The following is a 72,089-nucleotide window of genomic DNA, read 5'->3' on the forward strand; positions in this document are numbered from 1 at the left end:
TAACCTCCGTAGAGGGCCAGATGCATATATAGGAGGCCATATTGCCTGTGCAACATACGGGGGCTGACCCAATCATCTGATCTGAGGACCGGTATCGACAGACTTATCGCCTGTATGGCTCTCAAGCAAGGATTGGGTATTCCTTGCTGATGTTTCTTTGAAGCTATATGGGAAGCTCGAGGTAGAGGCTGACTCAGACACATGCTGGTTTCTCTTGCGCTCGATTATTTCTCGAGCGTCAGAGATTGATTTCTTGCTGTCACCTGGCTAGTCTTGCCGGATGTACCTCTTCGGACCATTCTAAGGCAGAAGGATTTTGGACCAGTCAAGTGTTGCGACGGCCTTCTCCTTTGGATGTGGAGTGGGCTGCCTGTCCTTAACTGGCTTCCTCCTCTCAGCTTGAGGAGTCTTCTTTGCCAACTGACCCTTGCTAGAGCCAGCCTTGTTTTTGTTGATCAGATCCTTGATCTCACCCTTGAAGTTACTCATGAATTTCATGAGTTTGTCCCGGGTGACGGGAGCTGATCCTGTCGCTTGGGCATCCAGTTGAACTGGAGCATTAATAGTATTTGCTTCGCTGTCACCCCGTTCCAGGTTATCCTTGGGACGGATGTGTCTAGAAATGAATGACCTATCTTTGGCCACATATGTTTCGACCTGAAGGTCATTATCATCATCCTAGTCTGTATAGACCTCAGGGTGATGTTCCTTGGGATCAGGAGGTGGTACATACTCTTGAGCCATCTTTGAGGTACCAATATTAGAAAACAGCCCATTTCCGACGGAAAAATTACACCCTAAAATTCGTCGGAAAGGAGTTTTCGACGGAATTTCGTCGGAAGTGGTTGTCGGAAATGGCTTGGTAGGAAAAACCACCTTTTTCGATGGAAATTCCGTCATATGAGATTTTTAGGCATCGGAAAGGTCCGTCACGGAATTGTAAAATCCGTTAGAAATTTTCGACGGAATAGTAAAATCCGTCGGAAAGTTATTTTATGCAATTAAAAAAAAACATCGCACCACCACCAGCGCGGCGTATCACCACCTCCAACCACCCACCATAACCACCCACCATCTCCCACCACTTCACCTTAACCGAACACACAACTCCACTTCACCTTCACCGAACCCACCACCCCACTCCACCTAACCCACACCCAAAGTCCCAAACCCAGATCCACCTTAACCAACCCACCCATCTAAAACCACCTACCAACCTAATCGACCCCCTAACCAAACCCACCCAAACTCACACCCCCAAATTAACTCACCTAAAACCGACCCACTCTCCTAACCTTCTAACCGACCCACCCCTCCTAACATTCTAACACAAAGACTGACCCACACAAGCCACCACATCCGACCAAATCACCACAGCACCAAACCACCAAATCCGACCAAAAAACCAAACCACCACGGCACCAAGTCACCACAGAAGCCACCACATCCACACCAACCAACCAAAAACCGAAAAAATTTAAAAAAAACAAAAAAAATAAAATAAAAGACTCTAAAAACATACCTTATTAACTGAAATTGGCTTTGAATTCTTGAATTTGGTTCAAATAGGTCAAATTCGACCATGAAAAGTCTAGATCTACACTTTTCATGGTCAGAATTGAACAAAAAACCATTAATTTCGACCATGAAAAACACCAAGAAAGAGAAGAGAAATGAGGAAAGAGAAGAAAGAAGGAGAAGATGGAGCAGGAGAGAGGAAGAGAAGAGGCAAAGAGAACGAGAAGGGGTGGGGAGAGAGAAGCGGAATAGAGAGAAAGAGAAGGAAAGAAGGGCGGAAGAGAGAGAAAGAGAAGAGGGGTAGAAATGAAATTAAAGGGGAGGAGGGCACGTTTAGGGTTTTAACAAGGCTGCATTTTTTTAAATATATATATATATAATTATAATTATATTCCGACGGATTTATATGCCGTCGTAAATTTCCGAAGGATTGTTAAAATCCGTCGAAAATAACTGACAGAATAAAAATCCATCAAAATTTCCGATGTTTTCGACGGAATTTCGTGTCCATCGGAAAGCAGCCTATTTCTAGTAGTGTACTCTCCCCACAGACGGCGACAAATGTTTTGGGTGTTTTGGTCCCTTGGGAGAGTTACAGCTCGATGTGGTCCGGTGGCGCCTGTACCTGCAAAACAACGGAAACTCCGGGTGGTTGGAGCTCCGCCTCCGACGATCAAGTTAGAACGTGTTAGAGAATGTGAAAAGGTGCGGAAAGTAAAGTGAGATCTTCTCGGATTTCAAGATCAGGTGTTTTCTCTTATGAGAGAGAATGTAGGGTATTGTAATAAATGAACGTGCCCCCAAAATGGGGGATATTCCCTATTTAAAGGGTGTAATACCCCGTATTTTCATACGTATTTTCCTAATTATTAATTAGAAATTATTTTATAAAAAGGGTATTTTAGTAAATTTATTATTTGGAGCCAAAATAATATTTGAATTTTGGCGCCAAAAGTATTTTGAAAACTAATCATTATTTTGGATAAGATTTATTATCCATTTATCCTATTTTAAAAACCGGATTTATTTATAAATTTCGGATATTTTAATTAAGGCAAAAGCTATATTTTATTATTATTTTAATAAGTCCGAAAATATAATTTATTTAGCTAATAATTTCAGATTTTTCTTATGTATAAAATCTGATTTTATAAGTTAAATTATTTGGTGAATATTTGGTATTTTATTATTTAATTATTTATTACAATATATATTATTTACACAATTATTTTTAATTCCTTAAAACTAGCAAAATATATTCCTAAATACTAAATAGGAAGGCTGAAAATATGAGCTTAGGAAAGCTCAATAATTTCGGCCATCCCATAAAGATTTTGGGAAAATATTTTGGTAATTTGTATTTTTAATTATCTCCCTAAAATCTCCTATTTTCCATAATTTTAATTCTCCATCTTTTTGATATCCAATTATTATATTTTGTTGCCATTCATTCTTCTTAATTATTCCCCAAGCAATTCCAATTTCCTTAATATTTTTCATGACATACATACCTTCCATATTCAATTATACACAATCCCTTCAAATATCAAAACTTTCCTTAAATCTTTGCTTACTTCTCCAAGTAATCTCTTAAACCCTAATTACCATAATTCTTCCTTCATTTTCCTACCATAATTCATGCTCATACTAGCCTATAAATACCCCTTCATACCTCTCACATTCTTCACACAAATTCTCTTCTTTTCTTCTCCTCAATTTTACACAAATCATCCCGTCCATCTTTGAAGCCAATTTTCGGGCACTTCTGGTCAGTTTTTGGGGTAGTGACATTTCACAGAAAGTTGTTCCTCTCGAAAAATCCTTGAGGTTATACTCGGAGCTATATTGAAGGAGTTATAGCCTCTGAAAGTTCTGTCTATTATTTCCTGCGCAAATCCAATTCTTTTCTTCTCCTTTTCTTTTATCCAATTATTATTATTATTATTATGGGAGATTAATATGAAATTATTATGAGTAGTTTTAATTATATAAAATCATGTTTTAATAATATTCATGTTGAATTAATTTAAGAGGTTCATGTACATATAGTTGGGAGGGTTTAATTTAATTATTTGTGATTATTTGTTAACCTTATATTGATTAAGGTTATATTTATTTGTAGGGTGTTTTTGATCAAGCTACTTGAGAGTTCTTTTGAAGTGTTGTTGGCTAAGTGGAGATCAAGGTACGTTAGGTGGCTAGATACCTTGAAAGTGATCGATTTGAATAACATGTTTGAATGATGAATTGAATTAAATTGAATTGAATTATGGTTTATGAATTAAAAGTATGTTTAAAGGATTGGTTTTAATAACTAAATTGGATTATTGATTTTTATAACATGTTTTGATTAATTAATTTATTATTCATGTTTAAAAAGGATTGATTTTAAAAGCATGTTGAATTTATTAAAAAGAAGTTTGGATTATTATTAAAGGTTGAATTATTGGATTTAAAAGAGGATTTATAGAATCGTGGATTTATTATTATTTATGCTTTATAAGCATGTTAGTAATCCCACTATGCGGATTTGGTTTATTGATAAGACTATGGACTTTGTATGACCTAGTCTTTCCTCAAGAATAGCCTTGTAATATAAGGAGACTAGCTTGGGAGGTGTGCACACTTGGGAGAGAAATTGGTTTTAATATAAGGAATTGGTTTTAAATAATTGGAATTGGTTTTATTGATTATTGATATTGGAATTATTGAGAATTGGTTTTAAACCATGAGTTTGGAATTATTGGATTATTTATTGGAAATTGGTTTTTAAAGCATGTTTGCGAATAAATTGAGTTTAATTATCTTGCACTTATCGTACTTAGCATATTTTGCTAACCCGTACTTCTTATTTGTTTTGGTTTGCCCTGTTTACCGTAATGGTAAGCAGTGTTGCTTATTTTCAGGTTCGAGTCAATAAATGATGCATTGGAGTCCCGGGATTGGTTTTCACTAAATTAGGAATTTGGTCTTGTATCTATTTTAAGTACTCATAACTTTGGTTACTATTTATGGTTATTATTAATAAAGAAGAGTATTGAAGTTTCCGCTGCAAAGTATTGTTATTTTTTGTAAGTTGAGTAGCCTTGCGTAATCACGCGGCGGTAATACGCCTAAGTCTATCTCTACGGTATAATTATACGTATTATACTAGTATTTCCGTAGAGGGAGATTTGGGGGTGTTACAAAGGGTCATTGGGAAATGTGCCTTCTCTTATGTCACTCTGACCTAGCTAGATTTGGTGGGCTGCGCCATTTTGCAGCTTTCTCGGGAATTAGGCCTTGAAGGCCGCAATTCTAGCTGATATCTGAGGTTGACACGTGTCAACTGGAGAGTGGCTCATGTAGACCTGTTTAGGCTTGACACGTGTCTCTGACATGATTATCTTTTTCAAATAACTATATATAGGCGAATAACACCAATATATTGCTAATATATAGGATGACATTCTTGAAACTAAGTGAAAGTTGTCACATGAAAGTGGGCTAAGGTGGAAGGGACTTTGGTGGAAAATATGATAGCAAAAAGTAACACTATGTACGTAAAAGTACACAAAAAGTACTATTAAGACAACTTATACTCAATGGTAAATTAGACATGTATAATAGTACACATGAATGTACCACTGTAGCATATGTAATCCCCCATATTTATAAATATATTGTAAATGAATTTTTATTTTATTTATAATATTTATGTGTGTTTTTCCGGAATTTAAGTTTTAAAGTTCCAATTTATTTTTGGGTTGATGATTGATTTTGTTCCAAAAGGATTTTTTTTAATTGTCCATTCAACAATTTATGCCATACATATTAAACAAAGCTAGCCCATTTCATTTATCTAATTGGCCCATTAATTTTATGAGGCCCAATCTTAAAACTAACCCTACACCACTCTCTCTCCTATAAATACCCCATACATCCCCAAAATTTTTCCCACACAAAAGGTTAGTCTAATTTACTTTCTCCTTTATTTTATTTCTTTTATTTTTATTTTTTCTTTTCCTTTCCTTTTTCTTTTTTCTTTTTTTTTCTTTCTTTTCTTTCTTTCTTTTTCCTCCTCTCCTACGTGAGGAAACCCTCACTACTCACTGCTGCCCATTATTGTCGCCCAAACTGCCGCCTGCTGCCACCACCGCCGGCCACCTGACGCCGGTGACCACCAGCCGTGGCCCACCGTGGCTACCCCCTTTCCTCCTCCTTTGTTTTATTCTTATTTTTGCTTATAATTGATTTAATTGTTTTGGGTTTTGATTTTGGTAGTATAAAGATTATATTTTTAGTATCAAATTCATGTTTTTGATAGCTTAAACTTATAAATTTCAGATTTTAATTATGTTATAAATTTTCAGATTTTATAATTTTATAAACCTAGGGTTTAAATTTAATCAAATTGGGATTTTAGGGTTCTAATGAGTAATTAATTTGGGGCTTTTGTTCCTATTGGATTTCTAATGCATAATTAACCATATAAACATGTTTTTAATGAAGTTTTAAGGACTTTTAATCTAAATTATATTGCTGGAAATTTTGTTAAGTATTAATTTATTGTTGTTGGTTGTTTTCTAGGAATTGATTATTCCTTAGGAGACTTTTAAGTGATTAAAAGTGACGCAAATGATTGTTTATACGAGGTACGTACATGTCTACTTCGTTGTAAGTAGTATCATGTTTAGGTACCAAAAGAAAAGAACTTAGTTTCATGATTAGAGAACACTTGGATGGAAATTGTTTGGTTATATATTTAATTAATTCATGTATTTATGTTTATGAGGTGTTATGGGCAAAATTCTCACGACACAAAATAAAGGCCTAAGTGTTGTCCTATGACCAAGACGGCCGTATGTTAGACGAGTCTTGGTGTTCAAGGTTGAATAAGATGGGGAATGCCAAGGAAACCAATGTCCATTTCCAAGCAATAGCTAATGTCAATGACGCACCTTAGTGACGACGAACCTTAGTGACGGACGTCAATACTTGACGCCCGACAACTACAGCGAAGTCTAATGACCTCCAGTGGCCTCCGACGTCCTTTAGTCATACGACGTCAAAAGATGACACTGACACTGACGCCCGACGTCCAACCATGACGCGTCTCGCAGTGCGACGCCAGAAAGCTGCGGAACAAGTCAATGTTGTTACTAGTGGATCCTATAATCAAGGAGAGAATTTCTGGCAGCCTTTAACCACTCAATGAAGTTGTTACAATGGATATGGAGCCTAACCAAGTCCACATTCATCAAGGGACCAAGTCTTGAAGTCAACAAACAACCTCCTAAACTCAAGGAAGTCATCCTTATCTTCCTCAACCGATTTTCTACCACTTAAAGGCCTATAAAAGGGGAGCAACGACCAGCCATTAAAGCATATCATACACACCATATTCTAAGCATAACACATCACATAATAATACACTACAAGATACATCATCAAAAGCTACATCACGAGGCTCCGTTCGACGGTCTGCATGACGACATGTCTATTCCGATTGTTCTACAAGTTGCAATGATCAACTAAACGTTCATGAATCTTCTCAATAGTTTTAATGTATACTTTATCTCCTGTTCTTATGTTTTCCTTCATATCCATGGCCTTAGACGCCCGAATTATTTGTATCAATAATGGCTATAACGCCCGTATCATAGTAAATTGGTGGACAAGTAGCCACCCGCAGTTTTTACCCACCTGCATTGGGGTTTTCCGTGTCACCATATTGTGTCTTTATTCTTTCTATTTCTATTGTTTACATTTCATAACCCCCCTTTTTATCTAGTTATTGGTATCCCAACCAAAGGTCGTTCCTTGACGATTTTTGGCATTAACAATTTGGCGCCGTCTGTGGGGACGATAACTAGATTCTATTTCTATAGCCAAACACATATCTACAAAATATTCTCTAAACACAAAATCTTATAGTCGTGGTGCTACACCACACTACCATTATTCCAATGTTAGCCATTTTCGGTCTGTTTCTGTCTAATTACGTTTTCATGACCCTGCATTCGTTTTTAGCCCCTGTAGCAACTGAAAAGTTGTAGATCTTGAAAAATTAATGAATTTAGGCTCAAGAATTACTCAATTTGGAGTTCGGAGCTAAAAGTTACGCCTCTAGAAAGTTTCACGAAGATGCTGTCTTCTTTCTGTCGCTGCAACGACTTCGACTATGACGTCAGACATCAACGACATTATTGCCCCCTTGAAAGTGATCAATAAGTCATCTTTTACTTATTTTGACATCCATGAATTCAACATTATTATATTTTATGTTAATCTTGGTTCATGATGCTAGTTTAGTATCATATTGCTATCCTACGAATTTCTCAATGTTTGTAATGACTAACCTCTATGTCTAGTGTTTTTGAGATAAAATAAAGTGACAGGATCAAAGATCATAAGGACCAAAATTCTGACGACCTTAAGTTAATCATCACCGAGATTAGTGATACTAAATACACTCAATGATCATGCCAAAAACGATAAGTTACACAACATCATGCATAGTGCATGAGAGGTAAACTCCTAAGTCTCAAAGTAAATTTTTCCTAATATTGTTATGTTTTTACAATGTGTGTAGGACCACACGTGCGACACATGTCATAGGGTTGGTGGTAACAAAAGTATATAATAGCAACATGGTGATTTGACATCAAAGTCAAGAGACGGAAACTTCGACTATGACTAAGTTGTCTGCATACGCTATGTCCATTATATATTAACGTTTGCATTATTGTGAGTTTGACACAGGATTGTCCTAAAGACATCCAGAACAAACCTAATGGAGACAATTACAAGAAACTTAAGCCACATGTTGCAACAGCAGTAGTTGGGGGCTAGTACCCTTACAATTGAACATGATACCATGATTGTAAGTAAATCTGAATATAGTCATGTAAGCTATAAATTAAAATTTAACATTGGTGAGTGTTATTAAGGCATGTCATACAACTCTTTGTGATTTGATACTCCTTATCATTTTCATATATCCACCGATTGAGAAAAAGCATGTCTTACACTCGGACATGACCAAAGATGCATGCGTTCATTACCATTAATTTATCTATTGGTTGAAACAAGCTTTCCCATGCCTATGACGAAGTGATTATTACTTTAATATGGACTAATGTTAACATATTTAAGCTTAATCATACTAACGGTTGTGGTAGTGTTTATAGATCATTAGAAACAAGTCGTGTTTTCCAATGGTGAACTGACTATCAACCTTCGAACGATGTATAAGCAGGCAACAAATCTTACTAATTGATGTTGGCAGATTTTAACGCACGACAGTAAGTCGAGACAAGTCATCAAATCCGACGCGCGACAGCGAGGTGAGACGCGTCATCAGATCCGACTCAAGTCGAGACGCGTCATCAGATCCCGACGTGCGTCAGTAAGTTGAGACGCGTCATCAGATCCCGACGCGCGTTAGTAAGTTGAGACGCGTCATCAAGCTAAGACACGTCAGTAAGTCAAGTAACGTCATCAGATTCCGACGATGATGAACAGTCGAGTGACGAAAGTAACACGAGTGCAAGTTACCTCTTCAATTGAAAATCTAATGCCACATAAATATCATTCGTGGCTTGCATGTTCAATACAACCCACAGGCAATATCTATCTAGTGACTTTGCTTTATTTTCATATGATTTATCTTGCACGTAACCCATGTCACTTGTGATCTAATGAATTCATATGTTTCTTTGTCATTACATGTGTTGTCGCATATGCTTTCCAAAGCATTACTATTGACATTACGAGGATGATCACCGTCTTGACACCATGATACACAAATCTAACATCAAGTTCTAGTGACAATTGCTCGATGACACCCGATTGGCAACGAAGGTAATTGACTCTAAACGTTAGATACAAGATGACAATATTCAATGGTATGATTTTCATAACGATGCATTTCGTGTACTATTGGTATCATGATAACAACCTAAGTATATAGCATGTGATTCATGTCGATTAGTTATGCATATGACTCATGTCTTAGATGGCTAAAGCAGAAGTTTAATTCGAAAGTCATGATGTTATCTCTTAAGTTACAATTTATTGCTCATCATTGTTATATTTTCTAAAATTCATGACGCATGTATAGTTGTATACACATACAAATTACTTACGCATGACGACGATCGATACGATTTGAATAGTGCATACATTTAGACATTCGCATACATAAGAACATACGTAAGAAATCATGAAGCATACGACACTTGTATCACGTCTTAATAAGTAATTACACTAATATGTGAGATTTACTTAATTAATATCCTTCTTTAATGATCTTAGCATTGAAACACTATGCTTTGACATCTTATTAGCCTTGTTGCCAAATGTTTTCTCTTTGCTATTCAAGTGGCCCTAGACACCAGTGGCCTTGACGCCAGATTCATAAATGGCCCTAGACGCCAGTGGCCTTGACGCCAGATTCATAAATGGCTATAACGACAGTGGCCTTGACGCCAGATTCACAAATGGCCTCAGACGCCAGTGGCCTTGACGCCAGTTTATCATTAAGAGGCCTAGTCGCCCGACATCTTTCGATGACACTCGATATGGCCTAGTCGCCAGTATGGCTTTATCGCCAGATATCATTTCTTATATGGCCATGTCGCCCGATATCACTTTACAATGTCTTATGTGTATATGTTGTCTAACATTATTTGACAACATAAATGGTCTTGACACCTAACTATATCATATGTTTATCTTTTTACATGGCTATGTCGCTAGTAAAAATCAATGATTATTAAACTAATTTTTCTTCGAGTGGCTTTATCGCCAATAAGTGTTGCAAACAGGTTATTTTGACACCAAGTCATGTTGTCTCAAGAAAAGACAAGATCACAAGTCTCTCAATACCAACACACGTATGTAAAGACAAAAGTATGAGAACTTACAAACCAGTGTTGCCATTGAACAACGCTAGGACCAATATGAATGTAACATCAGGTGCAAAGTTTATTTTCTTAGTTTACGGCGTGCTTCAATTAAGAAAATGGGGGCTATTGTTATGGGCAAAATTCTCACGACACAAAGTAAAGGCCTAAGTGTTGTCCTATGACCAAGACGGCCGTATGTTAGACGAGTCTTGGTGTTCAAGGTTGAATAAGATGGGGAATGCCAAGGAAACCAATGTCCATTTCCAAGCAATAGCTAATGTCAATGACGCACCTTAGTGACGACGAACCTTAGTGACGGACGTCAATACTTGACGCCCGGCAACTACAGCGAAGTCTAATGACCTCCAGTGGCCTCCGACGTCCTTTAGTCATACGACGTCAGAAGATGACACTGACACTGACGCCCGACGTCCAACCATGACGCGTCTCGCAGTGCGACGCCAGAAAGCTGCGGAACAAGTCAATGTTGTTACTAGTGGATCCTATAATCAAGGAGAGAATTTCTGGCAGCCTTTAACCACTCAATGAAGTTGTTACAATGGATATGGAGCCTAACCAAGTCCACATTCATCAAGGGACCAAGTCTTGAAGTCAACAAACAACCTCCTAAACTCAAGGAAGTCATCCTTATCTTCCTCAACCGATTTTCTACCACTTAAAGGCCTATAAAAGGGGAGCAACGACCAGCCATTAAAGCAGATCATACACACCATATTCTAAGCATAACACATCACATAATAATACACTACAAGATACATCATCAAAAGCTACATCACGAGGCTCCGTTCGACGGTCTGCATGACGACATATCTATTCCGATTGTTCTACAAGTTGCAATGATCAACTAAACCTTCATGAATCTTCTCAATAGTTTTAATGTATACTTTATCTCCTGTTCTTATGTTTTCCTTCATATCCATGGCCTTAGACGCCCGAATTATTTGTATCAATAATGGCTATAACGCCCGTATCATAGTAAATTGGTGGACAAGTAGCCACCCGCAGTTTTTACCCACCTTCATTGGGGTTTTCCGCGTCACCATATTGTGTCTTTATTCTTTCTATTTCTATTGTTTACATTTCGTAACCCCCCTTTTTATCTAGTTATTGGTATCCCAACCAAAGGTCGTTCCTTGACGATTTTTGGCATTAACATGAGGCATGTTTTGGTGAATTGATTATGTTTGTATGGAATTATGGATGCAAACATGTTGAATTATATTGGATTAACTGTTTGTATTGGATTGGTTTGTTAACCACATTTGAATTATTAAAGGGTTGGAATTGAATGGTTTAAGTGGAATGAATTTATTAATTATTCCACAAGGTTATTATTTATTTATTTATTACTCAATCATGACTTGTTAGTATGTTGAGTAAAGGCGGATTAAGCCGAAATGGCTAGGTGGGTTGACTATGTTCAACAATTTTGAATAATTTGGAAGTTTAATGGAATTAAAGGTCAACTTGTGATGTGATCACTATTGTCCTAAATAAGATTAAAAGTGAATTGATGTATGATTGTTATGTATGGTCTTCTTGATTGAGTCGGCTATTAATTAAAATTGTAATCACGTAAAGTGAAACATGGATGAGCAATAAAACTCTGGAAAGCGTGCACTTCTAGAGTATTGACAATTATGGGTTGGGGTACACGGTGGTAGCCCGTGGCTTTTCGAGGCTTGTTTGATCAACATGTCATCTTCTCTTTTGGTATTTACATTTTATTTTATAATGAAAGTTAGATGGGATCCTACACTAACTTTGTGAGAATGGAGTCGCGCCCATTCTTGCATCGCGCTAAATTTTTATTTCAAATGGTTTAGTGCTTTTGTGAATTGGTGGATTGGACAACCTCGTCTATTGCTTACTCCAAACTAAATTAAATTAATTGGATTAAATATACAGAGTCAAGTGTTTGGATTTGTTTAGTGAGTATGTTGAGTCAATTGAATTGTCTAAGTGTGGAGTCTTGATTAATGAATTCGTATTGTATGTTTATTTACTTTAATTAGTTGAGCATGCTAGGTTTTGTGCGTTGAAGCTTGTATGTACTCAGCTTTGCTGATTGCGTGCTTTTGTGTATGTCTTTCTTTTGGTCATGGCCTTCGCCTTTCAATGACCCTGTGATGATCCAATTATTACACTTGTATTATTGGGGAGCAGTATTGCACAGGTTAGCTTGATGATGTGAAGTTCGGGGATTTGACATACGCATTGTCAAGGGATTGGTGTGACTGAGAGTATTCGTTCTTTGTGTCGAACTTATTTATGTTTTACTATTTTAATTATGTTTTGGGATTTTGAATATTGGTTTGGTTTTAAATAAGGGCCTTATATGGTTCCAATTTGTAAGCTTTGACTTATTGATTTTCTAAACTATGTCATTTTAAATACTTAAGTTTGTTTTTCCGCTGCGATACTTTGATAAAGCCTTAACGTTTTAACACGTGGCGGCAACATGTCAATGGTTCTCCACTATTTTATTTAAACTAGCCTTTTGGCCCGTTCGATGCACGGGTTCTTACCTAAGTTATTTCATATGTAGGTATGTTTTTCAATAGTTGAGACTTTTGATATGAAATACGAAGTAACTGTTTCATTGCTAAAACTTAAAGGGAAAAAAAGAATAAGGGTAGAACAATGGAAAAAGATAATGAGATTTAGTTACGTATGTATACATGAAGATTGTAGGATATGAAATGACATATTAGTTTAAGTTATGTTTTAAGTCTAGGAATTAAAAAGACAATTTTTATATAATTCAATTCATATGTTTATGTGAAGTATATTAATTGGTTCAACTTTATTTTATTATGATGGAAATGAAACACTTCATTTTCTTAATTGAATTTGCAATTTATGGAATACATTAAGACTTAAACAAAAAGATTAAAAGGGGTGACATGTGTCATTTGTGGTATTGAGTAACTTGTGATGACATGTGTCATATGAAAAATTATGGTTTGTGTTTTTAAATACTAAGTATAGAAGTATAGATTAAGTGGCTTGGAAAAGGGAGAATTATTGGGGTGTTACAGCATAATAGTACACATGAATGTACCATTGTGGTAGAAAAACATCAAATGAAAAAAAAAATGAAAACCCCAAAATGCTCTTCTATATACATTCTTAATAAATACATCCTCTGTTTCTTTTTAGTTGACACGTTTCTTTAATCACATTTGCCAATGCACAAATTCAACCATTAATATCTTTAATTATCTATTACCAAAAATAATAAAAAGTTGATATTTTGAAAAATATGTATCGTGACGAATCTAACATGACCCCACATGACTATATTTTTATTACTTATAAATCACAAAACAAGGTCAAAGTAAAGTGTGTGAATAATGCTAAAGTCAAAACATGCCAACTAAAAAAAATGGAGTTAGGGCCTGTTATGATTGACGTAACTGAGCTGAACTGAAATGAACTGAACTTATCAGAGCAGAACTGAATTGAACTGAAATTATTAGAGCTGAACTGAACTAAATTAAATTGAGCTTATTAGAAATGAACTGAATAGAACTGAAAATAAACTGGAATACTGAATACACAAACCCTTAATAGGTGATATGCGCCTATATGCAGTCATTTTCATTCATCTTTATACGGATTACAAAAATAAGTCAAGATTTATTCTACGTACTTCGTATATGTTACTCAAAGTGAATTAAAAGGATATTTAATAATAAAAAAAATAAATGAAAGAAAGAAGAAGTGTGAATTAGAGGATATTGGAGCTTTTCACGTGCACGCCTCCCCGTCTCTTTCCTCCATTGAAGCGGCTACTCTGAATTCTCCATTGAAAGCAGCTTTCTGACTTTTCTCTCTTCCATTGAAGCCTAGGGTAAGATGACTTTCTTAAACATCGAATATCAATTTCAAAATCTTAATATTAATCGTTGATTTGATTCAATTTAGGGTTCTTCTAAGGTGAATTGATTGTTGAACTATTGGTTTTAATCTATTCACTGAAATGCTTGAATTTTGGTAGTGATATTCTTAAGCGAGAAGAATTTAATTTGGTAATTGAGTCAAATTTGTTTGCTAATGTGCTGCAAAATCCTTGAATTATAGGAAGGAACTATGTAAATGCAATTTTTGTTCTCAAATTTACTAATTGTATTCCTTTGTCTGGATTAGCCATTCTTAAATTGAGAGATTTCAAAGGCGGTAATGTTATACGAAGTCGAGGTTAGGTTGAAGGTGAAAATTATAACGAGGATGAAAATGAGAGCTAATAATGCTGGATTTTGAGATCAATAGATTATTTGCAGCTGTGATTTTATCAAACAAAGTAGTTCAGAGATTATTGTTTACTCCATATTACTTATGGGCGGTCATAACTGATAAGAGATGCATTCTGATTAATATTCTAATGAGCGTTTGCGTATTGAGCAGCTTGATACCGTGAGTACTCGTAGCAGTAAATATGAATGTATTCTCTGAATCATATATTAGTATGAAAGTTATCTAATGCAAATGAATAATAAGGAAAAACATATATGTATGTACCCTTTTTTGAACTTAAATGTTAAATGTTTAATTATTGGTAATTTAAATAATTTACAATGAAGAAGCCTTGATTCTGGACTTGTCAGTTCTTGTCTGCATTCCAAATACTGTGTAGAAAACTGAGAAGGGTAGTAGACTTGTAGATCTTAAAACAGGTAAGAAGATCTTTTCTATGGCTAGGACCTTTTTCACCAAGAAAAATAATTTGACGATACTGAGATCATAATTACCTGTTCTTTTTATTCGCCAACAATGGTTTAGTTCCATTTAGTTTTTGTCTGTTGTAGCTTCATTTCTGCTTCACTTTTCCAATTTGCTGCTTCATCTGTTGATTGTAACTCAACACGTATCTTTGGTTATTAAATGAGAACAACTAGAACCATTGTTTTGAGCTTATGAGTAACTGAGAAATTTGGAATCATGAATTTTTATTTGTTTTTATAATTAAATCTGCTGCATGTTTCAGCAAAGAAATGTTGAATGTTGTTGATACATATTTTTTCCCCTGATGATATACTGTTTATATTAATGGTTATATATGTATGTATATATAGAAGACATGGATAAGCCTACGTATCTCAAGTTCCTTGTTTCAAATGCTGCCGCTGGCTCAGTTATTGGCAAAGGTGGGTCAATGATCACTGATTTTCAGAAAGACTCTGGGGCTCGAATTCAGTTGTCACGCAATCAGGAATACTATCCCGGGACAGCTGACAGAATAATTATGATATCTGGAAAGATAGATGATGTATTGAAGGCTATGGACCTTATTCTCAACAAATTGCTTAGTGAGGTAAAGTCGTGCTGGAAAATTAAGAAACTTGCAACATATTGAATGAATTCTTCTCAGAAATTTAATGTTGATCAGATTCAATCTGAAGATGGTGACGATGCTGACCAAAGATCTAAAGTTAGACTTGTAGTCCCAAATAACTGCTGTGGTGCCATTATTGGCAAGAGTGGAGCCACCATAAAGTAAGTCATATCAGATTTTCTTAATCTTGGAAGTTTTCCCGATTACATTTTTTTTATTTTTTTTTCTGATCATATGCATATACTGGAGATCTTTTAACTTCTGCACGAATGATTTAATATTACAAAGCTAGGTACAGTTTTGGTTGGTTAGTCAATTAGTTAATTTTATACATCAAATAATTCTCTCCATTGGCACATTAGAGTTCATGAAATTTAGAATGTAGTTTGTTTCCCCCACCCCCACCTATTTATTTCAATTTGGGGGAGGAATTAATGTGATACAAAGTGAAGGTGAAGAATAACATGTAACAAATGAAAATGATAAAATCAAATATATGAAAACTAAGGATGGTGATAATTATAAACCAAGTCATGATATCTAATATAGGTATGTATAAACAGAATCGTACAAAGAACCATGGAGGGATAAAAGTCTAAATGCTTGGTGTTGAGAACTATGACATATCTGTTACATAACCAATATACTTTATACATATTTGTCTTCGTTGTATTTCGACACTTTCTTAATTCTGTATGTGCTTATTAATCTTTGCTTTAATGTTTCTGATTCGGAAAGAGAAGCTATGATATTTGGACTCTTCATATAACTTAATTACACACGTTGGACAATTAATTTAACTCTTGTACATGGGTGTGAAATCATTACCCGACTCTTTGATTGTTACTAGGGGACCTTTATTTTGAATGATATTTACTACCCTTATTCCTTTCTGTTGGTTATGCTTCTTACTTTGTCCGTTCCTTTTTTGCTTTTTCCTGAATTATGAAGTTATTCTTATGCAAGCCCCATTTATAACATTTTTCCCTTACTTCAACCCATTTATTGGTGGTTGGGTTGGAGGTTCGGATGATGGATGACTGTAGTGGTTAAAACTTGCATTGTGTAGTGTTGTGTGGCGTTGGTGGTCAATGTTGGTCAAAGATGGGTTGATGTGACTATGGATTAGATGAGAAAAAAGTGAGTGAAACATCAGCGGGGTGGGGGGAAGGAATAGGTGTAGATGACCTTGGCTGTTAGGAGAGGGTAAGAGGACTGATAAAATTTATCTGATAATCCTCTTATCTTTTCTAACATACCCCAAACAATTGCTCCCTTAGTTTTCTTACACATACCCCACTTTTAACGCTCTGTTTTCTGTCCTCCTTGGTCTGTGTAGTTATTGTTTGAGTGTAATTATTATTTAGGAAGTTTGAAATCAGAGGGAAAGAGAAGAGGAGGTTACGAATTGCAAAACTGTTAACATGAACTGTATATAGTATCTAATTATCTATACTCTCTATAGTTTAAAAGCCACATGCAAAATTCTTTTCAGAATGTGTTGCGCACGCATTTATGTGTGCATGTGTTGACATCAGTTGTTTTTTGTAGTATCTCATTAACAATTATTTTTCTTATTACCAGGTTATATGTATTAGTTCACCTAATGGTTTATGGTAGGCATTGCCTTCCAAGGTTTGGTTTCTGAGCTAGAACTTTACTGTAAACAGGTCGTTTATTGAAGACTCTCAAGCTGGCATAAAGATTTCTCCCCAAGATAATAACTATATTGGGTTGACTGATCGAGTTGTCACACTGACAGGTTCTTTTGAGGAACAGATGCGAGCTATTGATCTGATTTTGTCCAAGTTAACAGAAGATTCCCTTTACATGCAGTCCATGAATGCCCCTCTTTCATACCCTGGTACGACTGTGCCACCTGATCGGTCACTCTAATTATGTAGTTAGAAGTGGTCTTCTTTTATAAACCTTCTTCTACACTGTTGTCTTTAATGTCTGGATGTTAACTGTTAAGCTTTGCAGATAACAAATTTAGTGAAGCTTTTCTATGTTGGTTATAGTCACCGTCCCTTCAAATCAGAATTAAACAGTGATAGATATGGAACATATTGATAATATAATGGTTTTTGTTATTTAAGTGCATGATAATGTAAATTATTATCTTGTCATAGGTTTATAAGTTTCCATTTTGAACTGGAACTTTAAAGCTGAATGAAGCCGAGTAATGATATTGCTTATCTTATGGTTTCTAGGTAACTGTGATCATATGATGTAACTATTAAACTAGAAAGTAGGTGAGAGGGTGGAAGTACAAAACAATAGGCACAGCTCCCCACGAAATGCTTTTGGAGGGTTCTGTTTTGGCATATTACTCTAATTTTGAGTATGAAACTATAAAGTTTGTCCAATGATCTAAGTCGAAGTACTCTACAGGAGTGCTCTTATTGGTAGCCAAAAGGCTTGTCCCCAAAATTATAGGCTTTCTTTTTCTTTTTTCCTCCTTGGGATTTTTGGTAGAGGAGAAACTGGAAGGTCAAATGAGACATGAGAGGAGCATATTTCAAGTAGACAAGTAGTGTTTTTGGTCATTATTAAAATCAACTCTTAGGCAGATCTTTTTTAAAGAAAAAAAAAATTAATTGACATTTTTGGCTGAGTACTATTGTATTCTCTCTCTTGCTCTCCCTCTTTTTTAGTTTTTTTTGTTTTTTAATAGATGTGTCAAGTCACTCAGGTGCACCAAGATCTGAGTTGCAAGATGAATCTGTTTGCCATTACCTCATCTGTGATAAAATTTACTAGACTTTTACCTAAAGCAAGGCAACTTGGTTTGTATCTGGAACTGAAATTGACAAGATCCAAATAGATTTGATCAGATTAAAACATTATATGACCTATAATCATTAAATTTTATAATAATAATAAACTAATTGAAAGCAGAGTTAAAGTATTATTGCAATCAAAACAACTTAGATTGAATTGATTATTCTGAATATGATTCTAAACTGCAGATTAGCTTAACCTGAAACTCGTCCAACCATTCTGTTTGTCAGGTGTAGATCAAGATACCAATTGAATGATAATGTCATAGCCTCCCTGTCTTTCTCAGTTAACCTTAAGGGGTTGTTTGGTTGGGGGTATCTAAGAAAGGGAAAGGTAAAATTTACCTTATATCCCTTTGATGATGTTTGTGACACATATTCAATCATTACCTTTACCCCTCCTATTACCCCATTTTCCTCTACTTTGATTCCCCCCCCCCCCCCCCCTAGGGAATCACTCTTTCCCCCAAAGTCCCATACTCCTCTTCACCCAACTACATTGACACCTTTGTAACTACCTTTGATCAACATTGAAAACACCATCCACCCTAAAAACTACCGCCTAGCGACCAAAACCACCACCAGAAACCATGGCCCCCGCCTATCCCCCGTCACCATTGTTTAACCACCGCCCAATTGTCGAAAACACCACCATCAACTGCCCAACTTCACCGCCCACCCAAATCATCCTCAACCCACCCGAAAAAACCTACCCTCCTTGAAAACCACCCCACCCAAATCACTTTAAACCCACCCGAACAACTCACCCTCCTCGAAAACCACCCCACCAATTCGAAATTAGCCCCACAATCACCACCCATCAATCTCCAAAATCTCTAGATTTCACCACAAAAACCACCCAAAAACCCTATCTCTCCATAAACACCCCTAATCCACCCCAAACATCTAAAACAAATCCGTAACACCTTATAAACAACCTAGCAACTAGATCTATAAATTTAAAAAAAATATTAACAACAGCGGCAAAGGGGGAGGGAATCAGCGGCGGCAGGGGCAGACAACAGGGGAGACAGTGGTAGGTCGTGTGGAGGGCGGTGGCTAAAGTGATGGTGGTGGTAGGTGAATGGTGAGATTGATAGGGTAGTGCTAGCTGTAGAAGGAGGAGGGTAGTGGTGGTTGCAAATGTGATTCTCTTTTTTAATGTAAAACAAACAACTAGACAAATATTATGGATTAGCTTTCCTTTCTCCTCCTTTTCCTTTGTTGATTCCATTCCGTTTACCTTGTGCAAACCAAACGACCCCTAAGATTGTTTTATTTAATCTCGTATGGACCTTCTCTCACCAAGGATCTAGAAAAGGGTGCTCTGCTTGACCCATATAATTTTTTTTAGTATTGAGCTATTCTTTTATGACTTCTTTGTCTTTTCTCTATCTGCTTGAATGCTTTTGGAATATGAAGTTGATTTCATTCCTCTCTGTTTCCTTTTGAAATTCTTCATTTTCAAAAGTAACGAGCTTTCTTTTCCTTTTTTTTTTTTTTTTTTTTGGACACAAAACGAGCTATTCTTTTATGACTGCTTTGCCTTATCTCTATCTGCCTGAATGCTTTTAGAATATGAAGTTGGTTTCTTACCCTCTCTGTTTGCCTTTTGAAATTCTTCTTTTTTTTTTGGTGCCCCCATCCCTCTTTGTGGAGCGTATGGAATTATGTAGCTCCTATCTTCCTCTTTAATGATTTGCTTTTATAATAGGGTACATTGAATCCTAGTGAATTATTCTAATTTGCATTGTTAGGTGTTTTGTTTGCTGGTATTCACCGTGTGCCATATGCATATGTGCATCCTCCAGTTGGAACAGCAGCATACAATGCAAATTATGGACCAAATGGTGTTGGGGCAAGATATCCGAGTAACAAGGTTCATTTTGTTCCCAACTTTTTCTTTGTGCTCGATGAATTTAGTATCTTTTGTGTACATATTGTTTGGAGGGACTATATTGAACTTTGCTTTTTAATTTTCTCTGGTTAACTTGACTTTTGGAATAACTAAGAATTAAGCTCATCTATTTGGATCTAGTTTTAATGGTTCTGTCAAGGCTGGAGTAGAAACCCGGCCAACTTGAAAATTTAGGATGACTTGCTTGGCAATATGAGGGCTCAAACTGCTCATAATTCCTTTTCCGTTTACTATAGTATTGTGTGATTTTTGAATGTTCTAAGCTAGTTTGTTTGCGCTATTCTTTTATTTAACCTTTTGAATATTGCTTTACCTGACAATCACTTATGTCAAGCTCATGGATAAAACAGTCAGATTGTATCTGATTGCATTTTGTATGACTGTAGAATTGAACCAGTGTGTTATGGAATATGGATTCACATAATCAGGCAATATATAAAGTGGGTAGATGAAAATTAATAGAAGAATCGAAGATGCGTAATTAATTTATGGAATAATAAGAACAATAAAAGATAAGCCTTGGTCTCTCAATCTATCCCAAAGTGTAAAAGAACATGAAGGGAAGCACTCATTAATATTCATCATGCTTTGTCTCACACTGCTCTTATTATTCCCTTTGCCCCTCTAAGATTTCCCCATATAATTTTTGGTTTGGTTTGGTTTGGTGGAGTTGACAGAAAATTGGTGGGACCAAAAGCAGTGTATGTCAGATTAGAATTGTGGCCCCTCGTGACTTTTTTATGATACGGGTAAACCTAATGGGATAAACTAGAAAGGAAACTGGACCCGTATTAGAGGGACAAAGGAGTAGCATTTTTCCTTTCACTAGCTCACTTATCTTCCTCATGATACTACTAACTGAATTATATTGTACACCTATAAAAACCTTCTCTTTCGCAAGTTCATTATACAGTGATACCAATTTTCTCCTCCCCCTTGGCGAGCTACATTTCACCGTCCGGGCTTTGGTTTTCTTGTGGTGCACAGTCTGGAATGAACTAGTAATGAATTACTTGATTATACTGTTTCAGGATTACACGGCATCTTAATAATAGTGTTCAACCATTATGTGGTCCAACAACTCAGAAGCAGTTGTTAAGGGCTTATGGAATTTGGCAAGTTGCTTGTGTGTTATCTACTGTTGCATTCTTTTGATAACCAAGATGCTTGCTCACATGCAGGAAGATCGAGGTAACTCCTTGACGATTGGTGTTGCTGATGAGCATATTGGTGTGGTTGTTGGACGCGGAGGAAGGAACATACTTGATATCAGTCAGGTTAGTTTGTTTGTTGCAAATTGAATGACAAATTGTTCTACTGTATTACCGCTAATTATTTTATACTTTAGGCTAGTGGAGCGAGAATTAAGATATCAGACAGAGGTGATTTCATGTCCGGTACATCTAACAGGTAATATACCTGCTGACGTCACAAATCCTGTTTTCTTTTGGGAAGCTATATTGAACCTGCGTTGTTTGTGCTCTACTAACTGTAGGAAAGTGACAATCACTGGTTCACTTAGAGCAATTCGTACAGCAGAAGCCATGATTAATCAGAAAGTGGCTTCTGTCTCTGAGAGGTGATTGGTTTGATTTTGTACACTCATGCCTTATTTGCCAATGCTGCGAAAGTCTATCTGATATACTTTTATGTAGTTGATGAGTAACTTGGCCACGCCAGAAGTTTCATATTCGTTGCTTGCATTTGAAACCCCAATGTTCGCTGAGGTCTAATGCGGAGCAGAAGCTGCAGTTATAGATGAGCTCATCGATACAAGTATACACGGAATTGTTGCTAGGAGGGTCGTTATTTGTCAGAGGAGACAACTTCATGCCCTTCCCGAGATACGTTTATTTTTAATATTTATTCCAGGCCAAATCGCTTTTTGTACTTTCTGAGTAGGAGCTAATTGACATATCTTGTCATTAATATGCAATTGACTAATACTTTAATTGTTGCAGAGGTTTTGTTTATTCATTTATCCAACAGTACAATACATTTCCTTTTTTTTTTTTTTTTTTTTTTTTGTTTTTAATTCTTATTCTATCCATTTTCCCATAAGAGATGTCAAGTTATCTAGAAAATCAATCACTTTTTTTTTTTTTTTTACTAATGTATTTTTAATTCTTTTTTTTAAAAAAAAAATTCTTTTTCTGTCCATATTCCCATAAGAGATGTCAAGTTATCTGAAAATTCAATTTTCTGTATCTTTTTGTTCTCTGCATGGAGATTTTTTCTTTAATGATTAGTCGGGTGAGGCTTCTGGGTTAGTTCAAGGACTTTAGATTTCCAGTAAGGCCCCGCCAATTTCCCATCTCTTCTTTGCTGATGATGCCTTGCTTTTCTTATGAGTTTCGCCTTCTGCATGCAACAACTTGATGGCTGTCAGGCCAAATGGTTAATCTCCAAAAATCGTTTGTGAAGTTCAGTTCTAATACTCTATCGGATTATAGGGATTATTTGGCTTTTGCATTGCGTATGGATTATCGGAGCTCATTAGGTTCTTATTTAGGTATGCCTGTTGATATGGGCAGGGGGTTGTTCAACGTCTTTCATCCTTTGCTTCTTTGTGTCTTTTAGCGGCTGCAAAGTTGGTTATTATCAATTCTATAGGTGTCGCTTCCTTCAACCATATCCTCTTGGTGTTTAAAGTGCTTGCTACGGTTTGTAATCAGCTTGATAATCTACTTGCTCGTTTTTTGTGGCGCTCTTCTCCTTCCTCTAAGGGAGTAGCATTATCTCCTTCATCTGCTCTTTATTTGCCTCGAGGGCTGGGAGGTTTGAGTATTCGGAAATTTAGTTGCTTTAACGATGCTCTCCTTGCTAAACAGTCTTGGCGGCTTATGCATCATTCTAAGCTTCTTGTTTCCAGGATGTACCGAGCAAAGTATCTGTCTTTGCTGGCTTCTCATGGTATTGCCAAGACGGTCAGGCCGTCTTGGGGTTGCTGTAGTGTGTTATAGGATTTTTCAGACCCTTCGTCATGGTTTGATGTGGAAGGTGGGGTCTGGTTCCAACATTCACATTCTTGATGATAGTTGGGTGCCTGGATTCAGGTTCAGTTTAAGCATTCTGTTAGCAGGATGGGACACCCATCCTTTGTTTTTGATCTAATTAATGTGCGTTTGAACGCATGGAATACATGTATGATTCATCGGTTATTTCCTCCTTGTACGGTTGGCCTTATTTTGGGCCTTGAACGACCCAAAGAAAGAACCAATGATTTTGTTTACTGAAATTTACCAAGGATGGGAGGTTCTCCACGAAGGCTGCGTATGTGTGCTCCTTGTGCTATGAGAATAGTGATCAATGGTCACCTTTGGTTCTTGACTCAAGTTGGTGGAGGCATTTCTGGGCTTCGCCTTTACTTCCGAAGTGGAAAATGTTTGCTTGGAAGATTATCCATAATGCGTTGCCTTCTGCTTCGTTGCTTGCTCGAAAGGGTTTGCCTGTGGATTCCAAATGTGGGTTCTGTCATCAGGATGTGGAGTCTTTTTCTCACCTTTTCCGAGATTGTCCATTTACTTGGAGTTTATGGGAGGACCAACCTTGTGGATCGGCCTTGAATATGTCCCAGGATTAGCCTTTTGAGGAATGGTTTCATGTGGTTCATTTTAAGTTTCTAAATGATAAGGACTGGTTGATGCTAGATCATTTTTTTAGTCTGTTATGAGCCCTTTGGCTTACTCGGAACTCTATGCGGTTTTGTTCTGCGGTTTATTCTCCTAATTCTATTATGGATCTATCTTCTAGTTGGGTGGACAGGTGTTCCGAGGCTAGGTCGTTCAGATATGATATTACGCCTGCGTTTCCTCTAGGGTTTTCTTGTACTATGTCTTCTGCAGTCCTTAGAGGGAATGCTTCGGATGTTTGTACTGTGAGTCTCACTTTTGATAATGCGGGTACTGGATGGGTATTCTTAGATGTGGCTTTTGATGTTCCACTCTAGGGTGGGGCTCAGGCTTGTAGCTCTAATTCTGCGTTCCAGTCTGAAATGAAAACTGTTTGTTTGCTTTACGCCATGCCAGGCAACGTGGGTATTCCTCTTTACAGATTCAAACTGATTGTTCTTTGGTGGTGGATTCGCTTCGGTCTTCGATTCCCAAGGATGATTGTTTCTGGTGGATTCAGCAGGAGCTTCTGGAAGTTATTAGGGCTTTGTTTGTGTGTCATATTCAAAAGGTTCCCTGATCTACGGTTGCTCAAGCTCAATGTTTGGCAGGGATGGCGCGTCGGCGTGATTTACTTTGTCTACGAGTTTAGTATGTTAATTGTTTGTTTTTTGTAGGTTCTTTTGTCAAAATAAAATAAATAAAATAAAAAAAATAACTGCAATTGGTATATAAGTCTTTTAGAACATATTTCACCCCCTTCACTTGCAGTCGTGCATTTAGTTACTAACTCAAAGAAAACACTTAACTGATATGAAAGTTATTTTATTAGTTTTATAAGGAAATTTTCTTTGGTAACATTTTATTTTTTTTAGTTCTTTCTTTGGTGAATTTTTTAATAAAAATTAAAAAAATAAAATAAAATTTTAAAAAAAATCTAGGAACTTATTTGTATGTACTCATGGTTTTGACTTTTATTTTATATACACTTCATTAAACTTTGATTATCAATAATCAATAATACATCCAAACTAATCTAACATAAACTGCTGTAAGTAAAACGTTAATCAAACATTAAGTAATTGAAATTTTGATTAATCTGACTAACTATGGTTGGACTAATTTTCACTCCCACTCATTAATCGCCTAAATTAAAGGCTTAAATAATTATTCACCTTCTTGGCTTCTTCCTCCCTTATTTCCATCTCCCCTGTTCTTCTCCTTCTCTAAGTGTCGAAGCATATTTCTCATGGTTTTCATCTTATGAAAGGACTATAATTTATCAGTTTAAACAGATAGATAAGGAGCTAGCCTGGGTTTGTTTGCCATATTTGATGGGGCAATAAAGAAAGATCGATACTCACCGTGACTAGTCAAGAGTGATTTTCATTAGGTATTATATTAAGTGGATGGAGTAATAAATAAAATCTTGATTTTGATTTGGAGAAAGGGGGGAAGTAGAGCACTTATTCATCCTCAAACTTATTTTAAAGAAATAGAAATTGAAATGAAAAGAATCGAATCAAAGAAATGCATTGGTACAATCAGGGGCGGCGGCTCGGCTCGGCTCGGCTCTGCTCTGCTCAAATCAAATCTGCTCTGCTCGGCTCTGCTCTATTTTCATATAATAATTAATTATAACAACAATAATTAATATTTAATAATAATAGTTAATATTGTATTGATGATAATAATTTATTATTTTGAATTATTATAATAATTATTAATATTAAAAATAATATTAATAATTATTAATGTTAATAATAATTAATATTTATTAATCACTAATAATAATTATTATCAATAAAAATATTTAATAATTCAAACTATTAATAGTTAATATTTAATAATATTATTAATTAATAATTTCTAATAATTATAACAATTCTATCAAAAAAATAAATAATAATAATAATAATAATAATAATAACAATTAATAACAATTTCTTTTATAAACATTAGATATTAGAATCATAATATGTAGAAACATTTTATGTGGGTATTGATTGTTAGTTCATAGAGTTGAATTAATTTTCAAATCTTTCCATACAATTTAAGAATTAAAAAAAGAGGTTGTTTTCAAGTAGTACTTTGTATATTATTGTTATTTTAGGGTTAAAAATATATGATTAAGACAAATTTATAAGTAAAATTATTATTACTCATTAAATCATTATATTTTAAAATTTTTGCGAAAAAAATATAAGTAAACCATTGTCTTTTATCTTTCTACTATTAACATATGTTAAATATGGTACACATATATTTATGTTTTCACTCACCTAAATCGTATATGCACTTAATAATAATAATAGCTAGAGGGGTGGGGCCCAGATTGTATCTCGGCTTCCCACTAATTTCTTGTAAATTGATTGACTTTGTAGGTTTTATTTTTTAATATTTTTATAATAATAATAATAATAATAATAATAATAATAATAATAAGGAAAATTTGATTCTAATAATCCAACCTTTGCGTGGTCTTATTTTATTAATCCGACCTTTCGATTATTCCTCAATAATCCAAGCTTTGGGGGGTGCCTTAGTCTATTAGGCCAAACCGGTTACTTCACCAAAAATTGTAGGTCACCTGCCACGTGTTGCATTTCTATTTGTCTGAAAAATATTTTTAATTTTTATAAAAAAAAAAAACTTATTTTTGCCTTTCTTCTTCCTCCCTTCCAAGTTCCAAGTTCCAACCTCCATGAATGCAGCACCACCCCTTCCCCTCCCAAATCCGACCACCACCATTTCCTCCCCTCCAAAAACCGACCAACACCACCCCCTTTTCTCTAAAATCCGACCACCAGTCACCACCACCCTTTCCCCTCAGAAATCTGACCGCCCCATCCCTATCCCTTTAAATTTCGACCACCGTAACCCCTCCCCTCCTAAAGCCGACCACCCCCAGCCGCTCCCTTCGAAAATCCGACCACCCATAGCCGCTCCCTTTTAAAATCCAACTTTCCTAACCCCATCTATCAAAAATTCGACCACCCTAAGACCTCCATCCTGAAATTCATGAGCCATGAAGGGGTTCGTCGGGATGGGAAAAGGAATTATGGGTGGGATCGTGGGGTGGAATGGTTTCGCCGACTGGCGTGCTAGTTCCGGCATGGCCGGTGGTCGGAAAGAGGCCTGCTGACAGGGGGAGGGGTAGGAGTGAAGTGGCTGGGGGAAGGCGGGTCGAGGCCGGGTGGTTGGTTTTATTTATTTATTTATTTATTTATTTATTTTTGCTTAATATCCTTTTTTTTTGTTAAAAAATTAAAAAAATTAAAAATAAAAAAAAAGTTACCTGAAGAACAAGTAGCAGGTCAGTTTTGCCTAATAGACTAAGACACCCCCCCAAAGCTTAGATTATTGAGGAATAATCAAAAGGTCGGATTAATAAAATAAGACCATGCAAAGGTTGGATTATTAGAATCAAATTTTCCTAATAATAATAATAGTAATAATAATAATAATAATAATAATAATAATAATAATAATAATAATAAACAACAACAACAGCAACAACAACAGCAACAGCAGAAGTAGAAACAGCACAACAACAACAACAACAACAATTATAATAATAATATTAATAAAAATAATAACATCATTAATAATAATAACATTAATAATAGTATTAATAATAATGTAGATATCTGCTCTGCTCGGCTCGGCTCGGCTCGGCTATCCTGAAATCTGCTCTGCTGAAATTTAATCTGCTCTGCTGCTGCTGACCCCCTGCTTTGCCTTACCTAGAAGCTCAAAAGAACAGGGCCTTAGTATTTAACTCTAACAAAAAACGACACATATATTCTCATCCCATTACACTTCTCTTATTCTCTAACCCAAGTGCTACATTTCTTCTTACATTATTAATTCTTCAATTCTTTGTTTAACTCTTTCATCAAACATATACTTCATCTTCTATGTACACTTCATCTTCAATTCAACCTTTTCCTTTTCTCTTTAATTTTAGCCCTTTCATCTCCTTTATTTAAGCCTCATTTTCAATTAAAATTCCAATAATATAATTTCTTTAATCATATTTTCGATTACACTTTATACCTTTAACGACTTATTGATATTTTCTCACTTATAACAATCCGTGCATTGCACGGGCCAAAAGGCTAGTTTTTAATAAAAAGTCATACTTTGCCAGCTGTATCCCATATTCCCAAGTCCCCTACTAACTATAAAATGGTAATTATTTTTATTTTTTGTTGTTATTTTTCAACAATTATAGAAAAATCTGAAGATTTTTTATTATTCGTTATTACTCTTTCTCTTTCTAGCTTCATTTTGTCTATTTGCTTCTCCCTTCTCTTTTATTTCTAAGATCTATTCTCCCTCAATCTTACATTCAAGATTTTGAGAGAGTTTGTTACACAAAGTTGCGTCTCAAATAACAACAATTAATCAATGAGGGTCTGTTGTGATTTACCGAGCTGTATTTTGAACTAATTAGAGCTTAGCTGAATTGAATTGAATTGAATTGAACTGAACTAAATAGAGCTGAAATGAATGTTTTATGAGAGAAGGAAAATAAAAACTATATTGAACTAAAATTAAGCTGAAGAGAACATACCCTGTGTTTATAGTTTAATATTGTTTTAAAATACTAGGTAGTTGCACTTTTTAAGTGACTGTTAATAAAAATTTGTATTTACACTGTGATTCTCAGTTATTATTATTTATAATATTAGTATTTTGTAATTGAGAATTTTTCAATGACTCAATTTTAAGATCTTGTACAAGACCCGAAATTCTTTGCCCCACCCCTGTGTACAATGCATGGCTTCTGGGTCCAATCCTTGAAGAAATGCACTCTCAAATGGACTTCAATTACGTCGTCCTTGACTTGTATGTTCCTCAATCTCTTCGATCTCTTTTCTTGTTTTTCTTAATTAGCTACCCCTAAATTTAATCAATCACTCTACAAGCTTTCATTTTCCAGAATCATTTTGATTTTACTACAATTACTTTGTGGATGATGGGAAATTTGGTGAGAGTAAAATGGGAGGGGAGGGGCTAACTACTCTTTTTTAACCTCCCTTCCTTTAAAACCAACTCCAATAATCACAATTAACATTTTGCTTATAGCAATAAACGTAGTTTAGTTTGGGTAAATCGTTGATAATGAAAATTTAATGAAATGTATCAAAGATAAAAGTCAAAACTAGGAGTGTACTATTGATAAATTGCCAAAAACTTATCATCTTAATTTTGTATTATTGCTAACCAAAGATAATATGGTCAATTTTTTTTACTGATTAAATAATTTTTAATTTTTATACAAAGACAACCCACCCTAGCTCTAACCAACCAACCATCCCGACCTCATCCCACTAGCAACCCAGCACCTTCCCCGCCAGCGCCCAATACCCCTTCTCTAGCCGGTGCCCAACCTTTTCCCCTGCCGTCCACTCCATGCACCCCCTTCCCCTACCTCCTCCCTTTCCTCCACTTCGACACCCACCCCTTTTCCCCTACCCCAAAACAACCACCTCTCTCCCCCACCCCAAAACGACCCTCCTCTCTACCCCCATAGTCCCACCTTGAAATACGCCCCAAACCCTATACCCCCACCCAAAAGCAATCCACCCTAAATGAGTTTGCTTTCTCACCATTTATTTGTAAGTGGAGTTGGTAAGAACGAAAAATATTAAAATATTTGTTTAGGTAGGGCTATGGGGTTTGTGGGATAGAGAATTAATAAAATAGTAATGGGTCCTTACTAATTACCATATAAGGACATTTTGCAATTATCTTAGATGGGCATAAAAGGAAAACGTGACAATTATTACTAAATCAAAGGGGTATACCTTAACCGACAATCTTAAAATTCAAATATTACTAAAGTTTGAAGTACTCTTATTCTCCATTTGAAACTGAAATGATTCGAACTAAGATGAGATATAATCAAAATGATCTAACTTAAATTTTAACCGAATGCTGAATAAATTTGAACTGAGGTCTAACCGAATCTGACCTAATCCAAAGGCTATTAAACCATTAAGACCCAAATAAACCCGATTAGATCCAAATCCGAGCTCACATGAGCTCAATATGGTTCGACCCGAATTTGACTTGAGCCAAATTCGATTTGTACTCAACCATACTCAGACCCAATTATGACCCAAATCTAATCAAGTTCAACCCGACTTGATTTGACCTGTTAGGATAAAATGGCCCGTCAATACCCGACCCAAATACCCGAACTCATCGTGGGTCAACCCAAACTCAATTTGGGTATCCAATTTGACACCGCTAACTACAATATTGTCGTATGACATGTGTTAGTTTTGCATGTAGCATATTTTATTTTGTACAATACATATAGATTCTACCATAAGAATAAAAGCTTCTCTTAGTACAAGGCTTATGGAAATGGCAAGCCTACTTCCTTATTTAGCAATGCTAGACGAATATCAAATGCTGGAACCGTTTAACAGTTCGGATGCATAAGATGTTTACTTATTTATTTAAAGCAGCATTGAGAGCCAAAGGAGCTTGGCATACAAATCTGAAAACCTCAAGAGAAACTAGAAACAAAGACAATTCAGGCAGTAAAAGCATAAACTAGTCTGCAAGCTCAATGATCTTCACAACAGAGGAATCAGCGACTTTTTGGCACACAACTACGCGATCATGTGATTTTATCACACCAGAGGCCTTTCCATGATCTAAAGCAATCTTCAATATTGTTTCATTTGTTGCATTTGTGGACTCAGCCTACACCATAAAACAACATAGCAATCTTAAGCTATTTATGACTTTGCAAAAAAAAAATTGATAAATCAACTTAAACGGCTAGCTAGTTTAAGAACACTGAGGCAAGCATGGACTTAAAACTTAGTGCCCACATTATAGCAGTGAAGATCATATTCCTATTATTTACATAAAGATGTCATTTTTATGCATTTCTTAATTCTTACTTCCTCCGCTTTTTTAGTAGTTGCAATACACATTTTTCACGGTATTTAAAAATGTGGGGTTAACATGATATAATACACTTTAAAATGGGGTGAGTGATTGTTAGGAGTGTAATTTAGTGGGTCATGTGTTTTAAATAAGGGAAATAGTATAAATTTTCCACAAATAACTTTCCGCTTATGGTGTATTGCAAGTATTATGCTATTTTTGCTTTAATGAAGTGTTGCAAGTATTAAAAAATGGAGGAAGTATAATTTATGCAAATAGAATTTCACTATGCAGCTCTAGTGGCCTTGCAGACTCTATTCTGCTTCATTTTCTATGCATTTTGAATTCTTATCATTGGTTACAGACCTTAAAGTTGAGATGTTCCACTTCTCTTTGCTACATATAATGCTACAACAATATCAGAGCTTCGATTGCAATATAAATACTCGTATAATAAAATATAAAGAAAAACTTACAGGATGTCTTGGATCTGCGAGCATTGGGAAAAGGCCTCTAATTATGAGTGATTGCCTTGCCTGCAAGTCACAAAGCAGGAAGCATGGAGATTTAAGATATGGAAAACAGCAATTTGTCTGTAGCACGCCTTCAAAAACACAGGAAAAAAATGGTAGAAAGATGGGTATCTAAACTCTTTCATCTAGTCACGAAGAACTTGTTTATTGAGCCTCATTTCAAGAACATATCAGCAATCTTTCATTACTGCTTAGTTTCACACACATCAACTGATGAAATTAAAAAAGCACACATGAATACATGAATGCACATGCTGCACAGAAACAAACACAAAACCAATACTCCCCCAGAAAATATACATAGGAATTATTTTGGAAGTTTGAAGAATTATTTAATACTCATCAAAGTTGAGCACACACCAAACTACCAAAGGAAATCACAAAAGTGAATATCATTAGTTAACGATTACAATTTGGTAAATAAATGACCAATCGTCCATCAGGTGATTTAGGATATAGGTCACCGCAGGTTAAGCAAACACTACTCGTGACCTCGTGTTGCATCACTTGGACTTGCACAAAGGTTCTAGGAGAGTTTAGTCGTAGATTATCTATCTATACTATATATTAAAAGGCGTTCCTTTTAAAGGAACGGTGCCACGTGGCACTCTTCAAAGTATGCGTACCTATGTCACAATACCATGTCATCATCCAACATATATGCGCAACGTAATCTAGCCACTTCATTTAACAAAATAAAATATGCTTACAACAAGATTCGAACCCATAACCTCCAATATACATAGGTAATACTTTTACCATCTCAACCAACTATTATTAATGTTTCAAGTTTCACATAATACTACCTCCGTCCCCAAATGATAGTCTCTTATGGCTTATTTTTAGTCCCAAATTGATAGTCCCATTTGCTTTTTTCAAGTACCATTAATATCAATTTTTTTATCAAAATTTCCTCCAATTACAACAATATTTGTGCAAATTTAACTTTCCCATGTAAATTTTGTTTTTCAATGCACTTTTATTACTTTCTCTCTCTACTGTTTTACATACCCAATGTAAATTTATATTTTCAATGTAATTTTACTACTTTTATTTAACTTTCTTAATTCCCGTGATTTTTGCCCATAAGGGACTATCATTTGGGGACGGAGGGAGTATTATAATAGGAAAAATTGCCCGGAATAATCCGACCTTTTGCCCGTCCGCTGAAAATAATCCCACCTTTAAATTATTTTTTAATAATCCGACTTTTATACCCAATCTGCTTAAAATGGTCCCGGGTGACCAGCAACCGGTTGAAGAGGTAATTTTTTTTTTAATTAAGTTTATTTAACACGTGTCACTACTTGATTTGTCCAAAATTAACAAAAACAATTTAAAAAAAATAAAAATAAAATTAAAAAATAAAAATAAAAACCATCACAAATCAGCACCGCCATCCCCACCACCGCCACTGACGCACCAACTCGAAACCACCTCCACTGACGCATTCACCGGAATCCCATCCCACCCCAGCCAACCCACCCCAAAACCCCTTTCGAAAAATCGAAAACCCACCCACGGCAGATCGAAAAATCTGGGATCGGGATTGGGGTTGGGGAGGTCGGAGCAATTGGTTAAGGGACGGTGGACGGGGAAGGGGCTGGGATTGGCCGGGAAATGGATTTTCGAGGGTTAAGGGCTATAATACGGTCGTCGGTTAGGGTTTCGTGGGGTAAGGGGTTGGGGGCTGGGCGTGGGATCTCACTGGTATGGTATGGCTGGGCTGGGCGTGGGATCCGGCGCTAGTTGGAGTTGGGATTCGGTCTCGCTGGCAGGGGTTGGTGGTTTTTGTGGCTGGTTGGCGTGGGAACCGGTGGTTCTAGCCTTCTAGGGGAGGAGCGTGAGGCTGGGTGGTCGGGACTGGGATTCAGGTTGCTGGTGGCGTGGCGCGGAGTCGGAATCGGCGCCGGATCGGAGTCAGCATCGGCGCCGGATCGGAGTCAGCATCAGCGGTGACTTAGGGTGGTCGGGGCAGGGATTCAGGTGGTGGTGGGGTGGCTTGGCAGCTGGTGGGGTGGCTTTAACATAATTAATTGTTTTTTTTTTTTTCTTTACAAAAAAAATTAACTTTTTGTTTAAATTTTTAGTTTATATTAAAATTTTTGGACCAATCACAAGCCGCCACGTATTAGGTAACCTGTTATAACAAGTTACATGACCGGTTGGGACTATTTCGGGCGGATTGACTATAAAGGTCGGATTATTTAAAAATAATCAAAAGGTGGGATTATTTTGGGCGGATGGCTCAAAGGTGGGATTATTCCGGGCAATTTTTCCATTATAATATTTCTTTCATTTATTAAGTAAGTTAGAGGTAATATAATTCATTTATTTTTCACAAGATTAAAATATAAATCCATATGATGTTAAATAAAAAAAAAAAAGGTGACATCCAGGGCAATGCCCGAACCACTACACACACTAACTATACAAATAGTCCAACATAATTGTTAAATTAAAGTAAGAATTACACAAATTAGCAACCCGAGGCATCGCCCGGGATACACACTAGTTTATAAATTATATTGTGCAAGTGGGACAAATGGGTGACTTCTTCATCAAAATAAAAGAACAACGGGGACAAAAAAAGAGAGAATGTGAGCGATTGAATTTATTTAGTTATTTAAGTGAGGACGATGAGAGAGAAAAATGATTAAATATGTTGAGTGAGAATCATGTGAATGGAGAAAAATAACAAAATAAGGTATAGTGACACATTTATTTAGGAATGAAGTGATTTGGATCAGTTTCATGTAAGGTCCATTAGTTCAAACCTGAATTTTTTGTACATCTAGCAGAAAATCAATTTTATAAACAGAGTGAGAATGTTATAACGTTCATCTAAATGCATGAACATACCTCATAGGCACCAGAGAAAGTCCACCGGAGTTGATTGGTTTTGAGCTGAGGAATGACAACAGATATAACCGGCATTGTTGGGCGGTATTTTGCAAGCAGCCTGTTGAGTACAAATGACATTGGAGATCCAAAAACACCAACATTAGATTATTTTAAATGAAAACACAATTAACTCCACCAGATTAAATCATCCCACTAGTTAGCATCTACTATATTTTCTTTCTTTTTTTTTTTTTTTTTTCATTGTTTTTGATGAAGATTAAGGAGAGTGACAAAGAAGGAAAAAGCTTTTCAAGAGTAGATGTTAACTTCACAACAGGAAATCCAAAAATGAAAGATTTTAGCATTTAGATCACCCAGGGTAGATATTTTAGATCAGACCTTGCAGCTCTCCCAGATGATGTGAAACAAATGATGGCAGATGCTTTCACTTTGATGGCTGCCCGTACCTAAGTCAATCAATTACGATTGTAAGAATAAGTAATATCATCAACAATATGTGATTTAATCTTACTTATTACAGCTGAATGCAATATGATTAGATACCAAAATATGAAAGGAAAAGGAAAAAAAGGGTACCGCAGAGGAAGCAATGGATTCTATGTGTGACATAGGCATTCCAGCATATTTTCCAGCTTTCTTGAAATATGTATCGTGATTGAACACCTTCTCTGCCTGCAGGTATTTTGTTTATCACAACTATCAATTGATGTCAATAGTAATTATATGGACAAGAAGGTGAAGCCGTGCAGCATTGACCATCATAATTAAATCATAGTAGAAACTAGGTTTGTGTCTTTGAGAAATTACACTGGAATTGTAATTAATTCCCATCACATTTAGTCTATGCATAATCACTACTTCAATTGAATCTCAATAGCTTGAGATTAGATTTTGTGTATCTATTGTCACCTAGCATTTATTTTGATTGTGTTTTCTTCTCATTCTAATTGATCGTTTTACTTTGATTAGAAGTTTAGAAATTAATTAATACAAACCAAAGTAAGCTCGATCATTACCATTCACGCATTCTTTCTGAATCGAAAACAAAATCATTAAAACATTATGGTAGTCATATTTCAAATGACTACAATTTTCATGTTTAGGGGTTAGTTTAGGATTTATATAGTTTGTTTGATTTTACGAGGTTCGTTAACAACCTAATTTCCCTTTGTTGAGGTATGCTATTTAATTTGGTATGAACTTGACTAGTTTAATAATACCTGGTTTGAATTTAAATGGATTAAGCAATAAGTTCCTGGAACTGGTGAAGAGAAGATAGCCTGCACCAAGCTAGAACAACCTAACATTTGTCCTCAATGGAAGATCAGATGCATCATCAACTCAGTTAGGTTTTTTCAAATCAATTTGCTAGACTTCTAAGCATCCAATTTTTCTGTTATAGCAATAAAGAATCAAATTAGTGATGTCTAGTGGCTTTTGCTTCTTTTCTTCGAGTTTTCAGTCATTATCTTGCTGGAAAAGGCTATTTATCGTCTAGCTACTAATGCTAGAGCCTACATGGGTTACAAAGGATTTATCCAAAAGAATTTTGATGAATTATGTATTTCGTTGTTAGGGATGGATGATACAATACTCCCCGAACAATATTGGGGCAATAACTATAAACCCCAACTATCTAGACCTCAAATGACAAATGTCAAGCAAGCATATGGAATTTTTATCATAGCTTCCTAATCTTTGACATCGTTTTTACTTATGTTGAAGCTTAAAGGTTTTGATGATGATAGACTGAAACTAAAGCAAACTCAACTAATAAAGGTTTTATAAGTGTGATTACAACAGGTGAAGTAGATGGTGGTGGAAGAGTAACCTAATCTTTGAAGACATGAAGAGACCTTTAAGAAAGGATAATCTAAATAGGAGAAGAGTACTCTAACAAGAACTAAGTTCCCTAACAGGAACGTTCCCTAACAATAGGAACTTGAAGACAGCAAGTTGGGGTGTGCGTTGAAGTGACGGCAGGAACTCTGGTGTGCGTGAAGCCCAAAGAAATCCACAGTTACAGAATAGCGGCGCAACAATATTGATTTAGTTAAGATTTTATCCTCCAGATATATTGTTAAATATGTTAAGTAGGATATGCATGAAATCTATTAGAAGCGTGACAAAGAAGCTTGGAAAATACAATTAAATCGGAAAAGATAAAAGATAGATTTTAAGAAAATATTTTCTAAATGATTTGTTTCTTAAAAACTAATTATCGAAAAGATATTAATCTTTTTGATAATCTTTCTTTATCTTGTTTTCCGAAAATATATTCTTTGAAAAAGATCTACATGAAACCGTGTTTTGAGATTTAGTTAAATTAACTTAATTATCTTTTGAAAACCTTACTTACTATACAAGCTAGTCTTGTATAATAGTAGAGATCTCATTTCATAAAATTTTCTGTGAGTTTATGCGTGAAGAAATCATTGTGCTTAAAATATTGTAAGGTTGCCAAGCTTATAACTTTGTCATATTAGTTTCGGGTTTCGTGCATAGCTTGCCTATCATATACTATATTTTGTATTGGTTGGGTTATTGGGTGAGTGTATGAATTAAACATTGCATATAAGTGTAAGAGCTTCTAGTGTGAGGTTGTGAGGTAGTATTGTGGTAGTACGAGTGAATCTGAGTGTGAGACTTAGATTGGGTAGGATAGGGTCATACTGTGTAGTCTGGAACTTGTGAGTAAAGGTCTGTTTATAATAGGTTGTAACTTGGTGTTTGTCGTATGATAGTGAAGTGATTTGGTTCTGGAAAACTCTTAGAAGGGTTGAGGTTTACTTCCAGTTGAGCCCTAAAAGGTTTCCTCGTAAAATCCTTTGTGCATTGCAAGTTCCTTTATATTTTGTTTTATATTCAGCAAAAGTAGTCACTAGGAACTCACATACAATTCACCCCCTCTTGTAGTAAGTTCCTTTATATTCTGTTTTATATTCCGCACAAGTAGTCACTAGGAACTCACATACCATTCACCTTCCCTCTTGTAGTGTTCGTCTCAATTGGTATCTGATTGAGGAGAGATGAATTACAAGGAGAAACTTGAAGAAGGGTACTCAATCCCAATGTCCACCCATGTTCAATGATAAGTTTTACACGTACCGGAAGAATAAGCAGGTTTGGCGTGCAATTGAATCCCGTGATTTTGAGGCAACTACAACCAATGAAAAAAATGAGGTAGTTCCTAAACTTATTTCTGATTATGATAATGAAGACTATCAAAAACTTGAGTTAAATGCTTTAGCAATAAAGTATTTACATTGTGGACTTGGACATCATGAACATAATCGTATCATGGGATGCAAGTCTGCTAAACAAATTTGAAATCTACTAGAGGTAACTCATGAAGGTACAAATGAGGTAAAACGTTCTAAAATTGATTTTTTGATGTCTAGATATGAGAGGTTTAAAATGCTGTCAAAGGAAACCATATAAGAAATGTTTACTAGATTTAATGATACAATTAATGAACTGAGTTCCCTTGGCAGGCACATCATTCCTATAGATGAACAGGCAAGAGGAACCATTCCTATAGGAGTCTACCACAGGGTGAACGTTGGAGATCCAAGGTTACTGCAGTGCAGGAAGCAAAGGATTTCACTAAATTCAATATGGAGCAGCTGGCAGAATCATTGATGACTCATGAACTTCACTTGAGTTCCTGAAAGTTCCAAGAACAAGAGTCTTGCTCTAAAGGCTCAAGATTCAGTGGACTGTGGACTCAGAAGTTGATGAGGAAGAAATGGCGATACTAGTAAGAAGATTCAAGAAAATGATGAACAACAAGAAGTTTGACAGGAACAAGAAGGTTACGAGTTACATAGACACTACCTGTTTCAAATGTGGCTTAAAATCATTTTATTAAGGAATGTCCATTCAAGGAAGGTGAAAAAGGTAAGACTAAAGGAAAGGAACAATCGAAAAAGTCTAGAGTCTATAAACCATACATTACTAAGGACAATGTGAAGAAGGCCTGGCTGCGAGACACAGATTAAGGACTGTCCATTCAGAAGAGGAAGAGGATTAACCCTTAGAAGAAACTGCATATCTACGTCTAATGGCCAAAACTGATGAAGAGGCCAAACTGGTTCTCTCAAAAGGAATTAAGACATTTTTCTAAAGAGAAACTAATACATGCTGTTTTGGAAATTCAAGAAGATTTAAAAGATTTACGTAGAACCAAACAGCAAAGTGACAAAGCTTTAATAACTTACAAAGAGAACAGTGAGTGGGTTGATAATATGAAGTTTGACATTCAATACAAGTTCTTTAGTCTTTTTGATGATAATATTATTCTAAAAGTGACTATAGAAAAGCTGAAACATGATAACATACTTTTGAATGTGAAATTGTCTTTATTAAAACTTAGTGTTGATACTCCTAACTCTGAAGTTCCTCATCTTACTCAATATCCTAAATTTGAAAAATTAAAATCTGATTTGGAAGATCTAAGAACGAATAAAGCAAGATTTGATCAAACTAAGAGAACAGAAGGTTTAGGTTTAAAAAGAAGTTCCAGAAGGAAAAGAAGTATTTTAATTTGCCTAGTAGTATTGTTTGTTATTTCTGTGGCTATATAGGACATAAGCAGGTTAAATGTCCCAAAAAAGAGAAAAGCACACGGAATAATGAAAAACATGTAGAAAAAAATCTGGGTGAAGAAAGATGAACCTACTCTTGTTACACTTCTGGGTTCCCTACACTAACGTTTGATTTTTCATGCAGGTTCCAGTGAGGGGGAACAACACTTGGTACCTCGACATTGGTTATTCAAAACACATGACTGGAAATAAATCTAGATTTCTCTCACTGGATGCCTACTATGGAGGGATTGTGACCTTTGGTGATAATATGAAAGGTGATATATTTGCTGTTGGCAAAGTAAGAAGGTCAAGTTCCCATGCTATTAATAATATATTTTTGGTCGAGGGTCTGAAACATAACTTGTTAAGTATTTCACAATTTTGTGACAAAGGTAACTCTGTTAGCTTTATTTCCAATAAATGTAGAATCATTCACAATGACATTGGGAACATAATCTTAGAAGGAACTCGAAAAGGGAACACATATGTTGTGGATCTTAACAAGGTTCCTAATAGCAGTTTAACATGCCTCAGTGTTATTTAGGATGATCCTCTATTATGGCATAAGAGATTTGGTCATGCAAGTTTTACTTTGCTTGATAAGCTTTCATCAAAGGAATTAGTGGAAGGACTTCCTTGCATTAAGTTTCTATATGATAAAGTGTGTGATGCCTGTGTTAGAGGAAAATAAACTCAAATTTCCTTTAAATCTAAAAAGATGGTAAGTACCAAAAGACCTTTGGAACTTATTCATATGGATCTTTTATGGTCCAATGAGAATCCAAAGTAGAAGTGGTAAGAGAAATGTAATGGTTATTGTTGATGATTATTCAAGATATACTTGGGTGTTCTTTCTTGTTAGTAAAGATGAAACGTTTAATGAGTTTTTTGCCTTTGTGAAGAAAGAACAGAGAAAAACAGGTAATTAACTGATGAATTCGAATTCTGCACTGAATTCTACACTGAACATGGAATGGATCATAGCTTCTCTGCACCAAGAACTCCACAACAGAATGGTGTTATAGAGCGCAAGAACAGAAGCCTTGAAGACATGGCTAGAACAATGCTAATTTCAAGCGGACTGCCTAGGAACTTTTAGGCAAAAGCAATGAACACAACATGTTACATCCTAATCTGTTAGAGCCATCACCAACGAAACTCCCTATGAACTCATTAAAGGGAGAAAGCCTAATATTTCTTACTTTAGATCTTTTGGTTGTAAATGCTTTGTACATAACAATGGTTAAGGGAATTTGGGAAAGTTTGATGAACGTAGTGATGAGGCAGTATTATTAAGATATATCTCAAACAGTAAAGCTTATAGAGTATATAATAAGAACAATGTGTGTTGAGGAATCTGTACATATTATATTTGATGAAACTCAACAGCTAATTGATGTACATGATTGTGATGATGATTTTTAAATTGGACTTGTCAACATCATTGCAGAAGAAGCAGGTTGAAGATGAAGGTGAAGCAAATCCAGAAGCAAATGAAGAACCTACAACGGAGAATGCACCAGGTTCCCCACCTCAAGAGCAAAATCAAGAACAAAATGAAGGAAATGAGGAAGTTCCCGAAGAAGTACAAACTGAGAATCAAGACGGAGTTCCTACACAAGTAACCAGTGAACAACAATCAAGAAAGATTGTATTATATCAGAGATCACACCTAGTAGATGCAATCATGAGTGATATCACAAAAGGAACTCAGACTACATCTCAGCTTAGGAACTTCTATGCATTCTATGCATTCCTATCCTCTATGGAACCTTAGAACTATGTTGAAGCTTTAACTGACGCTGACTGGATTAATGCTATGCATGTTGAACTTAATGAATTCGAAAGAACAAACATCTAGGTGTGAAGCTTAAGGGTATCTATGGTGGATTGGAGGAAAAACCAGAAAATGTTATCAATGGGGAAGTAGTGAATGGAAAGGGTAGGAGAGTAGAAGAGTAAAATACAGCAGCAGGAAAGAGAAAAGGAAAAGAGGTCCTCGAGAAACCTGTGTGGAAAAGCAGGAAGCTAGTTCTAGCTCTATTCCTCAAACAAGTATGGAGGAGCCCCTAGACTTGGATGCTGATGAAGACAATAGATCACTGAAAGAGCTGAGGTAGCAGAAAGACAGCTTAAGGTTGCTACAGGCAAGTGCGCAAGTGCAAAAGTTAGAGAAAACTATATAGGGACTTGAGAAAAAACTCAAAGTCACAAAAGGTGGAGTTCCAGACGGCAATCAAGCGCCTAGAGGACAAGCTGGAAGCCTTAGCGACTAGATTCTTGAGCTTCTTCAGACTTAGCCCAACTCATCACAAGCCTAGCCTATTTAGCCTATCCTAGCCTAACCTCTCTTTATTTCAGTCATGAACATTTTCAGTTTATGTTTTGGTTTTTGAACAATTAATCTTAGTTTGTAATATTTTGAAGTTGTTCAACAGAATGTTAATCTTTTGGTTTTTATTGAATGATTTGGAACCCTGCCTATACATATGTGTCTTTGTATATTTATAAAAGCTTATGCAGGAAAGTGGAACTAACTTAAGGGAAGTTAGCAGCGGTGCCTTCAGTTTCCCACACTCGATGAATTGCTTGTGGGGCTGTTGCTAGATGCTTACTAACTTGAAAAACAGGACTTTTTGATAATGCCAAAAGGGGGAAAAGAAGAAGCAAACTTGTAGGCTGAAGTTGTTCTGGTTCCAGTTGAGAAAGTATCAGAAATTTCTTCTGATATGATGCTAGTAGTTTAGTTTATTTTTATGTTCTGTTTATTGTCTTGCTTTTTAATTTTGGTTGAGTATTATTTCCAGTCAATAAATTAAAATTACAAAAATACGACCTCCTATTTGTTTTAACTCTTCTAATGAGTTTGCTTAAGTTTATCATCATCAAAAAAGGGGAAATTATTGAAGCCTAAAGGTTTTAATGATGATAGACTTAAACTAAAGCAAACTCAACTAATAAAGGTTTTATAAGTGTGTGATAACAACAGGTTAAGTAGACCATGGTGATGGAAGAGTAACCTAATCTTTGAAGACATGAAGAGACCTTTAAGAAAGGATAATCTAAATTGGAGAAGAGTTCTCTAACAAGAACTAAGTTCCCTAACAGGAACATTCCCTAAAAACTTTCCCTAACAACTGAAGACAGCAAGTTGAGGTGTTAACTTGGTATGCGTTGAAGTGACAACAGGAACTCAGTCCTAGTCTGGCCCAAAGAAATCCACACAGAATAGCTGTGCAGCAACATTGATTTAGTTAAGATTTTATCCTCTACATATGTTGTTAAATATGTTAAGTATGATATGCATGAAATCTATTAGAAGCGAGACAAAAATGCTTGGCAAATACAATTAAATCGAAAAAGATAAAAGATAGATTTTAAGAAAATATTTTCTAAATGATTTGTTTCTGAAAAACTAATTATCGAAAAGATATTATTCTTTATGATAATCTTTCTTTATCTTATTTTCCGAAAAGATTTTCTTTGAAAATTTTTTACACAAAACCGTGTTTTGAGATTTAACTTAATTATCTTTTGAAAAACCCTACTAACCATACAAGCTAGTCTTGTATAATAGTAGAGATCTCATTTCATAAAGTTTTCTGTGAATTTATGTGTGAAGAAATCATTGTGCTTAAAATTGTGTAAGTTTGTCAAGCTTATAACTTTGTCATATTAGTTTTGGGTTTGTGCATAGCGTGCCTATCATATAATAGGTGTCATATATTTTGTATTGGTTGGGTTATTGGGTGAGTGTATGAATTAAACATTGCATATAATTGTAAGAGCTTCTAGTGTGAGGCTGTGAGGTAGTACGAGTGAATCTGAGTGTGGGACTTAGATTGGGTAGGATAGGGTCCTACTGTGTAGCAAGTTCAATCTGGAACTTGTGAGTAAAGATCTAATTATAATAGGTTGTAACTTGGTGTTTACCCTATTATAGTAAAGTGATTTGGTTCTAGAAATCCCTTAGAAGGGTCGAGGTTTTACTTCCAGTTGGTCCCGAAAGGTTTCCTCGTAAAATCCTGTGTGCATTGCAAGTTCCTTTATATTCTGTTTTATATTCCGCAAAAGTAGTCACTAGGAACTCACATACAATTCCCCCCCCCCCCCCCCACGTCTCTTGTAGAGTTCGTCTCAACTAACAACTTAGTTAGTTATATACCTTCAATTCACTTTCCACAGTAGATTTTATTGTTATAGACTTAAATCGTTGAATCATTTTTAGCTAGGACTACCACTGCTCCATAACTTCTAATTCCAAAACAAAAGCCTTTACACTTATTTATTTCTCCTTCGTCTCACCCTCATTAAACTAGTTAACTAGCTCATACTTCATAGTCCAACAAGAAAAGCACTGAATACGGACAACTAGCTCATTCTTAGATGACTGAAAAGAAAGTGCATGAAATCACCTCAAAACATATTTTGCCAACAGTAGAGATGGTCTCAACTGGATACAAGCCACGCAAGGTCTCTGCACCTAGAATAATTGCATCACTCCCTAGATCAATCAGAGACAGAGGAGATAGTATATTAGCAAAACGATGCTTTACATGCTCATGAAGAAAATCTGCAGTAGAAGGCTTCTAAATAAGTTGAAGTTCACTATGAGTACTAATAAGTTGAAAACATGCCTTTGTGTATCTACTCTAAAAATTGATCAACGAGAACCAATAAGTAACATGTAGATGTTCAGAATCTGAGAAACACTGGTATACCATCTAATACAGCATTTGCAACATCAGTTGCCTCAGCTCGTGTGGGTCTAAGGTTATCAGTCATGCTATCCACCACACGAGTAACCACTGCTGGCTTACCAGCCATGTTGCACTTGTGCAGAGCAGCCTTTTGGAATAAAAATACCTGTAAAATCCATTATAACAAATACATTTAATCAATAAGCCAACGTATAAATATTTATCTCTAGGCCTTTAAAGATATAAACAAGTAATCGTTCTCTTTAGATTGTTTAAATTGCTTCATTATAAACTTGATTCACATTCAAGAAATACAGAAGAATATCATACACTAGAAGACAGACCGTTTATGCTACAGTTCAGAAAACCCTTGTCCTCTTTAATATTTGGTCTATGGTGTACCAAGAAGATACCCAATTTTGTCGAATACCACAAAGTCAGAACAAAAGGGCCAAAATGCTGACATGATTCTGACATCCTGATACAAAATCTTCACAAGCATTTAGATATAGCTTTTGAATCATTAGGACATAAAATTGGAAAAATAATATCTTCTCTCTAGCTCTATTTCGAGGAAAACCTAGAGAAGCTGATTGTTTCTATAAACATATAGCTAAGTGAAACGCAGTCAAATCGCAAAAGTTACTTATAATTGTGCTATGTTTAGATTCATCGATTAGATTTATATGTATACCTTAAAAACATACATTTATAATACAACATGAGTGAATCTGAAACTCCTTCAAGAGGATTAACTTGTATAGACGTGGTATATTAATGTCAGAACACCAATTGTTACCCACGCCTACAGATGTTTTTATGATAATAACAAAGATAAACTGTAGCTCAGTGATCTCTTCAAGTGATATATGAAGATATATTAGGCACGTAAACATGTAAAGCATGAATTAAAGACCATAAGACCACACATAATTTTCAAAAAACAGCATGTGAAAAAGAATTAGACCTTCTCTGGTGGGAGATCAATTCCCAAATTTCCACGAGAGAGGATAATGCCATCAGCTTCTTGTAGAATCTCATCAAAATGGGTCAATCCCTATACAAAGAAAGATAGAAATGCCATATTAAGCTGATCAACTGAGAGAACACAGAATTTCAAATATAAAAAATAATAAAGAGATATATCATGTCTTACTTCAATATTTTCAATCTTTGCAAAAATTTGAGTCTGCTGTAGATCACAATGATTAGAAAGGAACTCCCGAGCCTACATAGCAAGTAACAAAAGCATATATTGGACTAGTCGTGAAGTCTCTCTAAAATAAAATATCAAAGACACTTGTTTTCAAGAAATATATTGCCAAAATCCTGAAGTCTGAACTAGAAGTGTCTTTACCTCACGGATATCTTCAGCATGGCGGGTATATGACAAAGTGAGGAAATCAATATTATTCCGAGCACCCCATGTTTTTATCACCTGAGGCAATCGTTCAATGAGAATATGTAGTAGAAGATATATTATGAAACAAAATACATAAGGACTAGAGAAACAAGTTCATTTTTATTATGCCTGTTACAGTTGAAGACAAACAACATGCAGCTTGATTTAAGATTGAATTAAACATTCATTTTACATTTTCGGTTCCTTGGCAGCCTTCTCTACTGACAAAAACAAAAACCTTGCACTGAATGAAAAACCAAGAATTACTACCTCTTTATCCTTTTCGGTCAGGGTCGGTCGATCTATATGAATTTGGGACACATGTAAAGTGTACAGCGGCCCAGACAATGTAGCTGAATTCTTGACAAGGCAGACCACATCTTCTCCTTTCAATTCAGACACCTGCAGTGCAGATACAGAACCCATTATCTCCACTTGATGCTATTCCCAATTTAAAAAAAAAAAAAATCAATGGCCAAGTAACCAATACACATTTCAAACTTTAGGTAACAGAAGACTGAATAGGCAGCACCAATCAAAGAAATCGGATTTATGTTCTTAAAGGACTTTTACTTCTTTGTTGCATCTAGTATTTAACTCTAAAACGAGGCTAGAATTAATATCTTTGCTTGAAAATTCATACAAAATCAGCTCATTTTCAAATTACTAGAGATTTGGTAAATGTTGCACGCTGTAATGGAAAATCCCTTACAATACATGGCATATATAATTAAAGAAACCAATGTTATAACATAACAAGATTTTTTTTCATTTTATATTTTATTGACTGACCTCAAGCCAAACAGAAGTAGTCTCACTTCCAGTGAATAGATATTGTCCTATAAAAATTGTATCACCAGACTTCACGGCCTGCAAGATGTAGGTCCATATTTAGCACAGCAACATAGAAAGAGAATAAGTTAATTATCCATCTAAATATTTCATATGCTTGAAATTTTTGCAAAAACAAAATAGAAAGTTTGGTCATTAAAACAGGTCTGTACAAAAACTTCTTATGCTCAAAGTACCGATATACCACTACAAATTCGTGCCCTATGAATCCCGAAATTGACTTAGTCATAGTACCAATTAGTTGTCTGGTAAATTCTACAAAATTATAACATAGGAGTTGTAATCCCCCGTATTTTTAAATATATTATTAATGAAATTATATTTTATTCATAATATTTATTTGTATTTTTTCGGATTTAATTTTAAAAGTTTCAAATTATTTTTGGGGTTGATAAACGATTTTATTACAAAGAACTTTTTATGAACCTTTCTTCAATAATTTATGTCCAACAAACCAAACCCACTTTACTTTCTTAATTGGCCCATTAATTTTATGAGGCCCAATCTTAAAACTAACCCTACACCACTCTCTCTCCTATAAATACCCCATACATCCCCAAAATTTCCCCACATAAAAGGTTAGTTTTATTTCCTTTCTCTTTTGTTTTATTAATTTGTGTAATTATAATTATTGATTATGGGTTTTGATTTTATTGTTTGAATTAATTTAATTAGTATCAAATTGTATTTTGATGATTAAACTTTATAATTTCAGATTTTATAAATGTTATAATTTTCAGATTTTGTAAATTTAATAACTTAGGGTTTTTAATTATTGAAAATCATGATTTTAGGGTTTTATGAACAATTGATTTAGGGCTTTTATAGTAATAATGTTTTGAAATTTTGGTTATTATACTACTAATTAGTTTCCAGATTATTTTGAACTCGTAAATTCGTGTTTTAATGTTTAGATTTCGGTTCGTTAATATTAATCCCGTTTTAATCCCGATCAGGTTCTGAACTCATCCGATTTTGACAAAAAAGTAGTGTTTTTCATGTGGAAACAATGTTTTAAGAAAGACTCACTACCTTTGGTAGTGAGCACCACCCTCTTGTGACCAAATTCTGCCTCTAAATATGATTTTCGAGCAGTTTTTCATTTTTAACGAAGTTTTTTTTATGCTTAAAATTTTATCCTTGAGTTTGATTAATAAAATTAATTATTTTTAAAGTTAATTAAGCATATAAATATTTTTTTTTATTTTAATAAGTTTTTCATCATATTATATTGTTGGAAATTACTTGGGATAGTAATATTAATTGTTGGTTGTTTTCTAGGAAGTGATTATTCCCTAGGAGAATTTTAAGTGATTAAAAGTGGCTCAAGGATTGTTTATACGAGGTACGTACATGTCTACTTCGTTATAAGTAGTATCATGTTAGGTACCAAAAGGAAAAAACTTAGTTTCATGATTAGGGATCACTTGGATGGAAATTGTTTGGTTACACATTGATTTAATTCATGTGCTTATGTTTATGAAACATGTTTTGGTAAATTGATTATGTTTGTATGGAATTATGGATGCAAACATGTTGAATTATATTGGATAAAATGTTTGTATGGAATGTTGATACAAGCATAATTTTATTGGATTGGTTTGTCAACCACATTTGGATTATTAAAGGATTGGAATTAAATGGTTTAAGTGGAATGAATTTATTAATTATTCCACAAGGTTATTATTATTTATTTATTACTCAATCATAACTTGTTAGTATGTTGAGTAAAGGTGGATTAAGCCGAAATGGCTAGGTGAGTTGACTATATTCAACAATTTTGGATAATTTAGAAGTTTAATGGAATTAAAGGTCAATTTGTGATGTGATCACCATTGTCCTAAATAAGATTAAAAATGAATTGATGTATGATTGTTATGTATGGTCTTCTTGATTGAGTCGGCTATTAATTAAAATTGTAATCACGTAAAGTGAAACATGGATGAGCAATAAAACTCTAGAAAGCGTGCACTTCTAGAGTATTGACAATTATGGGTTGGGGTACACGGTGGTAGCCCGTGGCTTTTCGAGGCTTGTTTGATTAACATGTCCTCTTCTCTTTTGGTATTTACATTTTATTTTATAATGAAAGTTAGATGGGATCCTAGACTAACTTTGTGAGAATGGAGTCGCGCCCATTCTTGCATCGCGCTAAACTTTTATTTCAAATGGTCATTTGGGACCAAAATGATTTGGTGGATTGGACAACCTGGTCTATTGCTTACTCCAAACTAAATTAATTAAATTAAATATAGAGTCAAGTGTTTTGAATTAGTTAGTAAGTATGTTGAGTCAATTGAATTATTTAAGTGTGGAGTCTTGATTATTGAATTCACATTGTATGTTTATGTACTTTAATTAATTGAGCATGCTAGGTTTTGTACGTTGTAGCTTGTATGTACTCAGCTTTGCTGATTGCGTGCTTTTGTGTGTGTTTTCTTCTGGTCATGGCCTTCGCCTTTCAATGACCCTGTGATGATCCAATTATTACACTTGTATTATTGGGGAGCAGTATTGCACAGGTTAGCTTGATGATGTGAAGTTCGGGGATTTGACATACGCATTGTCAAGGGATTGGTGTGATTGAGAGTATTTGTTCCTTGTGTTGAACTTATTTATGTTTTACTAATTTAATTATGTTTTGGGATTTTGAATATTGGTTTGGTTTTAAATAAGGGCCTTATATGGTTCCAATTTGTAAGTTTTGGCTTATTCGTTTTCTAAACTATATTATTTTAAAGACTTAAGTTTGTTTTTCCGCTGCGATATTTTGATAAAGCCTTAACGTTTTCACACGTGGCGGTAGCACGTCAATAGTTCTCCACTATTTTATTTAAAGCAAGTGGTTTGGAAAAGGGAGAATTATTGGGGTGTTACAGGAGTACTAAATATAAAATGTTACTTCAATAAGGACAATAACCAAAAGATTGCCCAATGATAAGGTATTTCAAGAAAAGGTAAGAGCAACATTTTTTTGCTGATGCGGAGGTTGAAGCTCCATAACGCTGCTGTGTCATTAAATGGTTAAACGCAAAGTTCATATGCAGAAAATGTATATCATTTTGACTTGAAAATTTTAAACAGTATTTTTTACCTTGGATAGTCCATGAAAGTTGATGGGTAACAGATTTGAGTTGGCCTCTTTAGTCTGATCAGGTGTTAGAACAACAAATGACTCTGCTTCAAGAGAAATTGGACGCTCTGTCTTATTGACAACTTGCAACTCAGGGCCAACAGTATCCAGCATGACCTGCAGGAAAAAAATCATACAGGCTTGATTATTAATATACAAAGGCAACTACAAATATAAACTATGAAAACATCAAGTTTATAATAATCTTAAACAAATAATCATGGACAATATTAATGTATGCTATATCACTTTTAGTGGCCTTTAAATTAGTCATATACACATGAAAGTATGTAAAACATTAGATGGTATGTTATGCATGCGAGTTGTGACACAATAAACTTATTACAAACCAGTTACACAAAAAATTAATTGGGAAAGCATAAGATAAAAATAAATCAAATAACATAATCTTACAGCACAAAGTTTCTTAGTGCTCTTAATTGCCATCTTCAAAGTGTCCAAAGTTTCTTGGTGAAATTCAGCATCTCCCCATGAAAAATCAAACCGTGCCACTTCCACCAAAAAAAATATAGAGGTTATCATGTAATTTAAAAATTATAGTTGAAGAAAACAATAATAAAACCTAGTTCAATACTTCTTTCGGTGTTACTCGGACTCGAACAGCCATGTAGTACACAACCATTTGAGCCATGCATCAATGTCAAAATGTGTTATCATGTATCAAGTGTCCAGCTCAACATTTGGAAAAAAACTTATGTGGACCTGGTTCATACGTGACAATTGACGTTATCCCTAACTTTAACATAGTGACATTTAATGTGAATTAGGTCGAATGATACAGGAGAAATAAGAAGAAAAGATATTTCAGTTGGTTTTGGCGGAAAATTTTGTTAATTGGCAAAGTTGTTAATTGTTGTTATTTTCATTTTTGTCCTTTTGTGCTTAGTATTATTACGGCTGGATTAGAGAGAATCTTTCTGTTAGAAATCATGCTTTATTAATGCACCTTAGGTTGTAATTTTGGTTTTATGCAATGAATTACAACTTCTCTTTCTAATCTCCTTTTCTCTTTCTCTTTCTCTCTCTATTCTATTATCTCCCTTTGTTTTCTTCTTCTTATTCTATCATCTTCAGGAAACTAAGAGCTGCATTTTAGCTAGCTCAGTCCATATAAGGTTTTTAACTTTTTACCTTATCACACAAGTTTTATTAAAAAGTCACTATGTTTTTTTTTTTATTTATAGTGACTTTTATTAAAACATTTGTTAAAAAAAAAAAAAAACATGACTTTTATTAAAAACTTATGTGCACCTGATTCACAATAATAATATTCTAAACTTAAGGTCCACATGTGTCATCCGACATTGCATTGAATTAACTCTAATTTTAATATAGTTACTGTCATTATTCATATTGACCAGTATATTACAACACTCATTATAAAATATATTAATCTCTTATAACCTTTATTATAACACAATGTTTATATTATGACATAATAAGTTTTAGGAAATTTTGACTTTCACCACCAAAAAAATTCATGCAATTGTTTTTTACCACTATGTATTTTAAAAGTTTTATTTTACCACCAAATAAAATTCTAAAAATTATTTTTTACCACCTTCCATTAAATCTAACGGTGTTAAAAAAATTCTTCGATGTTCGTGTGCAAAACATGTTTTTCAAAGGTTTAGTGGGGCATTTTCGCCCTATGGGTCCAATTTGAGGTCAAAATTAACAAAAATATCGGAAATGCCTCGTTTTACATGTTCACGCAAATCGAGGTTTTTAAAACACGCAAAACGAGGCATTTTCGATCATTTTTCTCAATTCTGACCTCAAATTGGATCCAAAGGGCCACAATGTCCCCTAAACCTAAGAAGAACATGTTTTGCGCACGAAAATCAAAGAATTTAAAAAATTCTGTTAGATTTTTCACGACAGGTGGTAAAAACAATTTTAAATTTTTTATTAGGTAGTAAAATTAAACTTTTAAAATACATGATGGTAAAAAACAATTTCATGAATTTTTTTGGTGGCAAAAGTCAAAATTTCCTAAGTTTTAATTTAACATAGAGACTTGTCATTTATGTAACGACCTTTCTTTTTAAGTAGCAACAATTAAACATAATGATTGTAATATTAGTGGTCCACAATAAATTATAGTGAATCGGGTCTATGTAAGAATTTATCCGGCTATTTTGTGAAAATTTAACTTAATTTTGAATTTAGTGAAATGTCAAGTGTGTTACTCATGTCGAGTGTCGAGAGTACAAACAACAAACTCACTCTATCCCTAAATAATTGATAATGTGACACACATTATATCACTAATATATAAAGCCGGTCTCGCAGTGAGACGTCGACACTTGGCATTCTAGTTTTTCGCCAAGTATCAAGCCACGTAAGCGACAAATATGTATTATTGTGACATGTAGGATGCTAAGTAAGTGAATTTTGAAAAAAAATTATAATAAAAATATGGAAATTTCAGAAAATCACACCACAAAAAAGTCATGATTTTGATTTTAACACCACCAAAAAAAAAAGCTTTTATTATAACACCACCAAAAACCATAAAATTTTGATTTTACCATCTAGTGGATGCCGTCAGAAAAACCGTTTGTAGACCCCACCAAGTACACGTGTCACTCATATATTGGTTAAATTTTTTTTAAAAAAAAAAAAATTTAAACTCTAAGCCAGCCACCAAGCCCACCACCGCAGCCCCTACATCCCACCGCCAGAAGCTCCACGTGCTGCCGGTGTCGGACTACCAGAACCTCTCCTCAACCGCCCAAACCGTCGGAATCCCCTCCCTTTAATGCCCAATCCGAAAGTATCCCAACACCAGCAAGGCAGCAACCCTGAAACACCAACCCCGATTTGGTTTGGGTTTCGGGTTTCAGATTCTAGGTGCGGGTTAGGGTTCAGGTGAGCGTGAGAGGGGTTTTTGGGTCTAGGTGAGGGCTGGCATGGGATCTGACTCATCTAAGCGGTCGCAGGCGAGGGTTGGGATCTGCACGTGGTCGCCGGTCGTTTGCGGGTGTGGTCGCCGGTTGTTTGCGGGAGTGGATTTACGGGGGCGAGGGTGGAGATCAAATTCCAACGATGGGCGAAGGGGGATGGGGAAAAGATGCCGGCGGTAGGATGGGGAGGGGGAACGGGCTGCAGGCGGTAAGAAGGGGAGAGAGAGAGAGAGAGCTGCCGGCCGTGGAGGTTGCTGGTTGTGGCTGCCGGCCGTGGAGGTTGCTGGTTGTGCCTGGGTTTGGGTTTAGGGAATTTTCTTTTTTGGAGTTTTTTTGTGGTGTTATAATAAAAGTTTTTTTGTGGGTCCCACTAACGGATTCCATCCAAGAATCCGTTAAGTGGTGGTGAAATCAATTTTTGGAGTTTTTTTGTGGTGTTATAATAAAAGTTTTTTTTTTGGTGGTGTTAAAATCAAAATCTGGGTTTTTTTATGGTGTTATTTTCTAAAATTTCCTAAAAATATTGTAGTGTTTTATTATCGATACCTCTAATAATATTTCATATATATACACTTAATTATAACTTTTTATAAATATCTCATAACTCAGTACTATCTCCATTATAAAATTTGTTATAAAAAATTCTTTAAATGAGCTCCATTTTTATAAAAAAAAATAGAAAAACAATTTAACAAAAAAAAAAGTTTTAATTAGAAAAAAAATGTTTTTAATCAAAAAAATACTTTAATAATAACATAGATTTATGTTTACGAATAAAACTACAAAAAGTGTAGTATTATAAAAATAAGCGATATAATATCATATAATACTCTGCATTATCAAAAGGGGTATAATGATCGTATTTAACATTCAAGTTAAAAAGTTTAGAACAATCCGGGCACAAATTTAGTGTCAATGTATTAGTTTTGGCCTTAAATGTCTATTTATGATTAAAAATTTGTAAGAAAAAAATAAAAAAGTTGATATTTCTTGATATAGTTGGTTTATAATGCATTACTATAAAAACTACAAAGCATGATCAAAGGTAATATCTATAGTTTTATATAAAGTGAAAGGGGGGTTTTGGGTGATAAATTTCATTTTTCCAAAATACCCTTTTTTTTTTAAAACCACCTAAAATACCCCTTTCATTCTTTATAATCTTTAGGAAAAAACAACCATTATTTATAAAAAAAAAAAAAATTAAAAAAATTTTAAAAAAAAACATTTTAATAATAAAAAATAAAAATAAAAAAAACCTACCATCTTTCATTTATTTATTTTGTTTTTTTTTTAGGGAAATCATATCCTACCTTTTAAGTTTTTAACCTCCTTGACATCATCAATTTATAATTCCACTATTATTATTTTAATTAGAATAAGGTAGATAATATTTTGAGAAAAAAAAAAGGAAGATCGAGCCATGCATATAAATTTCTTATGTTGCACACGCAATTTGTGTGTGTTTCACGGCTTGTCCTATATATAAAGTAAAAGGAGTTTTGAGTGATAAATTTCACTTTCCCAAAATACCCCTCTCAATAATTTTTTTTTATTAAAAAAAATTAAAAAATGTGCCATCTAAACAAAAAAAAAAAACTACCATCTAGAAAAGAAAAGAAAAAAAAAAAAAAACCTTCCACCTTAAAAAAAAGAACAAAAAATCAAGTCTGATATATTCACACACACACAAAGTTTCGTGTGTAGTTTAGCTTGTATGAATAATGTAAAAATAGTCCATCGGAAAGAGTACAAATTCTTAAATGAACCTGGTTCACACTAATTTATCGTGGACCACTAACATTAGAGACAATATAATTGTTTTATTAATAAAAAAAAGGTCACTATATTAAAATAAAGGTCATTATGTTGAAATAAAAGTTAGTGTGACATTATAAAAGTGATAAGAGGTTAATTTTTTTAATAAAATTTTCAGTATAATGGTCAATATGAATAATATAGATCACTATGTTGAAATTAGGTCACTATATAACATAATCTCGTACTTTAACTTCATAAAAGTCACAAAAGTTTTAAAAAAGGTTACTATGTTAAAAAAAATGTTACTATAATAAAATTAGGGTCACTATGTTGAATATAATGTCAGTTACGTGTGTATAAACTTAAGGTCCACAATAATATTATTGTGAAGCAGGAAGAAATATATTTCCTTTACTAAATCACACTTACACCAAAAAAAAAAAAAAAAAAAAAAAAAAAAAAAAAAAAAAAAAAAAACCGAAATAAGCAATAAATAATTTAATTAACAAATAATACCTGACATTCCAGCATTCAGGCAAGCGGAAATGATTTCCAAGGAACGCGAATTGGGTCCAAGAGTCCCAACAATTTTAGTCATTGCAGGAAAGAAACTCTGATTTTAAGTTTATCAAAAATCAAAGAAAAATACCCTTTAGTCAAATTTAATTATAAAATGCAACCAACACTTACTATAAGTATAAATAGAGAGTTGACCATTATGTCAATCATCCAATCAAACAAATGCCCAAAAATCAAAATAGAGAGAAAAAAAAATAATAATAATAACAAACCTCTGATGTCTGATGATCAAGTTGATAAAAATTAAATAAATAAAATTGAATACTTGTATAATGCAATTAACAGATTAACATGAAAAATAAAAAAACCAAACAAAAAAAAAAAAAAAAAAAATGCAATTAACAGATTAACATGAAAAATAAAAAAACCAAACAAAAAAAAAAAAAAAAAAAAAAAAAAAAAAAAAAAAAGAGAGAGAAAATAGATCAACTTACAGGCTTGGAAGGTTCAAGGATTGAAGCCATCCTAATGGGTTCTTCGAGTAACAATGGACCTGAATGCATCTTTGAATTTTGTATAAGTTTCTGATTTGATGCTTATAATTTAGTATTAGCGAAATTGGTGATGTAAAGTTGATTAAAATAAAAAGCTTGTATTTTTTTTTTTTATTGATTTGGCAAAGATGGATTGGTTGTGAATCCAAGGAAATTGAAACAATGAGCAATAAAATATGAGTTGTAGTTGGTGGTTTTTGAAAGAGCAGGATGTATTGTTGTACTAAATTCAGTGGGAGTCGAGAGTTTTTAAGGATAAGAAAGCTTAATGTAATAAGAAATGGTCCACACATGTAATTATTTTGAAACGTGTTAATCGACATGGACCTAGAGCTAGATCGGGGACCCAATATGAAAAAGTTAATCTTAACTAGAGCTGTCAATTCGGGTAAATGGGTCGGGTTTGTGTGGGTCGGGTCAATACGGGTTAATGTTAGGACCTATGTGGGTCGGGTTCGGGTTGGGTCATACTTGAGTCGAGTCATGTCGGGTCATACATCTTTTCGGGTTCGGGTCGGGTTTAGGTCGGGTCAATAAAAGGTCGGGTTACATTCGGGTTAGGTGAAAAACAAGTCGGGTTAAATTCGGGTTTTTACGGGTTTAAATGAGTCAAGGTCGTGTTCGGGTTCGAGTCGGGTTCGGTTCAAGTCAATTATTTTCGGGTTATTATCAGGTCGGGTCATTATCGGGTTTGAGTCGGGTTCGGTTCAAGTCAATAATTTGCGGGTCATAATCAAGTCGGGTCATTATCGGGTTTGAGTCGGGTTCTATTCAAGTCAATAATTTGCGAGTTATAATAATCAAGTCGGGTCATATTCGAATTCGGGTATCAAATATTGGATTAATAGGGTTTAAGTTTGTTATCAGGTCCGGTCATATTTGGTCCAGTTACATTTTTTTAAATTTTTTAAATTTATTTAAAACTCCAAATTAAATTACGTAATTTAAAACATGTTCTGAAAAAAAATATTAAACAGACAAGTGAATAATAAAATTTGAATTCCCTTTAAAAAAAAACTAATAATAATAAAAAAAAAAAAAAAAAAAAAGATAAGTCAAGTAAGATGAGAAAGACTTGCTATTGTCTGGGTCCCGTGTATTTTTTATTTTTTTGTTTAATTTTTTTTTTTTCTTTTGCCTACTGTCCAATTCAGTTTTTCTTTGACGAGGATTATGTAAGAGATAAGTCAAGTGAGGTGAGAAAGGCCACTTTTGATGTTAATAAATTGAAAAAAAGCCTGAAACTCAATAGTCAATACGGAGTACTCTTTTTATCCTAAAAATTTCTAAATCCTAAAATTCGGGTTAGTAATAGCTCGAGTTTAAATTCGGGTCGGGTTAATAACAAGTCGGGTTGAATTTGGGTCGGGTCAATAACAAGTCGGGTTGATTTCGGGTCGGGTTAGGAACGGGTCGAGTTGAACTCGGGTCGGGTTAGTAACAGGTCGGGTTGAATTCGGGTTTTGACGGGTTCAATCGGGTTTGGGTCATTCTCGGGTTCGAGTCGGGTTCAGTTCAAGTCAATAATTTACGGGTCACATTCGGGTCGGGTCCTCTCTAGGTCGGTTCATGGTCGGGTTCGGGTTTTAAATACTCGGGTCAACTCGGGTCTAGGGTTGGTTTTAGGTCTGGTTAGGTCGGGTTCGGGTCACCATTTTTTTCGGGTTCAGACGGGTTAGGGTTAGGGTCGGGTTAGGGTCGGGTTAGGGTCGATATTTCGGGTCGGGTCAACTTTTGACAGCTCTAATCTTAACCCGATTACGACTTGACCTATTGTAATTAGAGGTGTCAAAATCACACCTAACTTAACCCAAAAAATTAGACGATTCAAATTTCGACCCGTTTGACACAGTAATTTAGCATGACTTAAGTTTGAAATTAGACATGACCCAACTTGACCTTACCGAATCTGACTTGAACACCCAATTTCAAACTTCTCATTCGAACACAAAAAATGATGATATGAACACAATACTCCCTCGGTTTTTTTTATAAGTGTTACACTTTGACGTATACATAGTTTTAGACAATAATTCAAATAAGAAGTAAGTGGGATAGTTGCATTCTTAAATATTTGTAAATGAAAGATTATAATGGTAACCGATTATTGAAAAGTAATGTAGTTTCATAACAGTCACAACAGTATGTCTTGAGGTTGCTATTGCACAAGTTTAATTAACCCAAATAATTTGCCTTATTCATTGAATGCAAGAAGAAAGGATGATAAAGTATGATCCAATATATAATAGGAGGGATGTGTAAAAAAAAAAAAGGTAAAGTATTGTGTAGAACGGATTCACGTGAGTCCGGTCATACAAACAGAAAAAAGAAAAAAAAAAATTTAAGGAAAAAAAATCTTAATTGTCAGAAATTAGATAATAATAGTCAGATATTAGATTATAAGTGTCGGAAATTGGATGATAATGGTCAGATATTAGATTATACTTATCAGGTATTAGATTATATACATCAGATATTAGGTTATATTTATCAGAAATTAGGTTATATGCATCAGAAATTAGGTTATATGCATCAGATATTAAGTTATTTACATCAAGTATAAGATTATAAACATCAGAATATAAGTTATATAGTAGTATATCAGATTATATACAACAGCGAGAGTGCGAGACAATGTTTACTAGAAGAAGCAGCAAAGGCATTAGACGACGTCGTATCAGTAGCAAAACGAAAAAACTACGCACAAACGACGTCGATTCATGTAGTATCAGCTTTACTCTCTCCCTCTATCTCTCTCCTCCGAGAATCTCTCACACGTGTCGGAGCTCCGCGTATTCTCCTTGTCTTCAATTCTAAGAACCTTAGCTTACTGTTGACGTCTCACTCGATCGTATCCCTTCTTCCATGAGTATTCGGCGATTGTTTCTGTTTCGGGGTTTTTTGAGTCCCTTGGGAGAGTTACAACACTAAGACTGGATGCTCGCTTGGATACCTGTACCTGCAAAACAACGGAGCACCGAATGGTCGGTGGTCCGCCTCCGAAGCTTAAGTTAGTCTAAGTCCGAAGAATAAGGTGCGGAATGTAAAGGGTTATCTTGCTCAGATTCCGAGCTCGGGTGTACTGTTCTCTTGAGAGTGACAGTTCTAACAATGATTAGTAATCACTGAGTATATCTCACGTAAAGAGTGTCAAGCTGTTTTACGCGTTGCGTATGTATGTATTACGTAGCCATAAATGAGGAGGTCATTTCCTATTTATAGGCTTCTCGAAAACCGTGCACTCCCTAGGGTTTCGTGCCCTAGGGAATACTCAAGCAGCCTTTGCAGACCTCGGGATTTGGGCCTGAAGGCCGCTAATCCCAGGTCCTTTTATCTGTCTGTCACGTGTCGTTCCCTAAGAGGTCCAAGGTGGCGCCCCTTTCAGTGACACGTGGCGGACTCTGATTGGGCCAACTGGCCTAGGGTATTTTTACCCGAATCATTTGCCCCTCACAGGTGACATGCGCTCGCCACGTGTTGCCTGTGACAAGTGTCATCATCCGACTGGTCGGATTTTGAATAGTTACTGTGGAGGGAAATTTTAGGGTTTTTAACCCTTCTATAAATAGAAAGTTTTCACCCCCCAAATCTTTTACACCTTTGCGAATCTTTGGAGAATCTCTGACTTTTGACTTTAAGAATCTCAAAATTCCCTAAGTGTTTCTTAGTTCTCAAGCATCCGACACTCGACCCGCTGTCCGACAGTTCTCAGCAAACCAAGCGTCTCTTCACCCTTCTTTTAAAGGTAACGCCTGTTTCTTCTTTTGTTTCTCATTTTTTCTTTGTTTTCGAAAAAATGGTTTCCCAATCGCATGCGGCACAGTATAGGATAGTGATCAGCCGGTCACCGGGGACGGTTGAATCTAGAACTTGCAGTGCCGACTGCTTGACCAGCGACTGTGCTTTGCGAACTTCTCCGAATCCGACTGGTTTCGCGTCTGTGCAGGACACGATGGCCAGAACGAAAAGAACAGCAAGAAAACCCAACTCTGATGGATCTTTTTTCCCGTCGGATGGTTCGACCCTTTATTCTGACGGCTCAATGAGGGTGCCTCGAAGTGAGGTGTCGGAACACCCTGATAGCCCTTCTTATCTTCCTCCTACCCCTACTTATTATCATTCGCCCTCCTCAAGTGGTACTCCTAGTGATAGGATACTGGAGGAGGCAGATGAAACCTATGCAGTCGGGCCTTCTGAACAGGCGCCGGAAGAGAGTCTAAGGGAGGACCCTGCTGGCACCAGTCGGCAGTCCCTTAGCTCTGATGAAAGTTCTGATGACGAGTCGACCTCGTCATCTTCTTCAGATAATGCCTCTGCCTCTTCAGGGGAGGCAAGGATCAGAATAGACGCTGCCAGGGAGTCCTTGGCAGTTGAGAGGGGGGAATCCTGGGCCGAGCCGAGCGCTTCCAGGCGCTTGGAGAAAGCTCCCTATTATCGTCATGTTCCGCAGAGCAGGCGGAACACCATGGCAAACGGCCTTACAAGTTTTAAGCGTAAGGTTGTTCTGGGCCATGGCTTCACTTTGTGCGTCCCTAATAAGGACGACACCATTACTTGGCCGAGTATGGCCAGCTATGCAGACCGAGCATTCGGTTGTTATGAGGCGGCCTTTCAGGCTGGCTTGCGCTTCCCTCTCCACCCGGCCGTGGAGAGGATTTTGGATGGATACCAACTTGGTATCTGGCAACTCGTACCCAATTCATGGATCAATATTTTGGGGTACGTTGCCGCCTGCGAGATGCTGGAAGTGGAGGCGAGCTTTGAAGCATTCGCCCACATGCATTATCTTAGCAGGGCGCCTGCTAGAGGTGGCGAGGGCTGGTACACCTTGACTACATGCAAGGGGTACATGATGGCTGTCGGCAAAGAGAACAAGTGGAAGGACTGGAGAACTAAGTTCTATATAGTCAAAACTGCCGACCGCCGCCTGAACCAAAAGTATAACAGGTGGAATAAGGATCCACCTCTCCTAGCAGGCAGGAGTGCATTGCCAGCTCTTCCTAGACGAGCAAAGGAAGAGATCATGGACGCGGGCTTGTTCACCGTGTCTGTGAAGACGAATGATGAGGGGGACAAGGAAGTCACCCCTCAATGCTATCTCCCTTTGTACAAATGGTTTGAGGAAGGGACGTTCTTGGCCGCTTGTGGGCTAAGTACTGAGATGCCGAGAGGTAGTCGGCCGTCTGTTTAATATGCCATATCTATTTTGCTTGTCTTCACTTGTTAAATGTGTCTTTTAACACTTGATTCTTTTTGCAGACAAAGCAATGGAGAAACTTTCGGCCTCCAGAAAGCCGGCTGTATCTGCTGCCAGATACAGATCAAACGTCCTTAGGACGGAAGCCACCACTGCTAGGGTGGGAGAGCAGCAACCAGCCGGTACCCCAGGGGTGAGCTTTTGTCCTTGGCATTTTTCTGATTAATGCTTGTCCTTTGCTGAAGGTTTACTGACCTTTGCTTTGTCTTCAATGACACAGGGTACCTCCTCCAAATCCCCGTCCAAACCATCCGACCCCAAGCTCCAAAAGACTAGGGCGGGTGATGTGAGCGCATCCGGCAAAGGCGGCCGGAAGCACATTGCCCATAAGCCCAAGAGACCCTCAGACGCCTCTGTTGGTGAGAAGAGGTTTATGGGGGAAAAGCCCCCATCTTCATCCGGTAAGGAGAGGCTTTTGGGGAAAAGGCCCACCTCTTCTGCCGGTCAGAAGAGGGTTCTGGGGGAAGAGGAGGTGGATGAGGACGATGGTAAGAACCATTCGCCCCCGTTTCCTTTCTTCAAGTTATCCATACTTTAGTATTTTTCTAACTTTTTTCTTCTTGCAGCTCCCATACAGAGGCCGACTGTAGTTCAAATGGCCAAGAACATGCTGAGGGCAATTGATCCGGATGATAAAGCATCCATCAGAGGAGTCGGCACCCTAGACCTTGATGGCATTCTAGGGAACCTTTGTGAGGTATAAACTTAGCCTTGCCTTAGCATTCGTCGTTCTGTTTTATCCGACTGGTTCTTAACCATCCGGCTTCTTTTTGTAGGCCATGCTGCGCGTCCAAGGGCTCGGGAAACCCCTCAAGGAGAAGTCCAAAGAGGTAAAAGCTGCTAAGGCTCAGGCCGAGTCCGCCTTGGATAGGGCTCAATTTGATATTGCTCAGAATGAATTTCTGACGCTTGATATGATGTATTCGCAGTCGGAGGCCAATCTGCAGGTGAAGAAGGATCTGGACTCGGCCCGCCTTCAGGTCTCCAACCTCAAGAAGGAGATCAAATCCCTTAAGGCGGAGCTCGAGCCCCTTCAGGATGCCAAGGATGAGGCCGAAAGGGCCCAGAATAGGGTGAGCCGCCTGCAGCACAAGCTCAGCAATCAGGAGCAGCAGCTAAAAACCAAGTTCGAGTCCTGGGCCGAGCAAGAAAGAGCTGAACTGGTCAAGCAAATGATCAGGGACAATGAGACCATCATGCGGGACACTTGGGCGGCTGTTCAGCCAGACTCGGACTACCAAGTTTGGAAGTCCAAGTTTGACGAGCTCAGCAAAGCTTACGACGATCGCCTCTTTGAGGAGATGGAAGAGGCTTCCAAGGCTGATGCTGAGGCCGAAGGCTCTGGGTCCGATTCTTCTGAGGAGTCGTCCTCTGGGGAAGAGGAGGAAGATCAGGCGGAGGAGCAGGAGAAAAATGATGAAGAGCAGCCGAAGGGTAACAGTCCGGCTGTCAATGAAGAGACTCTTTCCTGATCACTTAAGCTTTTTATTTCTTTTTTCTGCGGCCGAATGGCCAAGTATTTGTGTTTCCGGCCTGTGTGCCGAGTATTTCTGTATCTTTACCGACCGAGGGGTCGGGTAATTTGACAATTTCTCTGGCTTTGCCAGACAACAATTTCAACCAGTCGTCTGATGGCGATTGGTCATTTTAATTTGAATCATTCGGCCATTCGGCTGAAGTTTTTCATACTTTGCCCTTTGAATTGTTTTAAAATATTTGCAAGTTTTTTGGCCAAGTATTATAACCTGTATACCATGCGAATGTTCTTGCCCCTGGACGGATGTCGAGTGGTTTCGGTTTATGAGATTGATTGACTTGGAAATTATTGATACTTAGAAGAGTATTCATAGTTTCTAGGTCAATCAATCACTATGGTGATTGCCCCAAACCACGCGCAGACGTCCATCCAGAATTTAGCAAAAATAAGTGTTCATTCGGCCATTGGCTCGAACAGAACTCAAATTTCCAACTTAGCTGTTATGCTAGGGAAAAACCCCCGCCTGTTCTGCCCCATAGGCAAAAACGGGCGCATCCGGCCATTGGCCTCATTGAGCATAAAGTGTTAAGTCTGGGACTTAACTTATTTTCGATAAAACAATTCGTCCGCCTGTCTTGCCCCATAGGTAGGGATCAGGCGGCATCCGGCTGATAGCCTCACATAAGTGCTAAGTAGATAACTTAGCGCATTTTAATAAAAATTTTCCGCCTGTTTTGCCCCTGAGCTAAAACAGGCGCATCCGGCTTTATGCCTCGGTTAGCCTCTACTTATGAAACAGTGACCATTTCTGAACTGTGCTAGAACAGATAGAAAATTTTGGCCTTTTAGATTTCACTTTCGATTAAAACGAACGACTGCGAGTGCTGCCTTAGCATTCGGTTGGGCCGCTTGTATGTTCGTAGAGCAATGTGCCACCCAAATGGGAGATGCTTCTCCTCGACGAATTCACCCAAATGGGCGTCGCCGGTTATCTGACTCATGTTGGAGCAGACGGTCATACTCATGTTGGAGCAGACTGTGACCATCGGCCTCTTTTTATATATATCTGGCCTTAGGCCTCGCAATTGATTAAGTAAATGTTGGTACAAACTTAATAAAATTTTGTAGGAACGACTGTTTTAGAACAATCGGCTCCTTCAAGGGGTTTGGGACGTCTGCTGTTGAGACAGACGCCTTACAAACATATTGGCCGTCTGTAGCTGGTACAGATAGTGCTGAAAATAGTGAAAGTTTGAAAAAGGGAAACATATTCTCATTAACAAACCTTTGAGATAACAAAATTGAAGCATTTACATTCGTACTTAGAAGTAGTACTTTTTCAAGTTGTCTACATTCCAAGTTCTGGGCAGCTGCCTGCCGTCTGGTTTTTCCAGGCGGTAGGTGCCGTCTCTTATTTCCTCATAGATTCAGTAGGGGCCTTCCCAATTTGGGGTTAGTTTGCCCTGCTCATTCGCCCTACCGACTGCTTCCATTTTTCGTAGCACAAAGTCCCCCACTTTGAGAGGACGCTTGTGTAATCTTTTGTTGTAAGCCCGAGTCATTCTCAGACGGTAAATCTCATGGCGCAAAGCAGCATTGCCCCTGCGCTCTGGTAGTGAGTCCAATGCTAGACGCATGGCCTCCCAATTTGCCTCCTCATCATACAACATGATTCGAAGAGTCGGCTCATAGTGTTCAATGGGCAAGACTGCTTCTGCACCATACACCATAAGGAATGGGGTCTCTCCAGTTGCCCCTTTAGCAGTCGTCCTGATGGACCAGAGGACGTGTGGTAATTCATCCGCCCAAAGGCCACCAGCCCGTTCAATCTTCTTTTTAATTCCGTCTGAGATTAACTTATTAAAGGCCTCAACCCGGCCGTTTGCTTGAGGCCGGCCGACTGATGCGAAGAAGCTAGAGATCCCTTGGTCTCCCAACCAAGTCTTGAGTTGAGACGTTTCAAATTGAGGACCATTGTCAAAAACCATAGACATGGGCACCCCGAAACGAGTGATTATGTTCCTCCAGATGAAGGAAATGACATCTTTTGTCTTAATGTTTTTGACCGCCTCCGCCTCTACCCACTTAGTAAAGTAATCCACAGCCACCAAAATGTAGCGCTTGCCGCCTAGTGCGGCTGTATATGGCCCCAAAATGTCCATGCCCCATTTGGCAAAGGGTATTGGGCTGTGAATGGCCGACAGGTCTGTAGCCGGACGATGAATGAGCTTGCCAAATTTTTGACATTTGTCACATTTTTTCACCAACTCCATTGCATCCGACTCCAGCGTAGGCCAGAAGTAAAGCCGCCTGGCTTTGGCAGCAAGAGATCTGCCTCCTATATGGGAGGCGCAGAATCCTGCATGCAATTCTTCAAGGACTTCCTTACCCTTCTCAGGGGTAACACACTTCAACAGAGGCTTCAGAAAACCAGCCCTGAAGAGTTCCCCTTGTCGCAACTCGAAGTTAGCCGCTCGTTTTTTCAAAACAGCCGCCTCCTGTGGTGAGTCAGGGAGCTTGCCGTCTGTAAGGTAAGTCCGGATGTTGTCCATCCAGGTTGAGCTTTGGTCAAGAACTCCAATGGGGTCTTCTTCAGAGATACTCCTTTTTTCCATGACCTCCCAGAAAACTGACCGAGGCGTTTCACAAGAGGCGGATGATGCTAGTTTGGACAAGGCATCCGCCTGATTGTTAGAAGACCTGGGCACTTGACTTAGTGTAAATTCTTCAAGTGTCCCAACTTCAGTTTTGACCGCCTGCAGATATTTTATCATGGCCGGATGAGTGGCCTCATACGTTCCATTGACCTGGAGTACAACCAACTGAGAATCTGAGCAGACGTCAATTTTCTTTGCCCCTGCTGCCTTACAGTACCGAATGCCAGCAAGCAGGGCTTCATATTCGGCCTCATTATTAGAGACCTGGAACTTGAACCGTAGTGCATATTCAAATTTGTCCCCCTCAGGAGACTGACAGATAATCCCTGCACCACAGCCGTTCGCAGTGGAGCTCCCGTCCACATACACTTTCCAAACCTGACAAGTATCATCCGGAGCAGCCGGCCTTGTCATTTCCACAATAAAATCGGCGAATGCTTGCCCCTTTATTGCTTTCCTGGGTTCGTAAGTGATTTCCAATCCCTGCATTTCAATCGCCCATTTGAGCATTCGTCCAGAAGACTCCAAGGTTGTCAGAGGCCGCTTGATTGGCTGGTCAGTATAGACCACTACCGCATGTGCCAAGAAGTAAGGTTTCAATTTCTTGATGGCCATGTAGAGGGCAAGACCAAACTTTTCAACCATGGGGTACCGAAGCTCAGCGTTCCTGAGAACATGGCTGATGAAATAGACTGGGAGCTGAGTGCCGTCTCTTTCAGCTAAGAGGACAGCGCTGAGGGCATGATCGGAGACGGCCAGATACATGAAGAGCGTCTCCTTGGGCAAAGGGCTAACAAGCCTCGGCAAAGAGTGCAAATGAGTTTTTAACTTTTGAAAGGCCGCCTCTGCATCACCACCCCATTCAAAATTAGTCTTCTTCCTGATTGCTTGGAAAAAGTAGAGACACTTATCGCCTGACCGACTGAGGAATCTCCCCAGGGCCGCCAGACAACCTGTAAGCTTTTGAACCTCTTTCACAGTACGGGGCGACTGCATGTCGATGACCGCCTGTATTTTCTCAGGATTGGCCTCTATTCCCCTTTGATCAATCAGGAATCCGAGAAACTTCCCAGACTCAACACCAAAGACGCACTTTTTTGGATTTAGCATGACCTTGTGCCGCCTGAGTGTGGCGAATGTTTCTCGAAGATCAGTGAGGTGATCCACTTGTAGTTTGGATTTGACTATCATGTCATCAATGTATGCTTCTACATTCCTCCCAATCTGATTAATGAAGACCGTATTAATCATTCGTTGGAAAGTAGCAGGCGCATTCTTCAAACCAAACGGCATCACAGTATAACAGAACAACCCCTGATCAGTGACGAATGCCGTCTTTTCTTGATCTTTTTTCCACAGGGGAATCTGGTGGAAGCCTGAATAGGCGTCCATAAAACTCATCAGGGCATGACCGGCTGTTGAATCGACTAGACTGTCGATCTTGGCAATGGATAACTATCCTTCGGACATGCCTTGTTCAGGTCGGTGTAGTCAACACACATCCGCCAAGTACCATTCGGCTTTTTTACTAACACAACGTTAGCTACCCAATCAGGGAAGTTGCATGGCCGAATGAACTTGGCGTCCAACAGCTTTTTAACTTCAGCTGCTGCCGCCTGACTTCTTTCTTCGCCGTGATTTCTTTTCTTTTGTCGAATGGGCTTTTTTTTAGGATCTACGGCTAGTTTGTGGACAGCGAGATCCGGGCTTATGCCAGGCATCTCTTCCACTTCAAAGGCAAAGGTGTCTTTGAATTCTTTCAGAAGCTGGTGCAAACCGTCACCTAGCTTAGCGAATGCAACCGTCCCTACCTTAACAGTCCGCTCTGGCCGAGCGTCATCCAAAGGGATATCAATGTGTTCACCAGTCGGCTGGGGACGGAGATCATCCGACCGTTCCCCGGTCAGTGATTGCTATTTTTTCTCTTTTTTGACCGCCACCAATTGATCAATTTTTCTCTTTTTCTCAGCTGGTGGGGCCGCTTGGTTTTTGTCATCATCCAGGTCGACTGTGTGTTTGCCTCGGACGGCTGCTGCGGCCGCGGGCTTGACATCCGAGAGATAGCACTCCCGAGCTGTCTTCTGGTCCCCATTAAGGGAGCCGACTGTGCCATCATCCCTCTCATACTTAACGAGCATGAGAGTAGGAATGATAACAGCCTTGCACTCGTTAAGAGTGGGCCGACCAAAGATGAGGTTGTAGGCAGTAAGCTCTTCAACCACGAGGAAACGGATGGTCATATGCCGACCGTTTCCCTTTTGCCCCAGCCGGATGGGCAAATCTATCCGTCCGACAGGGTGCACGAGTCCTCCCCCAAACCCTACAAGGGTGTGAGAAACTTCCATCATGCTGTCTGGCTTGTACTTGAGATTAGACAAGCATTTGAGGCTGATGAGGTCAGAGGAGCTGCCTGTGTCGATCAAGATTCGACCAACCAGTTGGTTGGCCACTTTACATTCAATGACCACAGGGTCATCATGCAGCCGACGGACTTTGCCTCTGTCCCTTTCGGTGATGATGACTTCGGGGAAGACGGATGTGCCTGCCGCCTCCCCTTCTTCAACAGAATGGATCATCCTTTTCAGATGATCCTTGGTGCCCCGAATGGTCGGGCCACCTCCGGCGAATCCGCCTACTATGGTATATACCGGATCTTCATCGGTGTCGGTACTAACAGTCGGCTGGGGAGCCTTCTTTTTGGACTGCCCCTGATTCGCCTTTGAAGTCACTTTGGACTTCACATAGGACTTTAGCTGTCCTTTGTCGGCCAGACGGTCAAGCTCTCGCTTGAGGCTGAAACAGTCGTTGGTGTCATGACCGATATCTTCATGGAAGTGGCAATGTTTATTTTTGTTCCGATTTTCAATGGAACCTCTCATTGGAGTCGGCTTCTCAAGGGTCAGCCGGTCCTTGATTTCCATCAAGATGGAGCAGCAGTCCTTGTGGAATTCGTACCTTGAGGCGTACGGTTTCCACTCTTTCTTCTTCTTCTGGGCCGGCTGATCAGAGTTATCAACGGCCCAGACTTGCTTTTTCTTTTTGCTTTCTTCTGGCTTGGGAGCCGACTAGCAGGCCGACCCTCCTTCTGTCGGTCGGACCTCGTAGAGTCCGACTGTTTGTTGGAGGAGCAAAGCTCAGTTGCCTGTATATAGGCTTCCGCCTCTCGCAGCGCTCCCTGCAGAGTGAAAATCTTCTTTCGGACAAGTTCGTACTTAAAGGTAGAACCGTCCTTTAGACCTTTGAAAAAGTCTGTAACGGCGACCTCGTCAGATAGCCCATGGATCTGGATTCGTACCAGACTGAACCGCCTGACGTAGGAACGCAAGCCTTCTCTATCTCCCTGCTGTACATTGCCAAGATCAAGGCTTGTCTTCTTGGCAGGGATGTTCATAGAAAAGTTGGAGGCAAACAAGAACGCAAGCGTCTTGAAGCTATTAATACAACCAGCCGGCAAGTTGCCAAACCACTGCTGGGCTATGCCCTTCAGCGTGGCTGGAAAGCAGCGACACCATGCGGCATCATCCAGCCCTTGTAAATACATAAGGTGGGTGTATGCTAGCAGGTGGTCTTCGGGGTTGGTGGTCCCATCATAGGTTCCTACCAACACATTTTTAACCTTGGCCGGCTGTTCGGCGTCGGTTATTTCCTTAGAGAAAGCAGTGGGTTGGTCTCCAAGGTGTTGCAGCCTAAGCTACCAGTCAATTGGCTGATAGCCGCATGCCGCCTGTCCTCCAAAGAAAGCAGGCTGGATGTAAGGTTGAGCAGGCGTTTGGTACAACGGCTGAGCCATGTACTGAGCCGGCTGGATGACATGAGGTCCAACTTGAACCAGGGGGCTGCTCATTGGAGTCTCATGTACGGAATGTGAATACCTCAACGAGGTATGCTGGGAGCTGTCGTGATAAGTCGACGTTGAGGCCGACTCTGAAAGCTCATTCCTCTTTTGCTCGATGTAATGTCGAGCATCAGAGAATGTTTTCTTGTTACCATTCAGCTGAACATGCCGAATGGCTTTTCTTGCAACCGTTTCTGGGAAACGAAGTCTTGAAAGATCAAACTGAGGCCGAGTCTTGTCCTTGGGATGAGGAGTCGGCTGTCGGTCCCTGATTGATTTGTTCTTGCCCGTTTGGGCTGACTTTTTAGCCGACTGTTCCTTGGTAGGAGTAGCCGACTTCTTGTTGGTGAGTTGTTTTATCTCACCACGGAGAGTGCTCACAAGCTTCATGAGCTCGTCTCTGGTTACTGGGTCTGATCCTTCTGGTTGGGTAGAATCAGACGGCTTCTTTGAATGTCCGGATGGTTTGCTCGGAGCATTCTGAGAGTGAGGGCGCTCCCGCTTTTCCTTGCTGCAGATGCGCCTGGAGATGAGGGACCCATCTCTGGCAATATATGTTTCAACGTCACCGTCGTCACCTGAATCATGGTCCGACTGGACCAAAACTTCGTCCAGGGACCGATTGGGATCTGGTGGCTGTTTGGTCTCCGGTGGCCGATTGGTTTCCGGAGGCCGATTGGTTACAGAAATTGGTACAGTTTCCAAAGAGGCCATCTTAGAGGTACTCTCCCCACAGACGGCACCAAATGTTTCAGGGTTTTTTGAGTCCCTTGGGAGAGTTACAACACTAAGACTGGATGCTCGCTTGGATACCTGTACCTGCAAAACAACGGAGCACCGAATGGTCGGTGGTCCGCCTCCGAAGCTTAAGTTAGTCTAAGTTCGAAGAATAAGGTGCGGAATGTAAAGGGTTATCTTGCTCAGATTCCGAGCTCGGGTGTACTGTTCTCTTGAGAGTGACAGTTCTAACAATGATTAGTAATCACTGAGTATATCTCACGTAAAGAGTGTCAAGCTGTTTTACGCGTTGCGTATGTATGTATTACGTAGCCATAAATGAGGAGGTCATTTCCTATTTATAGGCTTCTCGAAAACCGTGCACTCCCTAGGGTTTCGTGCCCTAGGGAATACTCAAGCAGCCTTTGCAGACCTCGGGATTTGGGCCTGAAGGCCGCTAATCCCAGGTCCTTTTATCTGTCTGCCACGTGTCGTTCCCTGAGAGGTCCAAGGTGGCGCCCCTTTCAGTGACACGTGGCGGACTCTGATTGGGCCAACTGGCCTAGGGTATTTTTACCCGAATCAGTTTCTAATTTGATTAGTTGCAGAGGAAGGTGGTCGATTAGATCGGGAGCTAAAGGTCCGCCATTGTTGTGGGTTTTGATGAGGTCGAGTTTTGTTGATGTGATGTGATTAACTAGACTCACGTGAAACGCACTCACACAAAACCTTCTCAAAAAAATGTATTACTAGAGGGAAGATGGAAAATTTAGGCGCCATTAGTGCTGTAAAACAAAAATGTTTGGCAAATTTACAATTTTACAATTTAATTGGTTGTCCTATATTGTTGTTGTAATTATTGGCTTAATTAGATATAGGATTAAGTGTGGTCTTTAATTTTAATTCATTTATACTACGTACGGAGTATTATTTAATAAATATATTTCCTAGTACTTCGTTTTATTAACATGATTGGTGTGATTAACAGAGTGTGCGACAATTTTTTGTAGGGCTTTGATTAATATGCTTAAAGCTTGTTGTAATTATTGCTAAGTTTACGGACTAATACTGCTTAGTTAGCATGGTGTTGTCTTTTTTTTTTTTTAATATTGTTTTAATATTTAATAATAGTGATTTAATATTTAGCGGAGTTAGTATTTTTTGGTCTTAATATCATGAACTAATATTGCTTATAATTACTTAGTAAAGATTATCACATGCAATGGTTATTCTCAGATTTTGGTAAATAAACATGTATTGCAAAAGAAAGAAAAAAAATATGGAAATATTGCTGAAAATTATACAACCTTTGACCCATTCTTTTTTAATAATATAACCTTTTGATTATTTTATAATAATACAACCTTTAGGGGATATTCTTTTTAAACAAGACAAGATGAAATCGAATTTTCGGTGAGTTTTGAGATGGGAAAATGGGAGGGGATATTCCACCCTTCCTCATCCCCACCACCAAAAACTCATCCCCTCCCCTTTTCTAACCTCAAAGTCCACAGAAAATTCGATTTTATCTTGTTTAAAATAAACACCACCTAAAGGTTGGTATTATTACAAAATACTACCTCTATTTAATAAAATCTGCAACAAACTAGGATTCACGTTTCCCAAGACAGAATTTGATAAATATAGATTAACAAAAGTAAGGGTAGGTTTTTAGGGTTAATAAAAAGGGGGATAATTTGATTAAGCCACCCACCAACAACCAAAACCTCTGCCCCCACCAAACCACCCACCACATTGCCCACCCTAGCACTGCCAACACCCACATTCTCCACCTATAACATCACCTTCGACACATCCGACCACCCTAGCACCGCCAACACCCATATACTCCAGCAGCACGACCCCCGCAGGACCACCTTCGACACATTCGACCACCCTCTCACCAGTCACCACCACAAGATTCGAACCATGCCCAAAACCCACCCTACCCAACTCACACCCACCAAAAGCCCACCGTGTAACCAACTTCTCACGCACCACCCCAAGATCCGAAACCACCAAAAACCCACCACGTTCTCACGCACCCCACATTCTCACGCACCACCACCAAGATCCGAAACTCCCACGCACCATAACCACCAAAAACCCCACCCCACCTAATTTGCAGCCACCAAAAACCCTACCCCACCTAACTACCTTGATCCTAAACCCCATCACCATTTTCGCTTAGATCTGAATTTCAAAGAGGACCGACAACTTTGATAAGGAAAGCAAATCCGAAACCCCATCACAAATTTTGCTTAGATCTGAAATTTCAAGGAGGAGCGACGACTTTGATAAGGGAAGCAAGAAGCCGGCGACTTTAATCAGGGGAGGAGAAAATGCTAGTGACTGTCATGAGTAAGAGGCGGCGAGCGTCACGAGTAAGGGCGCAACAACTGTCATGAGTAAGAGGTGGTGCTGGATTTGAGTACTGGTGGTGGAGCGTGTTGCTGGTGGTTGAGAAGGAGGAGAGAGAATATGGGTTAGGGTTTAATTATGAATAAATTAATTTAAGTTAAGTTAATAGGTGGTTTATTGAAGTTAAGTAAGGGTATGTTGGTAAATTCATACAAAAAAATTTACTATGTTGGGAAAGGTTTTTTTTTGTTGCACATAATGTGTAGTTTCCGTTTTGGAAATTGTTGCTGATTTTATGAAAAGGAGGCAGTACCAAAGGTTGTATTATTAAAATAAAATTGACCAAAGGTTGTACTCCCTCCGTCCCCTTTTGATAGTCACTTATGCCATTTTTGGTGACCCAAAATGTTAGTCACATCTGCTTTTTTTCATGTACCATTAATATTAGGAAATTTTAGATTTTAACACCACACAAAACCTGAAATGGTTTTTAACACCCCCATAAAAAAAATGATTTTAACACCGGACAAACTTACTAAAAATGGGTACCACCACCACTTAACGGTTTCCATCCAAAAATTTCGTTAAGAATGGTCCACAGTGACACGTGTCACCATTTTATTTGTTTTTAAAAAAGCAAAACCCTAAAACCACCCCACCGCGCCACTACCACCGCCCCAGCACGCCCTCCCTGAACCCACCACCGGTGTCGCTGATGTGTCTAATTTATATAGTACTTACCCCCGTCCCTTGGTCATAATTAGTAGTGTTTTTGGCTCTTTAAAGCCACTTTTATTACTAATTGGTGTTTTCTAGTGTTTTTGTAGTTTTGGTTAAGTTTTGTAGGAAGTTGCACTTTTGAGCATTTTCCCGGGTTTTCATGGAGCAACTACGGACATTGGAGGAGCACGATCATTTTTGAAGCCCAAGGCCGGTTAGAGTCATCAAGCCG

The 72,089-nt window shown here is 37.3% G+C and overlaps 2 protein-coding genes across 4 annotated transcripts; one reads left to right on the top strand and one right to left on the bottom strand.

Moving 5' to 3' along the window:
• The first annotated feature begins 14,127 nt into the window (after positions 1-14,127).
• LOC145604640 (protein BTR1-like) lies at positions 14,128-22,476 on the top strand. 3 transcript variants are annotated; one of them, XM_081660544.1, is made up of 9 exons: positions 14,128-14,286; positions 15,509-15,747; positions 15,823-15,929; positions 17,439-17,632; positions 20,309-20,430; positions 21,651-21,746; positions 21,818-21,879; positions 21,965-22,048; positions 22,125-22,476. In XM_081660544.1, the coding sequence occupies exons 2-9, from the start codon at positions 15,514-15,516 to the stop codon at positions 22,126-22,128; spliced, it is 903 nt and encodes a 300-aa protein (XP_081516670.1). In that variant the 5' UTR covers positions 14,128-14,286; positions 15,509-15,513; the 3' UTR covers positions 22,129-22,476. The 3 variants fall into 3 exon arrangements, with proteins under 3 accessions (XP_081516670.1, XP_081516672.1, XP_081516671.1); XM_081660546.1 differs by having other exon boundaries at positions 20,363-20,430; XM_081660545.1 differs by having other exon boundaries at positions 14,133-14,286; positions 15,512-15,747.
• Positions 22,477-30,303: 7,827 nt separating this feature from the next.
• On the bottom strand, positions 30,304-55,077 carry LOC145603589 (pyruvate kinase 1, cytosolic). Its single transcript, XM_081659521.1, has 16 exons — positions 54,774-55,077; positions 54,277-54,373; positions 49,484-49,581; positions 49,031-49,186; positions 45,877-45,954; positions 45,355-45,486; positions 45,040-45,120; positions 44,839-44,910; positions 44,650-44,739; positions 43,704-43,848; positions 43,398-43,486; positions 34,970-35,065; positions 34,772-34,839; positions 34,391-34,490; positions 31,472-31,531; positions 30,304-30,806 (listed from the first exon to the last, which is right to left on the bottom strand). Exons 1-16 carry the CDS (start codon positions 54,840-54,842, stop codon positions 30,654-30,656), a joined length of 1,584 nt encoding a protein of 527 aa, XP_081515647.1. The 5' UTR covers positions 54,843-55,077; the 3' UTR covers positions 30,304-30,653.
• Between the last annotated feature and the right edge of the window lie 17,012 nt (positions 55,078-72,089).

Source organism: Chenopodium album, chromosome 22 (genome assembly GCF_948465745.1).
Source record: "Chenopodium album chromosome 22, dcCheAlbu1.1, whole genome shotgun sequence".
In the NCBI taxonomy this organism is placed as follows: domain Eukaryota; kingdom Viridiplantae; phylum Streptophyta; class Magnoliopsida; order Caryophyllales; family Amaranthaceae; genus Chenopodium; species Chenopodium album.

Excerpts from the sequence above, each read along its gene's own strand:
- LOC145604640 (XM_081660544.1), top strand. The coding sequence starts at position 15,514 with ATGGATAAGCCTACGTATCTCAAGTTCCTTGTTTCAAATGCTGCCGCT. Across the intron at positions 21,747-21,817 it reads ACATACTTGATATCAGTCAG|GCTAGTGGAGCGAGAATTAA; the intron begins GTTAGTTTGTTT and ends TTTATACTTTAG. Across the intron at positions 21,880-21,964 it reads ATGTCCGGTACATCTAACAG|GAAAGTGACAATCACTGGTT; the intron begins GTAATATACCTG and ends TACTAACTGTAG.
- LOC145603589 (XM_081659521.1), bottom strand. The coding sequence starts at position 54,842 with ATGCATTCAGGTCCATTGTTACTCGAAGAACCCATTAGGATGGCTTCA. Across the intron at positions 45,121-45,354 it reads TGACCGAAAAGGATAAAGAG|GTGATAAAAACATGGGGTGC; the intron begins GTAGTAATTCTT and ends CGATTGCCTCAG. Across the intron at positions 43,487-43,703 it reads TGCAAATGCTGTATTAGATG|GGAGTGATGCAATTATTCTA; the intron begins GTATACCAGTGT and ends TGATTGATCTAG.